The sequence below is a fragment of the Phalangium opilio genome, unplaced genomic scaffold (assembly GCF_054372755.1).
Source record: "Phalangium opilio isolate 3A_F unplaced genomic scaffold, DU_Popi_V2 ptg000009l_1, whole genome shotgun sequence".
Classification (NCBI taxonomy): domain Eukaryota; kingdom Metazoa; phylum Arthropoda; class Arachnida; order Opiliones; family Phalangiidae; genus Phalangium; species Phalangium opilio.
Genome location: NW_028324146.1, coordinates 10,845,049 through 10,897,912, shown reverse-complemented (window position 1 = coordinate 10,897,912; position 52,864 = coordinate 10,845,049). Strand labels below are relative to the sequence as shown.

The window sequence follows — 52,864 nt, the reverse complement described above, 5'->3', positions numbered from 1 at the left end:
AATTATCCTTGAAATTTTTTCATTAAAAAATTACTGCAGATTAAAATTCTACCGTTAAATGTTATGTTAGATCTAGGTTAAATATTTTTAAAAAAGAATACAACGAATTATTAAAGTTCACTTGAAATCAGTATTAAAAGTTTTTATGTGCATAGTGTGCCATTAAAACATAGAAACTATCTTTATGTAATTAACCTAGTGTTTAAATATGAGAGCCTAAAATCAAAAAGGTCGTAACTTGGCTTGATACCGCGTATTTGCTTTCGAAAAACGACTAACTTAAAATTAAAATAACGTTGCCAATTACGGTTTAGTTTTTCCTTGTTATTATATTTGAGAATTTTATTATTAATTTGAGAATTTTACAGCTATTTCCCTTAAATTGCGAATTAAAAATTAAAGTTCTTGCCTTTTATAGTATTTTCTCAAATTAATTTTGTACAAAATTGTTTTATATGTATATTTTGTAAATAAAAGGTAACCAAATATTGAAAACCTAGTACCGAAATTGATTCCTTTAAGCTAACTATGAAAAAATATGTTGATAGCACCGGACTCGTATTAGTAAATAAAACTTCGTACAGTGATAGCGTTCACTTTGGTTTTGTGGCCTCGCTCAATTTTAGGCTAATCCCGTACAAACTGGCAGCTCGAGTAGATAATTAGGGTCACAATATACTTTCTAACTTTGTTAATTTAAATAAGAAACTGAAACTTCCTGAAATTCGTTAAAATTATAAGTTTATTTATAAACTAAAAATTATTTTGGGAGCTATCGGACCGCGGTCCTTCTTCAGCCAAGTTTTAAATCAATACTCGGTAGTTACGTTAGAATTAAAAAATACCATGGGTCCCAAGTTTAATATCTACGATCACACTATACTATTCCATCCATATTCCTAGACAACCTTTCCTAACAGTAACTGAAGGCTTTTAAGAGTAGGTTTTGATTTGAAAAACAGGATTACCCTTACAAAAATTTAGGTCACAAATAGTTCCTCAAACGTTACCTAATTGTTGCCCATTTAATGCTATACTTTTTCGAAGGTCATGTTCGCTAAACTGCTGCGTAACACGTACCGAACCGTTACCTAACATTTTTTTCGCCATGTTGACTGAAAGTTACCGAACTTTTTAAATGAGAGTTACCTACACGTTGCCTATTAGGTAACATTTGTTTAAAACTTGTTTTCAAGATGTTACACACTAGTTATCTTTCGGGTAACTAGGCCTACCTCAAAGGCTTAGAACACGGTGCAATGCGTTAGTTTGCATGTTAGGTGAAAGGGTTCGGCAATTTTTTAATTAAATAAGATACGGAAATATGGCATTAACATATTCATATTTATTGACAAATATAATACAAACATTTGTGGCTGTGGTAACAATTTTAAATGAATACAATCATTTGAAAAGGGTTTAAAACTTAATCTGATGCGTCTTCTAAAAATGACTGCATCTCATCGCTGTCATTAGACAGCATCTCGTCACTATTATCAGACTGCATCTCGTCGTTGTTGATGGACTGGATCTCATCATCAATTGATTCCATCATATCTTCTTCAACCGGAGCAATATCACATTTATCTTTTACAGCTTTTCCTAACTTTCGCCTGGCAATATAGCATAGACTGTTAATTTTGCGATGTATGTATACATCTTTGCATTTAGAGTTGCTAAATATTTTTCCAATGAAACCTATAATTACGCTTAGAACTTCGGATGCGATAGCGCTGTTTCCAGTTCTACCAACAGCGGACATTTTGCAAAGTTCAACATCTGTGTACTGCGATTTTACAATCGCTTTAATAGCTTTTGAAGCTGTTTTAGACTGTGCCATAATTTTGGCTTTTAGAATCGGAGTGACGAAATACCCAGAGCCCGTTGCAACTTCAACCTATGGTTAAGTAAATTGATAAAGACATGAAATTTAATTTTTCACTTAAACTCTCCCAGCTCGTGGCGATTTATCTGAAATGAAAAAATTACCCTTACTTTTTTATCAATAATCTGAGCAACACTGCTTGAGTTTCTCGGGGCTATAATACTATCTGCACTGCTCTCGTGTTTTTTTCATTATGCCCAGCACCTTTTCAAATGTTTTGATAGTTTCACTTGAAGCTAAATAATAAGGCTAAACATTATATATTGTTTGAGCTATTTTTATAAGAGTAATTAACTTGCGTTGTTGCAGTGCATAGCAATTTGTACATTGTGCTAAATTGCTTTTAAGGGAAGCGATCAATTGGTCTTGTTCTTCTATTTTTTTTTCAAGTCGTTTAATTTTATCATCTAAGTTTGATATGCGGAAAATCAACAAACATCCTTCTTGTAGCTTTAAGAGATACAACACAACTTACCTGGTGACTCATCAACAACTGAAACAACATTAGATACGTGATAAGAGTCTTCTCTCCCTGTGTCCATCATATCAGTTGATGCTATATAAATAAAATTATTTAAATTTCCGTAAATTTAAATATTTGTTTTGCCTACCAATACCATTTTTGACGTTGCTTCCCCTATCATTGTCATCTCCATGCGACACTAATATAGCATTTCGATTGCTGGACGCAAACTCATTTTCCATAGATGGTGGATCGTTGTTAAAGCTGCTTAATTCATCTCTAATTGGTACATATGTCGATTGACCATATTCGGGATAAATGGCCTCGTTAGACTCAAGTTGATGAAATGAGCGATGATCAAACAATGAATTTTGAGCGGGGGAACGATTGGGATAAGGTGCATGGTTTCGAGAAAATTAGGTTAATTGGCTAGTTTGTCGCGCCGTGTCTCTTTCATGTTGTTGTTGTTCGAGGGGTTAGTCACTTGAATAATCACGTGTACAAAACCGCAGAAATCGATTACTTGATTTCTAGAATTCTTTTAAAATCATCAGTAATCAAAATCATTTCTGCGGGTAATCAAAGGTAATCAGAAATCTCCGATAATCACTGGAAATCACGTGAAATCTTGAGAAAATTAGAAATAATCACATAATTTACTAGTAATCACCTCGGTTATCACGCCTTTCGTGAAATAATAACGCATAATCAATGGAGGAATTCGAAAATCCAAAATGAAAATCATAATCAGTTGAAATAGAAATAATCACTGTATTCATCGAAATTCACGAGGAATCCAGTGGTAATCACGGCATTCACCAAAAAATCACCGGAATTCATTGGAATTCAAACGGAAATCACAAGTAATCCGCGGCAATAACGGGAAATCAGTGTAATGATTATGGAAATCACCAAAAATAATCGTAATCACAGAAATCAAGGAATTCGTCCAGTAATCATAGGAATTCATATAAAAATTCAGAAATCAGTAATCAGGTGTACAAAATTTTGGCGAATGACTAGCCCCTCGTTGTTGTTCAAAAGGAGTTCGGCATGGTTGTGAAAGAAGCTCATTTTGATCACCAAAGCTAGGATTACTATGGACTATATAATGAATTATTAATCTCGCTGTTCATTTAACCAACAACATTCAGACTTACTTCTGTAGTTATCATAGTCGTTTGTGCTACAAGCACGCTGGTGAGTGCTATGAGAATATTGGGTAGTGTTATCAGCATGTTGGTTAGATCTTTCAGCGCGCTTGCCATTCCTGTGCGTCCGTTTGTTGCTGTTGTCAAGATTCTGGTTAGTCCTTGCATCAACCATTTCAGTATTGCCAAGATTCTGGCTAGTGCTTGCAGCGAGCCGAGTTCGAGCCGAGCCGAGCCGCCAGTTTTTCGGCTCGATTAATTAACGAGCGAGCTTTTTTATGGTCGAGCCGAGCCGACAGGTATCGAGCCACTACGACTCGCGAGCCGGCTCGCGAGATTAGTGACTGATATCTTGGACTAATAATAGAAACTTCATTTCCGGGACAAGACAGTCCATAAAAAACGCGGCTCACAAAAGCCATTGGTGATCCCAGCGCACCTAGCCAATGAAAGCTTGGCGGACAAAAAAGATAGCACGTGTATTATTTTTTTATACATCGCGCGTGCGCGCATTATTCTAAACGATTTTTGAAAATCAAACTTGATCAAAGGCTTTGGAAAAGGAACAAATTTAACGCCTTTCACATAAGTGAGGTCAAAGTATCCAGAATCATTTTTGCATTTTGGGTAAACACAGTGTTTAACCGTTATTACATACCTAATTTCTTAAATGAAACCTTAAATTTCCGTTTATCCAGCCCGCTTCTTCGAAATTAGTCGTCTCGTTAAATGTCCTAACCGCCCGTTTACAAATCTCACTTTTCAATATGGTCAACCAACTTCTCAACACGGGCTATATACTAAAGAGGAATATCATCCATCCACGCTACGTTTAAACTCGATCTAGGGTTGTTCTCTAACAATATCTGCTTCGGTTGCTTGGCTATAGTATGTAGATTAGTGTACCGTTGTAGAGTCTGCTCGTACAGACGCCATTTTGAACTATCATCTAAATCCTTTCGAACAAGAATAGAATTCATATCTCCGTCTAAAGCCGTTACCGCCTGCTTTTGAGGGTGGGTGAAGGGATCATCTTTGAGCGTTCCCCTAGGGACGAGTAACATTTTCTGGGCGTACTGCATAATTATGAATTATTTCCAGCTATCGCGCTAATAATCGTAGAAACGAGTGGAAGAGGAACGAGGAAAATCCGCACCCGTCTTACCTTACCTAACCAAACCTAACCAAACCTAACCTAACCTAACCTAACCTAACCTAACTAGAATGGCGCGTTTACGTTTCCAAGATAGTGTTTTACTGGCAATCTTCCTTAGTTTCCCTGAATGTTGGCTAACCGAGCTTTTAGAGACTCGTTTAATTTTACTTTTCCTTGTAATGTATTAGGTACACACTGTGATATGGCGTCGATTAATGATTTCTTGGCACTTTTCAGTAAAACTCCACGTTTCGATTTAGCTAAGACAGAGTGCAAATCTCTTTGCGAGCGAACAGCGTAAGGCATTCTTGTAGAATGCCGCATCGTGGGCAAGTCTATCTAATTTATACCCTGTGGGACGTACACGACGCTCGACTCGTGAGTAAATACTCCGGTTCTAACTCGGTGGTTTTCCGGACATTGCTGATTCATATCAAGTAGTAGATAACCGAAGGGACTACTCGTAGCGTCTCGATACTCGTCGACTACGAACCGCCAGTTTTCAGGGAACATTTGTCTGACAATTATACTCAATTGTTGTTTATCACGAGGCGACATCATGAGTATGATATAGTGCACATTCAAAGAAATGTCTCGAGAGTCTTTAGATTGGTGAAAAAAGTTTTGAGTGATGAAAATTACGCTCAGGTTTCTATGATGGCTACCTTTAGTAAACAGGGAATCGATCTGTCCCTTGTTTTTGGACATTAGATCGTCGATTATCAGGAGACAGGGTTTACTATCGTTATATTTAGATAAATTTGGTAATCCCTCCTAGAAAATAACTTTGCTTTTGAATTTATCAAAAAAACGGCTGCCATTCTCCGTAATAGCAATGAATCTCACTAAATTTAGGTGAGAACATTACATCCCGATACTCAATTAGTTTGAGAGCCAGTTGAGTCTTACCGGACTGGGATGGACCAACCTAGATTGCGTTAAATGTATGGTAGAATGGATGCATGACCGAATCTTCCTACCGTCAGCGAATAAATGAGCGAAGTCAAACGGATATTCCCTTATACACACCCCTCCGGTACAAGAATTTCTAAACGTTCGATTTTATGACGGTTTTGGTTAATATAAACCATCGTTTTTAAGTAGATAGTTTAATTTCATCTCCATAGAAGCGTTCATCTAGTTCTGAAAAACTCTATCGAAATCGATCATTTGTCAAATGAATTCCCCCATAGGGTTAACCCTATTTTGTAAAGATGTTCTCATCTGGTTTTAAAAACTCGAATAAAAACGGTCTTTAGAAAAAATTCTAATCGAACGGTTTCGTAGTAGAAAAATTCACCGCAAACAATCGGTTTTGAGGAAGTATTTGCAAATCTTCATAAACAAGTTTTTAAAAAGTGTGACAATGATTTATTAGGGTGTGATATCTTCAGATTTTTTTATTAGTTATTTTTTCGATTTACAAGCAATATTACAAAGCATATATTCGCAGAATTGTTCATCCAGAAATGTATTCGCGGTAAAGTCTTTTGTAATCTCAGAAAAACTCATTTTATTCATAGCTAATTTAAAATTCATTTCCACACGTGTATTCCAGTCACACATTATGCATTCATGATTTATTTGAGATGGATTATCCCACTCACATCCGTCACAAGTTTTAGAAATTGCTTCCCTTAACTGGTCTAGCACACGCTTCTGAATTTTCTCGTGAACCCGTTTAGCCTCATCTAGTAACGTTGTAACTTCGTCGTATTTCTCCAATAATCATAGCCAGAGAGGTTTTAAAACGGTGAAACCGACTTTCGTAATTCACACCACTATCTAGGTGCATTTCTCGAACACTAACGATCCTAACACCTTAAAATACGGATAAGTCAACCCGTTTTGTTTGAGATCCATCGAAAAACTAAGATGAGGGGGTAACCGACTCGTTGTCCAAGAAGGACGTGATTTCTCTACGCTCTTGGAATAGCTCCTGGAATTCGTCCTCAGTCAAAGTAATTAGTGAACTTCCATCCAAAGAGCCTAGCTGAATTTCACAGTCCGGTGTTATACTGATTCCTTTGCCGATTGAAGTAGGAAAAACTTTGGCGGTAAACCTTAATATAAATATCATTAAAACATATCCCAATATCGCTAATTAGCTCGCCTATACTTACATCTTGAATCGTTCAATATCGTTGGTACAATGAATACGACTTGAAACTCACCCCTTTTATATCAGCGTTTTTGTTAACTTAAGTAATAAAGAGTAAGCTTAATCTTTCGAGGGGATAATATACCCTGTTTTGTAACCCATGGCGATTAAAAATCTTTACTTTGCATAATGATAATGAGGTATTGAAATTCTCGGAGAAACTGTGCGAACGAGATGGACTGAATAACCGTAGAAATTCTCTGGTCAATAGCAATGAGAAAGCTGGGTATAAAGGAAAAATAAGCTTGAGCACCACATGTTAATCTAGAAAATACCTCAAAATTGAATCGACCGTAGAGTGTAGCCGCGTTAAAGAGAAACCCTTCCCGTCCTATTTCTTAAGTCTAATCATGGGGAAACTAATCGAGCCATCGACGGCACGGTCCATCTAATGAAAGCCTATACCTCACACGTTAATCTATAGAACCTCAAAAATTGAATCGTCCGTCGAATTTAGCCGAGATAATGTGAAACCTCTCCCGTCCTATCTTAAGCATAACCACTTTCACGGGAAGAACTAAACGGCTTCTTCCGGCGAATGACGAACAATCAACGGCATAGATTATCCGGTAAAAACCATCGAGGTGAAAACCTCATAGGATTAACATGGGATTTTTACACCCTGTTATGTAGAACCCCAAATTTACCATTACTGTTAAATCTCTGACTGACAAATTTACCATCTTGATCTTTCAGAGTTTTACGTTTTGGAATTAATTATGGTTCGCCAATGCTGTGTACCTGGGTGTAAATCTACACCACTTAGAAATCTATACATAACATTTAGTCCATTCACGAAAAATGAAGATCTTTGCAAAGAATGGATACGAATTATTGAAACACGAGCTTTACATTGTCATAAAACTGTTGAAAGGAAACCTTGGAGTACTCCGACTAGAAGAGTACTTGGTAAAAAGCATCAAAATGTGTGTGGGCTTCATTTTAATACCTCAGGGCGACGAAAGTTTGAAGATAAGATACCACTGTATTTTGGGAAATTAGCTGAGGAAAATGATGGCCCAGATTTATCCAGTGCATTCGATATCACTGAAATTATAATTTCATCTGCCCCTGATCATGAAAATGAAATTACTTTCATAAATAACTATGATTCTAATCAAAACAGCAACAGCTATGCAGATGGTTGGTTATACTCTACTTTACTCAAAATTCCTGTAAATTAAACCGATTTTTTTATCTCCAGATCATAATTACTGCCTTTATAAGGACTATGCATCATTAAAAAAAAACAATATTAAATCTTCAGTTAGAGTGTCAACAAAACAGCGATGCTATAGAACACTTAAAAGATGAAAATGAACATTTAAAAACGACTAATAAGACCTTAAAAATTGAAAATGATAAAATGAAAATACTTTTATCTACAGTAAAAGACTGTCAAGAGTTAGAAAATTCTAATGCAGCTTTAACGGAACAAATCAAAGCCCTTATTAACATTAATAACAAGTGTACAAATGACATTACTGATTTGAAAAGAGAAATGGAAGAATCTACCCGATTTTCTTGAAAACTGTTTCGCATTCCTCTAGAATGCTAAACTTTTATACAGGTTTTGAGAGTATGGAAGTTTTTGATGATTTCTTTTCTTTGATTGAGCCAGATTTAAAAGATGTAAAATTGTATAATAACTCCAGAGGTTATAATAGAATATATAGCAGAGTGAAGGTTAAACCATTGGGTCGCCCAATGGTGTTGTCGTTTAAAAATCAATTATTCATGGTGTTGTGTAGGTTAAGGGTAGAACTTTTGGAGGATGATTTAGCCTTTAGATTTTTTAGATCCCAGAGTACAGTTTCTAATATCTGTACTACTTGGATTGATTTATTAGAAAAGAGTTTAACTCAGTTACATATTTGGCCTTCACGGGAAATAGTTAATACCTTTATGCCAGAGGAATTTAAAGCAAAATTTTCCAAAACTAGAGTCATAATAGATGTAACAGTTTTTCATACAAAAACTTAATGACTTTAAAACACAAAGCGATACATGGTCATCTTACAAGACCCATAATACTGCGAAGGGACTCATTGGTATAACACCAAATGGTTTTATTAGTTTTGTCCCTAACTTGGTCCCAGGAAGAATGTCAGATGTAGAATTAACACAAGAATCGGGCTTAATTAAACTCCTGGAACCAGGTGACTCTGTAATGGCAGATAGGGGCTTCCTTATATTTGATTTATTGAAAGAAAAAGGGGTTCTATTAAATTTGCCCCCCTTTTTAAATGGAAAAGCGCAACTTTCTTCATACGATGAAATGTACACTAGGGAGATTGCAAGCTTGCAAATCCATGTAGAACGAGTAATCAGAGGCGTGAAGGAGTATAATATATTAAATCAAGTTTTTCCAAACACCATTTACAACCAAATCAACAAAATGGAAAATATGTAGCAATTTAGTTAACTTTTGCAAAGAACCTTTGTTAGATAGGAAAAAGGCTGTGTAAAAGGAACATATTTTTTAAAACTATATTATTAAAATTGGTTTTCAATTTACATTTTATTATTGCATATCACAAATTTTAACTTCAAAATATCACAAATTTAACTTCAAAATATCACATTTGCTTTGCAAGGTATGAAAGACCGTGATTTACATAGAACGTTAACAAACCAGGAACCATTTTTTCCATAAAGAATTTTTCATCAAATTTAATACATTGACAGAACGGATTTTCATCGCCAACATCGACAAGAAAATGGCACCATTTAAGGTACGTTAAACCCAGTTTACCTTGAACTTGGTAGTAAAATGCATGCCTTTGGTCCAAATAAATAGCCCCATTTTCATCTTACTTCAAGAATCTACTAGTATATTCTTTGTTTTCAATAGCATCATTAAAGCTTATCCATTTCTCTTTGCATTTTGCAAGCGTTTTTATTTCCAAAAGGCCATAACCAATATTTTCCTGGTAAACCAATCTGTCAGGGGAAGCACCAAGCATGGGTAACGTAGGGTTGACACACAGGCCAACAGAGAATGATTTAACCCCTTGCTGTATATTTTGATATTTCCTAGTAGCAATCTCTTCATTCTTCAAACCCTCTTGGACGTTCTTGTTGCGGGATATATCAGCTTCATTGAAAATGGATTTTAAGAAGGTTTCATTTATGTCTTTCTGGCGCTTGCATATAGCTCCAAACTTAGATGCAGTTATTCTTGATTTTCTTTCATTCTTCCAAAGAAGGCAGTTTGATTTCTCCCTAGTTTCAACTTCAAGATTAATAGATGCGTCTAACGTTAATTTCAACATATCAGGTGTTTGGGAAATTATTTTAGCCATAAACGATTTGAGTTCATCTTTTAATTCTAGCGCGGCTACTGGAAGAGATATCCTGTGAGAAAAATTTACTTCCATTGCCAGGCTTTGACTAGCATATTTCACACTAACATTTTCAAGACTAGATAAGGGCTTTTTAACTGGATGAAAATTATTTTCTTCCTGAAGAAGACAAAAAAATTTACGGAACTTCCCAGCATTCATTCTATCTGTTAAAATTTGGATCCTATTTTGCATATTGTCTTCATCTTCGTTAGTACCAACATCATCCAAGGTAGAATAGTTTCGTTGATTTTGTTGTCTCAGTTTTAGACCTTCACTACACTTGCCATGGGCGTGCTTAACAAAATCCAAATCAACAAGTCATCTTATTAAGTTTTCTATTTTCATTGGGGACACTCCACGTTCTAGCTTTTTCCGTACAAGCCAAGTCATCAGGTACGAAAGTTCTACCATCGCTAACGCAATACAAAATGTACCAAAGCACAGATCCTACATGTTTACAAACGCCACAACTTCCAGCTTTACACGCGCACCAAGCTTCTTCGATTTTTCCATCAATTTTCCTTATTTTAATAGCAACTTCGTATTTTGCCGATATAGTAAATGAAGCTTCAACTATACTTTTGATAAACGTTTATCCTTGTGGCACAACTTGCGATGTTGAACTAGTTTCCACCGATACAGAACCGTTATTTAAAAATACTTGACAGACTTTACTTGCTTTAAACATGCGATACCCTAGAGCTAAATGTTTTTTTGGCTAGAAAGTTATAATGATGGTCGGTAATACTACTTTCATTGAAAGAAGAAGGCACTACTTTTAACTGCTTAGTCCAATTTCCCTTTGGCATATTGAACTTTTTATTCACGGCCTTCGCTTTATCTTTGAATGAGTCCTAATATAATAATTGATTTAATTATATTTTAATTTTATACAATTTTAAACTGTAAGAAAAACAAGGCTTACAATAGCCTATTTTTTTCGATTTCCATTCTTACTTTTTTATCTTTTGTTCCAGGTCCACTTCCATTGCTTAAAAATGTAGGGCTATTTATGATCAAAAGTTAATTAAAACCGATATTTAATTAATTTATATTGAAATTAATTTCTTACTTCAATGGGTAGAAAGTAAAAACAACCCGACCCAGAAATAGCAGACGGCCTAGGCCCCTACGAATCTGAAATTTGCTTTACCGTACAGCTTAATGTCACGTGGTTTTCATCCCATATTAACAAGTTGATAAAGACCAAAGATACTTTATAATAACGCCTATTGGGACAAAGCTAGTTTCTGGTAATTTCAGGTGAAATTGGCTTGTAGTGACCATTGAACAAATGTATATTTTCATATTTCATCTAGGCAAATGAAATGAACTACCCCACCGTCAGGAAAATGGCCAGAGATTATCTTTGTATTCAAGGCTCATCGGTAGCCGCCGAGAGAATTTTTTCTGGAGGAACAAATCTAGTTGCTCCAAAACGAGGTTCATTGAAACCTGACACTATTTCCGCAATGATGTGTCTGAAATCGTGGTGGACGTAATTATATATGCTTAATTCTAGAGGGCCGGTAGATAAGAACCCACACCCTCCCGTAATGTTAAAGAAATAACTCACAGATTTTAGGCTAAGCGTCCCATAGAAAAAGCATGGCATTTTTGGTGGTCCACTCCATCGAATAACTCAGAAACTACTGGGAAGTTAAGGTTCGGAACACTATTGAATTATCAAGCAACTATTGAATGTTGAACTTCTGAAGTTTGCTGAAGTTTGATTAAGAACAATTAATTCTAAGTATTTTATTTTAATTAATTTATAAATCATGGTAAAACCGTTACATATATTACACTGTTTTCATAGCATGTCGTTCGGCCTTCATCGGGTTTGTGGCGCATAGGATAACGCGTCAGCCTATGGAGCAGGAGATTGCAGGTTCGAGTCCTGGCAAGCTCGGTGTTTATTTTTACAGACCTTTTATTCAACATAAATGAAATGATCCTATAAATACAATATTTGGATAATTTTTTTGTTACGAAGTACGGGCTTGTGGCGTAATGGATAACGCGTTTGCACTCGAGGCAAAACATTGCAGGTTCGAGTCTTGGAAAGCGCGTTGTCTATTTTTGATGAAGAATCTTAGTATATTAATCAAAAATGTCTTGATTAGAATCAAGTCCTAAAAAGTATCGATAAGACTGAGCTTATCACTTGACTGAAGGATCAGATATTAATTTTTCTTTTTAATTGAAACTTAAAGGCATGCTTAAGAAAAAACAACGTTCCATTACCGTTTTCCGTTGAAATAACTTATTTTACAAGTAATCAATTTCAAAAATTTACTTATCACGGGTTTTCGGGCACAATTCCATTCCCCCAAAACATTTTATCACTACATTAATTACTTTTGAGAGAGTACGTGTATGACATTGAGTTTAAAAGGTTCCCCCATTTGTGCCCGGAATGCTTCGCAGTGGATAAGTTTTAAAACAATGGCGGAAAATTAAGTAGGGACAGTTAGATTTTTACTCGTGGTTATGCAAAATGATGTAATGTCTAGTGTACTTCAGTCAACAGTCATACTGTTCATTCTCATAGCTCAGGACATGATTAATGCTGCTCACTATTTTTCTCTCTAGTTTCAAACAATGGTTAGAGACTATTCAGTGCCGCAGGTCGCACATGAATATATTTCAACTACAGTTTACATAAATTCTCCGTGGTCGTACTATTAGCGTGTTAAGCACTAATTTGTTCAGAACATGTCTCGAAAGGGTGCTTGTTGTAAGTTTTTAAAGCAGTGTTGCCAATGTGTGGGTAATTTCCCACATCGTGGGAAATTTAGGTTTGGTTTTAGGCTCTGTGGGGAAAAAGTAATATTTTTCCGAGATCAATCAAATGTCGGAATTTTCCTGTTCAAGGGTTAACAGTGCAAAATTTTCGAAAATGCACTAATTTTAACTGCACAGTTAAAATTAGTGCATTTTCGAAAATTTTATCCGGTTTAATAATTTCAAGCAACATTTTGAAATAAATTCGGTGACTTTAAGTTTGGCACTGAAAAAAAAGAAAGCATATTTTGAGAATTTTAAAGCTCTATAGCATTTGTACATATTGTCAAAACCATGCGGAGTGATATTCCATATTAAACTTAGTATGATAAAATAGTCCAGATAAATATGACTGTAAAAGAGGGGGTGTGGGAAATGCGGCAAATTTTTAAAATGGAAGTGGGAAAATCCACTTTCTAACATTGGCAACGCTGATTTGAAGGTTTTGGTCATGGCTAAACAGACCGCTCATTCAGGTTTTTATTGTTTTAAAGCTTATTTTGACACTTTATCTCTAAAAAGTAATTAATGTAATGATAAAATGTTTTGGAGGAATGGAATTGTGCCCGAAAACCCGAGATAAGTAAATTTTTGAAATTGATTACTTGTAAAATAAGTTATTTCAACGGAAAACGGTAATGGAACGTTGTTTTTTCTTAAGCATGCCTTTAAGTTTCAATTAAAAAAAAAAATTAATATCTGAACCTTCAGTCAAGTGATAAGCTCAGTCTTATCGATACTTTTTAGGACTTGATTCTAATCAAGACATTTTTGATTAATATTTGTTCCTTCAGTCTTCATTTTAATTAAGGATGTTAAGAAACAGTTTTACATTTTCAAAATCTGCACTAAGCAGAAACATATATAATTATGAAGGGGACCATAACTTTAGCTCAATCAGACATTTATTTATTATGATACTTCAAAAAAAAACGTAGATCATTAAAAGTTTTGGGCAAGAACCCACAAGCACCCGGGGCAAGAACCCACAAGCACCCGGGGCAAGAACCCACAAGCACCCGGGGCAAGAATCCACAAACACCCGGGGCAAGAATCCACAAACACCCGGGGCAAGAATCCACAAACACCCGGGGCAAGAATCCACAAACACCCGGGGCAAGAACCCACAAACACCCGGGGCAAGAACCCACAAACACCCGGGGCAAGAACCCACAAACACCCGGGGCAAGTACCCACAAACACCCGGGGCAAGTGCCCACAAGCACCCGGGGCAAGTGCCCACAAGCACCCGGGGCAAGTGCCCACAAGCACCCGGGGCAAGTGCCCACAAGCACCCGGGGCAAGTGCCCACAAGCACCCGGGGCAAGTGCCCACAAGCACCCGGGGCAAGTACCCACAAGTACCTACAAGCACCCACTAGTACCTACATGCACCCACAAGTACCTACAAACACCCACAAGTACCTACAAACACCCACAAGTACCTACAAACACCCACAAGTACCTACAAACACCCACAAGTACCTACAAACACCCACAAGTACCTACAAGCAGCCACAAGTACCTACAAACACCCACAAAAACCTACAAACACCCACAAGTACCTACAAACACCCACAAGTACCTACAAACACCCACAAGTACCTACAAGCAGCCACAAGTACCTGCAAACACCCACAAGTACCTGCAAACACCCACTAGTACCTGCAAACACCCACAAGTACCTACAAACACCCACAAGTACCTACAAACACCCACAAGTACCTACAAACACCCACAAGTACCTACAAACACCCACAAGTACCTACAAACACCCTCAAGTACCTACAAACACCCTCAAGTACCTACAAGCACCCTCAAGTACCCACAAGTACCCTCAAGTACCCACAAGTACCCTCAAGTACCCACAAGTACCCTCAAGTACCCACAAGTACCTACAAACACCCAAAAGTACCTACAAACACCCACAAGTACCTACAAGCACCCACAAGTACCTACAAGCACCCACAAGTACCTACAAGCACCCACAAGTACCTACAAGCACCCACAAGTACCTACAAGCACCCACAAGTACCTACAAACACCCACAAGTACCTACAAACACCCACAAGTACCCACAAGCACCCACAAGCACCCTCAAGTACCTACAAGCACCCTCAAGTACCCACAAGTACCCTCAAGTACCCACAAGAACCTAAAAACATCCACAAGTACCTACAAACACCCAAAAGTACCTACAAACACCCACAAGTACCTACAAGCACCCACAAGTACCTACAAGCACCCACAAGTACCTACAAGCACCCACAAGTACCTACAAGCACCCACAAGTACCTACAAGCACCCACAAGTACCTACAAACACCCACAAGTACCTACAAACACCCACAAGTACCCACAAGCACCCACAAGCACCCTCAAGTACCTACAAGCACCCTCAAGTACCCACAAGTACCCTCAAGTACCCACAAGAACCTAAAAACATCCACAAGTACCTACAAACACCCAAAAGTACCTACAAACACCCACAAGTACCTACAAACACCCAAAAGTACCTACAAACACCCACAAGTACCTACAAACACCCACAAGTACCTACAAGTACCTACAAACACCCACAAGTACCTACAAACACCCACAAGTACCTACAAACACCCACAAGTACCTACAAACGCGCACAAGTACCTACAAACGCGCACAAGTACCTACAAACACGCACAAGTACCTACAAACACGCACAAGTACCTACAAACACGCACAAGTACCTACAAACACCCACAAGCACCTACAAGCACCCACAAGTACCTACAAACACCCACAAGTACCTACAAGCACCCACAAGTACCTACAAGCACCCACAAGTACCTACAAGCACCCACAAGTACCTACAAGCACCCAGAAGTACCTACAAGCACCCAGAATTACCTACAAGCACCCACAAGTACCTACAAGCACCCACAAGTACCTACAAGCACCCACAAGTTCCTACAAGCACCCACAAGTACCTACAAACACCCACAAGTACCTACAAGCACCCACAAGTACCTACAAACACCCACAAGTCGGTAATCTGGCTTAATTACCAGCCGTCTGTAATCCAGCTTAATTGACAGCCGTCGGTCATCTACCTTAATTACCAGTCGTCGGTAATCTACCTTAATTACCAGTCGTCGGTAATCTACCTTAATTACCAGTCGTCGGTAATCTACCTTAATTACCAGTCGTCGGTAATCTACCTTAATTACCAGTCGTCGGTAATCTACCTTAATTACCAGTCGTCGGTAATCTACCTTAATTACCAGTCGTCGGTAATCTACCTTAATTACCAGTCGTCGGTAATCTACCTTAATTACCAGTCGTCGCAGCGGCCGCATCAACGTCACGACGGCAATATTAAAAATGTCTTATCACACTATCGATAGGCCATTCCAACCAAAAGGCAATAAGAAGAAACAATCGGATTATTATGAGGCAACTTTACGTTAAAAAAGGCCAATATTGGTCACGCTGATATTTCCCAATAAAACAGTGTATAAATGCTAAAATATCGCAGATTGGGGCAATTTTTAAAATTTAAATTAAACATACTTAAAACTAATTTTTCTTAATAACAAGAAAAATGGTCCTAGATTATAGTGTAAAGTTTCATTTAAGATCGTTCCCAAAACTAACCAACGTATAGTTTTTCTAAATCACGAATAACCGATTTGTTTTTTTCCAAAAATTTCCCATGTTATTTCTATGGGAAAAATTCCTGTTTTTCATCAAAAGGTGTGATTAATTTTATGGAATTGAAAACCACCCTTAGCAACTTTATTTTTTATAAATTAGACTAATTAATGGATCTCTTTGAAATTTTAACCACATATTGAGGGCCCGAATTGTAGTTCTGTGGAATTTATTCAGAACAATTAATGCAATACAAAAAAAACTACATCCAAACAAAAAACCTTCCTTATACATTGAGAGCAGTATGAAGTCTTATCTAAGAGAGCTACCGCTCTCTCAGAATAGAAGGGAAAATTATTAAATAACAAAATTTCAATGAAATGTGCGCGTGTGGCGCGTGGTTTAGAAATAACTTTTTTTTAAATCTATACAAAAAGGTCAACTAAAGTTAATTGAGTCACCAACCGCCTTTTTATATAAAATAAGTTACCACCCGCCTATCTATGGTGAATTAATTTACAACCTGCCTACCAATTGTAAATTAATTTAATACCCCCCTGCCAAATAATTTAAAATTTTATTCTTCCCCATAAAATAATGAGAGGCACTTGGAGGGAGCCAATATGCTCACGAACATCTTACTGGAACATCGAACAACACAACTTCATTAGAAGTTTGACAAGCCTATTATTATTTTTATAATAGATTAATACAAATTAAGGCTGAAGGAACAGATATTATAAAAAAAAGACTTGATTTGCCCAAGCCTTAAAAACAAAACGATAAGAGTTTTTCCAGTTGTCTGAAGCGCGGATATTTTTTTCTATTGAATTTTAAAGACAATCCGTATTTTACTACTCTTTGGAATTTAATTCAATCACCTGATTTTACTGCTAATGGACTAGTTTCCTATAAATTAATTGAAATAAAAAATTACTTATCTCAGATTTTTCAACAACAATTCCATTTTCCTGAATCATTTTATCATGCATTTATTATTTTGAGGGATATCGTGTAAATTTAATGAAATTGACTCTTTCTTTTTTAATTTCCGAGAATTTTCCTTTCAAAAGGTTTTAAACACATCAAGTTTTCATAATGTTGTCAACTAAATAGCAACTCAACCAACACTTCTAAAATCTTCCCCACAAGTACTGAAATACACAGTTCAATAATTGTGACTTTGCTTAAAGAAGAAACGAACCCCTTTATCAAATACAAGAAAGGTGATAACAGCCCCCTATTGTATTCGAAAAGACCGCATATAATACATTATTATTGAGAGTATTATTTGAAAATTAAAGTACGTTCTCCATTGAAAAGAAAAAAATTCGTGATAAAATGTTTAAGGAAAATGAAATTGTTCATGAAAAATCTGAGATAAGTAATTTTTTATTTCAATTAATTTATAGGAAACTAATGCATTAGCAGTAAAATCAGGTGATTGAATTAAATTCTAAAGAGTAGTAAAATACGGATTGTCTTTAAAGTTCAATAGAAGAAAAAAAATAACCACGCTTCAGTCAACTGGAAAAACTCTTATCGTTTGGTTTTTTAGGCTTGGGCAAACCAAGTCTTTTTTATATAATAATTACCTAAATGAAAACCATTTATAAATGATATTGGTTACTATGGTTAATACCAATTCTTTGATGACGCTAAAATCAACTCTTGAGTACTAGTAAGATGATAAATATCTGAATGCCTAGTAAGAGGAAAGTTTTTTTACAGCTTTACATCTCATCGAGTATTTCATTTTAAAAACACAGAATTTAGGCAATTTTTTAAGCAAAACGAAGTATTTAAGGGTTATCGATTTAAAGTCGATAACCAATAGAGATATTGATAGACCTTTCAACGAGTACCCTATCTTAATTTAAAAAAATACTTACAGGTTTCAGTTGAAAAAAAACAACCTTGATTCTCCTTGAAATAGTCAACAATCATGAAAAATATGGCTTGAACTTCGGCAGATTTTGAGTCCTCTATGTTTGAAACCTCACCCAAAATATCTTCCAAGATTTTTTGGTTGACTTTTGAACAAATTGAAGAGCCTCGTTGATTCCTCTTCCAAAGTTAAAATCAATTTTTCTTTGATATCAAAACCCATAAGTTCTTTAGCATGAGCCAAGAAACCATTCTCAGTCAACATAATTGTAAATTCTTCTAGGATTCCAAGAACAGACATTTCTGGCGCATTAATTACAAGCCTCTGTAAATTGTATGTTTCAAGAAATAGTTTCATTGATTCCTGGTCCAACTGGTTTTCCCGAAAAAGCCTCTTCAATTGAGTGCCTTTCTCTTTCATTTTTACATGCTGCCATTCTCAGTCAACAAAAATGGAAATTCTTCTAGGATTCCAAGAACAGACATTTCTGGCGCATTAATTAAAAGCCTCTGTAAATCGTATGTTTCAAGAAATAGTTTCATTGTGTCCTGGTCCAACTGGTTTTCCCGAAAAAAGCCTCTTCAATTGAGTGCCTTTCTCTTTCATTTCTACATGCTGCCTTGGTGAAACAGATAGCATAAAATTAACACAGCCGTAACTGTCCTGACAAAGAACGATATCCGGCTTTTGTTTCTGGTTATAACTGATGTGTTTTCAACATTTTCCATGTCTTGACTATTAACAGCTGGGTCATCTTCATTTTCCTGGTTCAATGTTTTTTGTCTTCTTGGCAGGTTTACGGATTCGAATGGGTTTGTTTCTTAATACATTATCTACTTTGGCTACCAACTGATTTTAAATCGACGAGTAGCCATTACCAATTATATCCGTTCCAGCCTTATCTTGCAAGCTATTTGGATATTCCAAAACAAGTTTTCGGGCCACAACTTCCATATCCGCTTTTCTTGAAAGCATCTGATGCCACAAGGCGAACAAGTTCAATCCTTAGCGTCCCGTTGCCGGCTGGCGATTGCGACCCGGTCGGCGTGGCGACTAGGAGGCCTCTACTGGTAGGCGATTGACGTCCGGTCAACGTGGCGACTAGGGAGCCGCTACTGGTAGGCGATTGACGTCCGGTCAACGTGGCGACTAGGGAGCCGCTACTGGTATGCGATTGACGTCCGGTCAACGTGGCGACTAGGGAGCCGCTACTGATAGGCGATTGACGTCCGGTCAACGTGGCGACTAGGGAGCCGCTACTGATAGGCGATTGACGTCCGGTCAACGTGGCGACTAGGGGGCCGCTACTGGTAGGCGATTGACGTCCGGTCAACGTGGCGACTAGGGGGCCGCTACTGGTAGGCGATTGACGTCCGGTCAACGGGGTCTGCGTCCCGTTGGCGGCTAGCGTTTGCGACCCGGTCAGCGTGGTGACTGGGGTGCTGTTCGTCGAGGAGTTCGCGGTGAGGCTAGCGGTGGCTACTATAGTGGTAGCGGCTTGATCGTGGTCCTCAAGAGCGTGTCGTCCTCGTGATAGGGTTATAACGAGATCGTCGATATAATCCTGCGATGTTTGTTGTTCCTTTTCCATCTCAAGCGCGGTGGTAAAAAAGGGTTCCACTGCCTCATTCATTTTAATGAGATTAAGTTCTTTTGTCTTTAGGATAGCGAGGTATCCTTCGATAGCGGCGTAGTCGGGATTCGGTTTTCCTAACTCCATTTCTAAATTGTTCTTAGCGCAAGAAGCGGATAGCTTGGTGGCAGTACGTTTGGATTTTAAGCGCATAAAGTCATCCATTGTTTTAAAGTTTTACTCTCGAAATAAGTTAAAGTTCGGTTCAGGAAAGCGTAATTTAAGCGATTACAGCGTAGTTATTTTCAAGTTGAAAAGTTTTTACTCACGAAAGCGTATTTTCAGCGATTAAAGCGGAGTGGCGAACGCGTTAAATTAAAGTACCTCATGGTTTCCAATTTGGTTGGGGATAGAAATAAATATCATTGGATTTATTCCTTTAATTATTAACAAAAAAATATTTTAACATCAGAAAGAGCACTTACCTCTTTTTGTTTGAACAGTAAAAATTACAGCTATTTTACTTCTTCTATCTTTGCCTGTTTTAGCAATGTTTAAAACCTAAACATATAATCCTGAAAACATGTTATCCAACTAGGCATATAATCGTGTAAACACGTCTTGTTACTAAGCATTATAATATAATAACATTACATATACCACCTTAAACATGTTTTAATACTAGATATGACGAGCGATCAACACATTTTGAACCTAAACATAAGGTGTTGCAAACCTAAACCCCATTCTCACTTAAACATGATAAAATATCTGTTGCATTGTCGTGTTTAGGCAAGAGTTTAGTTTCTAAACACTTTTTTCTGTGTAGCTATTTTACGATCTACCTGATGTCATTTTCAACATTATTTGATGATTTTTGTTCCTTTTCTGGAATTACTTTAATTTTTGATCTATCTCCTGGTAGGCCATCCTTGAAATCCCAATCAGGCCAGTCGTCCCAGGCTGTGTTAAACACTTGCACTGTGTCAATTTTTGTTTGGAAAACAATTTCTATCTCTCTACAGATTTCTGTTTCCACAGCACTGGCTAAAACCTTAATACACTTCTTTTTTTGCTCACACGTAATGTGATAGCTTCTCTCCATTCTAGATTATGTTTTCTTAAAGAAAATAAAAATTGTTTGAAGCTCCATAAAGAATTTAAGACAAATGACAAGTTAAATATAATTAAAAATTAATTAGATTATGTTTTTAAGCTTTTATATTTTCTTAAAGAAAAATGAATGTTTATATACATAAGACAAATGGAGTTTTTAAAGTTTCTTTTAAACGTGTCTGATTTTAACTATCGACATTGCAAATTCTGTGACTGAATATACTAACATTGCTAGATTCATTTTTATACATTTCCAACGCGCAATTATCAATCTCCTGCCCTGGCTCTATAACCAGCCACTCGTTCAACTCTTGAACCTCATAACAATTATTATGTTTTAAATATATCTGGAAACTTAAAAGGCCACCACACACGTGCCATCTTCCGAACACTTCAATCAGATAATATATTTTTAAGAAAATGGGTAAATCGCTTTTATTCACCCTTACAAAAATCTTCTGTAGAACTCTTTAGAAAATTCCTTGGGAAATTTCTTTAGAAATCCTTATGGGGTTCTTTGAGAAATTGGGGATTATTGGCCTCTTCTTCTTTGGAAAATGCTTTGGAAATATCTTTGTAATTTTCTTGGGAAATAACTTTGTAATTTTCTTGGGAAATAACTTTGGGATTTTCTTGCGTAATAACTTTGCAATTTTCTTGCGTAATAACTTTGGAATTTTCTTGGGAAATATAGGGAAGATTAAGGGGTAAATTAATTTAGCCCTCTAGAAACGAGGATAGTTCTCACATGCAGAACCATATCCCAATACAGGGAGTGCAGTTAATTATAGCGCGGGCACTTCTCGCATGCAGTGCGAAACTGCTTTTAAAGTCAGACATTTGATCGACTTAAAACTAACCGATAACGGCTGAAAGTTTTAACCTTGTGCAAATGTATGGGGTACTAAGTGGGTTTTGGAGGCTTCAATGACCAAGCAGTAGATACAGATGTTGTTGTTAAGTTTAATAATGTATTTTCACTGAGAGTTTTTGAGAACCAGAAACGCGTTTAACCTAATTTTACCTACAATTGTTTTTAAAAAAATATTTATTTGGGACTCTAATTATGCTCGAAATAAAGATACAACATGTCACCAATGAATTAATTTTAGGTTAGTTTTACTTTTCAAAAGCGATAATTTCGACTGCCAGCTTATACTCCCTGTAAATCTAAACATAACGATTTTAATTACGCGTATTTTACTTTTAATTAAATTTATCCTTTGCATAAACACCTCACGGATTATTGAAGGCAAAAAACAAAAATAGGTAAATATGATAAACCATTTCAGCACTTGCTGAGACTTAGCTACGGGACAAGCCTTCGTGAAACGTTTTTAATTTTTTAGCCATCAAGTCAATGTCTAAGCAAGAAAACTTTAGCTAAACAATTTGGGTAAAAATATTTTGAGATAATTATATGTAAAGTATAATTGCAAATATATCTGGCCCTTTGAAATTCATCTCTAGAATTCTTAACGTATTTCATAGGAAAATAAACCCCAGACTTTCTTTGGAAATTTATCTCAAGAGTTCCTTAATAATTTCCTTTGAAAAATATTCCATAGACGTTCTTTGGAAATTGATCTCAAGAATTCTTTAGGAAATTCCAAGGAAGTCTTTGGAAATCGTTTCATCCACCCAACCCATTGCTTGAAAGATTATCTGCAGATATTGTAGCTAATGCCCCCTTTAGAATCTGGTTACGGACTGAAATTCCTGATAATTGCAGAACTTCGAGATCATCCAGAAGGGGTTTTAGAACCTTTTCTTATCCATATTGCTTAAGATCAGGATACCTTACAACAAGAGCCAAATTGATGCTACTTAATTTAATTCTAAAAACCTGACTTATATTTCCAACAACAAAATATATTAAGGAAATTTTATGTTTGCCCCTCTTAGCTCCCAGGGGATTGTTTAGTTCAACCTCATCTAAGTGAAAATGCAAACGTAGAGCAGAGCTATCTTTGCCAAAAATGGGGTGATTTTTACAAATTGAACCATCATCGTAGTCTCTCAAATATTTGCTAGGAAGTTTTGGTTTGGTTATTTCAGTCCAAATATTGTAACGCCTGGTCATTTTCCATGCTCGATGGCTTCTCTCTTGTTTTGGAGATTTTCCATGATTCTTTAAAACCCACACCTATGGAGCAAGGGGCTAACTAGAGCTTTTGAATAGAGAAGGAAAGAAACTGATTGTTATCGGCTTATCGTCAACACGGAGCAAAGGACTTTACCTTGTAAGCCCTTTCTACCCTTTTTTGTATATTTCTTTAGATTTGGTTTGGCTCTCCTTCGAGAGGGTCGCAATAAAGTGTACTATTTTTAAACTTGCCCCAACCGGCTTTATTATTATTAAAACTTAGTCAAAATTAAGTTAAAATTTTGTAGCTCGTTAATTAGCCTGTGGGCTCAATAACACTATCGACCGCTACAAATTTGGTGGAGGCGCCGGCCTGCATTTTATTCAATAATTCTGATCTCTTGATCCTCAACGTGGTACACGCCAAATTTCACCCTTTCTCCTGGCCGTGACTTTTCGTCACTTGGACTCCACCAACCTGCCGTTTTTCCTGTCTCGTTTTTCCGTTGAAAACTACGGGATTCAACGTCTTTTCCGGGGCCCGGTACTTTGGCTGTTCTGGATATTTATCGGACTGCGGGACGACATCTAAGGACCCGTTCTTGTCCTTTTTCAACGGGGGATTTCACCGTTCGACCTGCGGGACAACGGTTCTAAACTTTCACGTCACACGGACTGCGGGGACGTCGGCGATTATCGAACTTTTTACGTGCCGAACTTTGTGTACGCCTTAACAATAGACATTGTACTCTTCTGGACTACATCTTGTGTCTTCGATTCACACTCACGTCAACCTTAAAGCTCATCTCATCATTCAGGTCACGTTCAATTTTGGTTCCCAATTTTTTTATTATTATTATTATTGTATTTCGCCGTTCGAGACTTAGTTATTGTATACTTTGTTAACATTCTCGTTTATGGCTAAGTCAAACAACGCTCTTATTCGCCAATATAACAAGCGAAATCGTCCCATTCCCGATCCTTTATTGAACGCGGACGGTCATAATTCCGACGAAGATACTGACTCGTTTCTCGACAGTGATTTGGATATCAAAAATTCTGAACCCATGTCGTCCGAGGCTTCGCAAGTATCTTCTCCGGTCTCACAGTCGTTGGTGGCTGCGAATTCCGGAGCTAGCATCACAATTGTCACGACAATGAGCTCTGGCGTAACGCCGAGTACGCCAAATTCCGCCGATATTGCCCAGATACAACAAATGTTGTCTAGCTTTATCCTAGCCCAAACTCAAGCTCAAACGCAATTCTTAGCAGCCCTAACTTTACACACGCCACCCTCGACCACAGGAGGTTTATCTAGTACTCCTCAAAATGTTATATCAAATAATCAGTTCTATCGCTTCGATTACGTCTAACATCGGGCTAGGTCCAGCCGTAACGGCTTCGGTCAGACAAGTGGGGTTTTTAAACACACATTTCTAATTTCATGTATATTATAATTTTATAGTATAAATATTGATTATTATAATGAAATTTAAGTAATCAATCCTATTTCTAGCTTAACACTTAAGTTTTGAGCTAATTTCAGGTTTACAAGTGGGGACCTAAACCGTCTTCCTACCTTATATTTGGGGTATTAGTGTATAAATTATTAGATTTTGAATTAGTGTCAAAGCCTATAAGGTTCCATCAAGTGTTTCAAGATCTCTTTTATCACTGGAAAAATATACAAGTAGGACCTTCACTGTCATTTCAACAGATAAAAGGGGTCTTTTAAACAAACATATTCAAATTTCATGTATATTATGATTTTAAAGTTAAAAAATATTGATTATCAAAATGAAATTTAAGTAATCAGTCCTATTTCTAGCTTAACACTTAAGTTTTGAGCTAATTTCAGGGTAACAAGTGGGGACCTAAACCGTCTTCCTACCTGTTATCTGGGGACATTTGAGTATAATTAATTAGATTTTGAATGAGTGTCAAAGCCTATATGGTTCCATCAAGTATTTCAAGATCTCTTTTAACACTAGAAAAATTTACAATTGAGGACGTTCACTGTCATTTCAACAGGCAAGTGGAGTCTTTTAAACACACACTTTCTAATTTCATGTATATTATATTTTTATGGTTAAAATATTGATTATGAGAATGAAACTTAAGTAATCAGTCCTATTTCTAGCTTAACACTTTAGTTTTGAGCTAATTTCAGGTTTACAAGTGGGGACCTAAACCGTCTTCCTGCCTTATATCTTGGGACATTTGTGTATAAGTTATTAGATTTTGAATTAGTCTCAAAGCCTATATGGTTCCATCAAGTGTTTCAAGATCTCATTTAACACTAGAAAAATTTACAAGTAGGACCTTCACTGTCATTTCAACAGATAAGTGGGGATTTTTAAACATACTGTAACCGTTCTGTCGAACCCCGGTCAGAATTACCCAGATTAGAATAAGTCAGACCCGACCCTAGTTTAAGTCTTTAAAAAGACACTATCAAAATTAAGACAAGGTAGCCTTTCATAATTACCAAAAAGTCCATGTTTATTATGTCGCAAAATTGAAGTCCAAAATAAAAGATACAACTTAGTTTAATAAATACCGGCTTAACGCCCCGCACAATCACTACTCGTCGAACTTCCCCTTTTAAGCATCGACCATGACTTTTTATACCGTTGGTAAAAAATATACCTATGCCCTCTTAGCTAAGACGGGCTGAACATATTCCCGGGAAGGAAGTTTTTTAAAGAAAGCTCTCCAACGTCACGTGAGGTGTAAGGAAGCCCTTACATTCTCCCACCCAAAAAAGAAAAAGTCATGGTAGAGCTTCTGGCTATTATTTTCGTTTCTTTTTCATCTTGGGGAAAGGATAGGCCGAGACGAAGTGGGTCGTTGCCTGACATCTATGGCATCGCTGGACTTCGTTGTCCGGGCGAAGAGAACTCCTATCGTTTAGCAGGGGATGTCGGCCTTCGCCCTTTTGGGCTTCGCTTAGTCCCGAATCCAATGAAATAGTGGGTCGACGTTGCGGGCAAAAATTTGCCGGATGGTCCAGGTGCATGCAGGGGTATTCATATCGTCTCCTGGGCTCTAACCTGAAGTTGGCACAGCCCAACCGTGAGGGAATTGGTATTGGTCCTTCCGGTTCACGGCTGGGACCACCCTGGATGGATTAAGCTCTACCCAATCCTGCAGATCGGGTGTTAGGATCAAGACGTCCTCCTCCCTTTGGGGTTCCATTTGACTCGCGGTTACTTTCTGCTCGGGGTTCACCTGACTTTCTTGGTCCTTAACCTCCGGCTCGAGGTTCACCTGGCTTGCTTGGTGCGTCACCTCAATGGCATGGGGAAAATAGGTTGGATCACAAAACAAAAAGGGTACGACAAAAAAGTCATGGGTGAAGGTTATAGGTCCTATTCGGAAGGATAACTCTACCTTTCCCCGCGTAAAAATATAATGTCCGTCACCTAAGATGTCAGTTCGCGATTCATCGGGAATATCCGGATCATCGATCCCTCGGACCCTACAGATATGTCTCCATTGGCCAATATGAATAAAAGTGGCTTGGGCCCCCGAATCTAAGTAAGTAAGGAAGGACCCATGCTCATATTCCACCGGGACAGCTATCTGTCGGGGCTCCGGGGCTGGAGTGGATATTCGGCCAAGGGTTAAGGAGGATTTCTTTACTGCGCGGAAGGCTTTGCCCCTTCTCCAGCCCCCGCGTTTCCTTTTCCCGAATGGGAAGTCGGGGGGATTTTTTCCGGACAATCTCGGGTTTGATGTCACCGTACCTTACAGAGATAACACCAATAACCTCCGGGGGGGGAGAAGCGGAAGGAGGCTGCGTATTCTTCGAGCCCCTCTGTCCCTTCCGGTCTTTAGCTGTGACCGGAGCCACAATCTTTTGGGGCCCCGAAACTATGGTCCCTTTACTGAGGGTGTTCCCTTTTGACTCTTCCTTCCGGGCAACCTGTTCCCTATCCCTGGGGATCCGTTTCACCACCCCCTCTAATTCATGACAATATTCGCAGAACTGTCTCATAGTGGGCAGCTCCTTAAGAAGTAGGTGGGCATAGATTTGAGGATCGACATTGCGTTTCATTATTTCAATTAGATCCTCCTCCCCATATGGGCTAGTTAGGGATTGGTTAAGTTGTATAATTGTGCTAATGTAAGTATCAACCGATTCACCGGAGAGTTGTTTACGTTGATTAATCTCCCTTTTGGTATTATGCTCCGTGGTACTAGTGAAGAAAGTACTCCGGAATTGCCTTTTCACTTCCGTCCACGTGAGCAAGGGAGTTAGATCTTTAAGCTGACGAAACCAGATGAGGGCCCTTTCCTGGAATACCAGGGGAATAAGTTCTAGGATATCACCATCCCCCATAGAATAATACGACACGTACTCCGTGAAGGACTGGAGGAATTCCGGGGCATTCTCCCCCTTCCTCCCACTAAAAACCAAATGGAGGGGCGGCTTTGGTCTATTTCCTCTAGCCTGGGTCACCGTAGGAGGTTGTGCATACTGGGGGGTAGTGCCTAAGGGGGCCGGATTATTCCGAAGTTCCCCCCTTACTTCAGACTTTAATTAACTTATATTCTCATTGAGGTGACGAACTCCTTGAAGTAATTTCTGAAGGATTTGAGTTAACCCTAACGTCTCAGAAGAAGGTTCTTCTCCCTCTCCTAGCCAATCTACGTCCTCCCCACCCCAGGGGCATTTATCCTCTCTTCACCACCTTCCGCCATTAGGCCACACGTTTGTCCTAATTACCGACTAGGGTCCTGGCAAGCTCGCCAAATTCTGTAACCGTTCTGTCGAACCCCGTTCAGAATTACCCAGATTAGAATAAGTCAGACCCGACCCTAGTTTAAGTCTTTAAAAAGACACGTATCTAAATTAAGACAAGGTAGCCTTTCATAATTACCAAAAAGTCCATGTTTATTATGTCGCAAAATTGAAGTCCAAAATAAAAGATACAACTTAGTTTAATAAATACCGGCTTAACGCCCCGCACAATCACTACTCGTCGAACTTCCCCTTTTAAGCATCGACCATGACTTTTTATACCGTTGGTTAAAAATATACGTATGCCCTCTTAGCTAAGACGGGCTGAGCATATTCCCGGGAAGGAAGTTTTTTAAAGAAAGCTCTCCAACGTCACGTGAGGTGTAAGGAAGCCCTTACAATACATTTTCAAATTTCATGTATATTATGATTTTATAGTTAAAATATTGATTATCAGAATGAAATTTAAGTAATCAGTCCTATTTATAGCTTAACACTTAAGTTTTGAGCTAATTTCAGGTTTACAAGTGGGGACCTAAACCGTCTTCCTACCTTATATCTGGGGGCATTTGTGTATAAATCATTAGATTCTAAATTAGTGTCAAAGCCTATATGGTTCCATCAAGTGTTTCAAGATCTCTTTTAACATTCGAAAAATATACAAGTGAGGTCCTTCACTGTCATTTCAACAGATAAGTGGGGTCTTTTAAACACACATTTTCAAATTTCATGTACATTAAATTTTATAGTTAAAATATTGATTATGAGAATAAAGATTTCATGTATATTATATTTTTATAGTCAAAATATTGATTATAAGAGAGAAACTTAAGTAATCAGTCCTATTTCTAGCTTAACACTTAAGATTTGAGCTAATTTCAGGTTTATTATGATTTTATAGTTAAAATATTGATTATCAGTATGAAATTTAAGTAATCAGTCCTATTTCTAGCTTAACACTTAAGATTTGAGCTAATTTCAGGTTTACAAGTGGGGACCTAAACCGTCTTCCTACCTTATATCTGGGGACATTTGTGTATAAATTTTTAGATTTTGAATTAGTGTCAAAGCCTATATGGTTTCATAAAGTATTTCTAGATCATTTTTCATCATCGAAAAATTCACAAGTGGGAACCATCACTGTCATTTCAACAGACAAGTGGGGTCTTTTAAACACCCATTTTCTAATTTCATGTATATTATAATTTTATAGTAGAAATATTGATTATTATATTGAAATTTAGGTAATCGGACCTATTTAAGGCTTAAAACTTAAGTTTTGAGCTAATTTCAGGTTTACAAGAGGGGACCTTCACTGTCATTTCAACAGATAAGTGGGGTCTTTGAAACACACATTTTCTAATTTCATGTATATTATGATTTTATAGTTAAAATATTGATTATCAGTATGAAATTTAAGTAATCAGTCCTATTTCTAGCTTAACACTTAAGATTTGAGCTAATTTCAGGTTTATTATGATTTTATAGTTAAAATATTGATTATCAGTATGAAATTTAAGTAATCAGTCCTATTTCTAGCTTAACACTTAAGATTTGAGCTAATTTCAGGTTTACAAGTGGGGACCTAAACCGTCTTCCTACCTTATATCTGGGGACATTTTGTGATTACACACTTTCAAGATCCACGCAGTGACTTCATTGACAAGTGGGGTCTTTCACCTAGCGAGATCAATATCAGAATTTTCAAAGTAATTTGGAATTAAGGTCCCCATTTATGCGGTGAAAATATCGTGTGTTTTAAGGTCCCTACATATAAATGTCTTGGGTTCTTTTTCCACAGCGAGTGTTTAATTATATGCTTTACGGCGCTCAACAAATTTTTAAATCCTCTTCTTAATGAACTAAAGTTAATTGGGTCCTCAGATGTCAATCACTCCTTACCGGTCCCCAAGTGTCAATCGTGTGCCCGTAAGGGTGTGTAGGTGTGTCTGTTGTTACACCCATGTGACCGCGTTCGCAGTTTCCAAATCGGAGCAAATGTGTTCGCCATTTCCGAACTGCATTCGTTGTCACGGAAATGGCTCCTCTACTTGAGTTCTCACACCACCATCTTCTGCTCTTTGTCCATCCCACACGGACACCAGTCTGTACTTACTGGCTTCTAATCACCACTATCTTCTGGTCTTCCGTCTATTACACTTAGACAATAATCCGTCTCATTGGCTTCTAACTCCATTGCCTTCGTTGGTTTTAAGACATTCGCGGCGATCAGCTAGGGTTACGAGAAACGTCTAGCCTCCCTAGGGTGGGTTGTCAACCAAAGGTTTTCGCAATTGCGGTTGTTCTTGCTTTTAACTGTAGTTCAACACACTTATATACTACCTATTTGAGTAAGGCGAAGCAACCGGCGTATGCTTCATTTCAAACGCCAATATTAGTCAAGTATCAAGAATGTTTAATTGTTCTTTATCAAAACGATGTAACGCTCAATAAGGCGAACAACTAACGAAGAAAATATTTAATATTAATTATATTTATTTTAATATTTAAGATAATCTTGTCTCTCAACTCAAAATTTATACGGAAAGAGTTAAAAAGCAGTCTATGTTTTTGTCTGTGTGTGTCCGTCCATTGTTACACTAGTGAGTCGCGTTAGCAGTTAGCTTTGTGTTGATGTGTTAAGAAATCATACAGAACCTTAATATTCCCTTTTTCCATAATATAAAGTGAATATGTTGAAGTATTTTTCGTAATTACGATGGCTTTAGTAGTTTTGTAACTTGAAAACTCTGTTTCATTTTGATATTCCAAGGACATTTTTAATATTTGTATTTGAAATGGCTGTTTATATATTACTTAAGCTATACTACATCTGTATATAGAATAATCCTTGCTTTTATTTACATCAAGAAGAACGCTAAGGCTTACACTCTGTCGGTTTAATCAAGTATTATCCGTAATAGGCCTAGTGAACTAAAGAGTAAATAATTGAGGCCCAAGGTGCAGTAAACTATGGGTGTTGATTTTCGTGTCTGTATTGAAGAGACATTAACGGTTCAGAGTGAGCCGAAAGCTTAATACACGTTTAAATAATCAGGTGTAGATATTATAATAGAAGAAAAGATCATTGTGGCAATTAGACCAGTGAAAGGGCTAATGGTAAACGGGTATTAGCTACGGAGTTTTCATTCTTTTTATGGTGCGCAAGACTTTCAGTGCGTTTAATCACAAATCAGCTTTGGTGCTATTTAACCTCAACACGCATGTTGGCAAACTAAGAACATTTTTGAGGTGAGACAAGACGATAGTGTTTACACTGCAAACCAGTTGTGAATGTAGCTATGATTATATCGGGTAAACTGCTGAAGCGTAGAAAATTGGGCCTTTACAAACACATAAAGGTTATATCTCTCCAAAATTAAACACTTCATTTCCTGTTCTTTTCCCCATTGATTCCGTGTGTCAAAGATTTTTTCTTATTTGATGTAAAATGTCGTCTGCTTTACTGTATATTCGCAATGCTTGGAATACTGCTTCAATAATTCGTAAATCTTCAAAAAAAGAGAAATAATTCCATATCTAGGTAAATAAGTTTGTAGTAGTAGACCTCTTGACTCGGAGAGGTAAAATTTTGGTTTTTCCAACTTGTTATTATCTGTACTTTGTTTTGAATAGGTGATCACAGTTATTATCAAAAATGAAGGTTACCGAACTTCAACCTACGGGCGTCAAATTATATTACTAATAATTTTGATTATGGTATCAAAAGGAAGGAACATGAACATTAATAGTCAAACCCACATCGAATGGCGGCTTGTTTGAAAGAAAAAAATCAGATGTGGGATTCGCTGCAGTAGGCAATTATCAATTATATTAAATAAATGCTTACCTTAAAATGATTTCACTTGGTCTTTAAAAGATGCAAATTATATCAGCAGCGAAAAAAGAAGTTTACCAAACTTTGGTCTAGTGGCGTCGATTCGCCAAAACATAAAATCGTGTTGGTTCCATCCAACGGTTAGCGAACGTTTTAGGCCTAATCCTTCCAGCGTCCGAAGAAGGGTAACACGCGACACGCCTATTTTATTCCTACTTTATTTAGACTTCGGTGAGATATTACAGTCTCTGGCTTTGAAGTTGAATTTTTTGGGTACTATTCGCAACAAGTTGGAAAACCAAAATAACCTCTCCGAATCGAGACGAGAGGCTATTTACCAAATTAAGGTTTTTCTTGAATAATTAAATAAATATAATTGATATTTATTATATTAATCGTCAGAAATCTACCTTAATTCTAGTTAAGTTGGTTTAAGAAAGGTCATTACTAAAATATTTTTAAACATAGCTATGGATAACGTTTGAATTCTAGCGAACACCTTTTTCCCAATTTTTGTAAACTTAGCGTATATAAGGGGTTTGAATCACTGTAAATGATAAAACAAAAGCCTGAATTTCTTGAACCATTGGTAGAAGCCCTACCATTGTGACGCTAGACGTTTCTCGTAACCTTACCCCTAACCATAATAATGGTGTAGAAGCCAATATTGATTTCTGTGAACTGCGAACGCTTTACAGATATTGCGAATACGTTTGCTCTGATTTGTCAACTACGAACGCATTCACAGATAGACTGACAGACAAATACACAGATACGTCCAGTGTAATACCGCTCCGTGACGTCATCGTCACTCGGGGAGGTAAAAATAGGCTTTTATGCCATAAATATACTATTTTACTCGGTAGGTAGTTTTTTAAGAGTTTCTTCTTAAATAACTATATATATATATATATATATATATATATATATATATATATATATATATATATATATATATGGCCAACATAATAATGATACGTCTGGCAACTTTCGCTCTTTGTATTAGCCGCAACGTATTATAATAACTAAATTATAGTTTTGCCACAAATTATTAAAAAGTAAAAAACAATACAAATTTCATTATCAAATTTTCACACACTAGCCCTTTACCAACTAGTCAAGACATAATTTAATTGCTTAAAATTTTCTCATTTTAGGTGGTACAATAATATAATAGAGTAATTTTTCGTCACCCTTTCTATGACTCTATAAGGGCTTATGGGAAGTTACAATGGTTGATACTACTACCCTGTTGAATACGACAGCGCATTATTTTATCATTCGGTAGTTTTGATCTAGCTAGGCCCGTGTCTATTGCGAGGTGAGAAAATGTTTTTAACTAATTTAGTTCGCCGTGTTTTCTCGCTTGGTGGCGCTTTTAGTACCGTAAAATAAAAATAAGGTCAGCCTCGTGACCCCATCGGCTGCTACAATATTAGAGCAAGGTTTAGACGTAGAGCAGTCGCGGATGGTAAGTAAATGTTTTAGAAAATTTCCGAAGACCTTTATTAAACAATCATGCCAAAGAAGTAAATGATAGAAAACCAAAGATTCAAAAACTGAAAGGTTATGAAGGTGTAAAAACATTCCTCTTATGGTATAATAAAACTGTGAATTAGCAACTTCAAGAAGTTTGGTTTTACTAAATAAATAACAATGTTAAAATCTCATAATTAATTTTGTTGTTCATAAAATCTAACCAAAAGATTCAACAAAGTGAATAGCCCCTAAAACCATTACGTTAATTTAAGGGTGAAATTTCTCTTTCATCAAATTTTTATGATTGGCTCCTAAAATATCAACGATAATTTAGGGAGGACCCCTGTCGCAACGGTAATAAACTCCCCATCTTGTACACATATAGGGTAGAAATATTTCCTCTATGAAACTGGGTATTTCCCCACATAAAAATCGACGGGCCTAGATAGATAGCGGAAGCTCCGCTTGGTCGATATGTATTGGATTTTATTTTGTAGGAAAAAAGTCTTCGCATTGAGCGATGATATATTTATAATTAATGTCAAAAACACGTTCAGAATGTTACTTTTAATCTAAATATAATTTAACGAATTTACTTCAGAATTAATTTTTTGCTTTGTAAACTTTTGACCTTTTAAAGTCACTTGAAAGATAGAGCATGCAGCTCCAAACCCGATCACGATCTATGCAAACTTAAATCACACTTCACGGGTTTTATGTCCTGGCCAAAATTGGTCAGAAGCGAGCAAATTTGGCGTGTTAATTTACGATCTGTGCAAAGTGGGTCAAAAGCGAATAAAGTTGGTATGCCATTTTGGGATCTGTGCAACTTAGGTCAAAAACGTGCAAACTTGGTATGCCATTTTGTGATCTGTGCAAATTTGGTAACAATCGTGCAAACTTGGCAAGGCATTTATTAATCCGCCCTTTGGTCGAAAATGTCCAAACTTGGATGAGTTCAGGTCGGTTTTTTCTAACAGTGTGGTCTCTTTAGAGAAGTTCTTCAAATATTTTTCAACAATAGGTTACTTGAAATTGAAATCTCATTCTCTTTCCTTGAGAAAATTTGTGTAACCGTCTAACATAACGATTTATATCGATTCCCCTGTTTCAAGGCAAGAAATACGGTGTTGAGATTTTGCGAATGAAATGAATTTTTTTTGCGTCTGAATGACCTCTGTCAAAAAATTCCCTTCCTTCAGTGCGGAAATTTAGTTTCGTTCGATACATTTAATGAATTTGCATTTTAAATGAACCGACAGTAAGATAAAATCGTTTAAATAATAATTTCTGTGCTTTTTCTATGTAATTTCTATCAATTAAGCAAGTAGGAGCTTTCAAACAATCTTGATGACAATTAGCAATGGCAGGATTTAAGGTCGTTATCCTGACGTTGTAACACGGTTTATTGGTTTTACTAATTAAGAAGATTTGGTGAAAGTTTTTATATTAGCAACATTATATTATCTACCATCCTTAAAGAGTTTCTTCATCACTCAGCGCACTGAAGTAAACTTCGAGATGGAAAGGTAAGAAATTTTCAACTTAAATGTTAAATGTCTAATATTGGTGAAGGAACTCCACTAAAAAGTGTTACTGTTAGTATTAGATTTTTTCTCACAAATTTATAGTTATTTAATATTTATAACTGATTATAGCTGTCTTCGTTCAAATAATACAATTATTATTCAATATTGCTAGTTTTTAAATAAAATTTTAAATGCTCTCAATTTATACAGTATTTTTTTAGAAGTAGTTTTCTGTCATAATATAATTGCTTAGTTTTAACACCTAAAGTATAGTTATTTCAGGAACTCATTACTACTATTGACAGAAATTAGACGCAAAACTGATCCTTGCACACTGGCGATAAAAGCGTCAGAGAGTAGGGGTGACGGTATAAACCCAAAATTTTTACCCCCTTCTTTTCCCCTTTAAGGGGGGTGGTAAAATTTTTGGGTTTATAACTTCACCCTTTGCATTGGGGGAGAGATAGGGGGAATTGATGACGTCACGTGATGGTGTTGTCGGAGGGGATAAGGGTTGAATTGATGACGTCACGTGATGGTGTTGTCGGAGGGGATAAGGGTTGAATTGATGACGTCACGTGATGGTGTTGGCGGGAAATTTGAATTTTTGCGCCACCTGGTGGTTGTTTTCTTAAAATACACATGAATATTTATTAAAATACTGGAATTTATGTAATACTACCTAAAAAACACCAATTTTACCATGCACAAGTGGCTTATTAGAAATTAATACTGAACTTCATACGAATAATACTAAAGTACACATGACCATCAACTAAAATACAAACATTGTTATGATGCAAAGTGAAACATACCCTTTTTTATGAAGCAAAAGTTGATTTGTATTTAACTATGATGCTTCCACAATTCTATTTCATCTCGAAAGTCACTGCCGTACCTGATTTAAATTTCTGGTGAATCATCTGTCCATTTGTAACAAGGGCACAAGTCCTTAATCCGGTATATAAACTCACCGCACAGAGTACAAAAGTTTCGCTCGTCAAGAAGATGTCTTCGCTCTTTATTTGTCGACATACGGATAAGGTTTTTAGATTGAACTAAAACACAACGTCTAAAGTCCGCACAGTCACGTGATGTGCAGAAATAAATTTATTGGCCGCAGTCAGGCTCGTCTTTTATAGTCCCATCACCATGAGGCAGTGTAGATGACCCGTACGTGGCATGGGGGCATACCCTAGTTTTTTGAGGTCTTCATGAACATTATCGGCCATACCGAAAGAGATGTGGACAGATGAATGAAATATACCGGAAAATTACTTATTATGCTAAAAAACGTACCGATCTTAACATTTCCGAGTAAAGTATACACGAATATGGCTAGACTGTCTTACATGTTTTCTATTTAGCACACATTTTAAGGGACATTTTTACCAAAACAAGAATTACATATTACGTAAGGTGCATCGGAGGAAACACGTGATTTCTTACTAGCCTAGTCACCAAACTTTCTCTCCGGAGTTCGAAAGTGAAATGACTCTCTATAGTTTACAAAATCCCCTTTTGGCCACCCAGGTGTGTGTTATATGACATTAAAGGGGAGGGGGGGGGTCGAACTTGACTCATAACAAAAGAATTTATCGCTTTTCATCTGTTTCTTAGATACAATGGAATTTATTTTGTTCTTTCTTTAATTGGACTACCCACAAGGTTTTATGACATTAAAAGGGGGGCGAGGGTAAACCTTTATCCCCATCTGTTTTTTAGTTATACGTAAACATGTCCAGGCGTGTCTTAATGGTTTGGGAGGGGGGGGGTCGAATCATTTTATTGTTATGAATAGACTTTGTATTTAGTGTGATTTATTGCTTTGTTAATTGGTGAAGGGGGTCAAAGATTTAATTGGTTCCAGGTGGTTGTCCCGAGGGCATTATCCGGACAAGTCTCAACAAGTCATGTTTTTGTAGCGTTCGCAGAAAGACAAAAGATCGTAAGGGCATAATAAAATAATTGTAAAAATAACTAACTCTGACACGCTGAAGGGTCCGTTACCTTTATGTGCGGGAGATTGCTACGCTCTCCCCATCCCCATTGTATGTTGTGAGTTGTTATGGAGTCAACTCAACGTCAAGCCTACTAAAATAATGCAGGTAAAATTAAATATGTCCAGTGCTGTTTTACGGTAGTCTAGTAACCTTTTCTTAATAGCAAGATGATGTTTTGTCTGAATTGTTTGAACACGCGAATCCTGACGATGGCAACCTACCAGAAGATTCCAAGGAAACGATGGAAACGCATGATTATTTGAAAGCTTGCAACCTATTATTTGAGAATGGCATGCTATCAAAATCTAAAGTTCAATCGCCAAGTGATCCAGTTATGAGAAATATCGAAGATGGATTGTATTACTTTAAACAGTGGTTGTTAGATCTAAGAGGCAAGTATTTAAAATGTACACTTGTGTTTTATAACACTACCTGTAGTACTTCCATACTGTGGGGATTTAGGGTTTATTTTGTTTATTTTGTGAAACTTGTAATTGTGTCTTATCGAACTTGTTGCTTGTGACTCAGCGAAAAAGTAGAGAAAGTAGAGAATCTAGGGAAAGTTTTTCAAAACCCAAAAGAAAGAGATTATCGCGGTGTGGGGTCTAGCCCCTCCCAGGTAAAAGGGTGAAAAACGAGAGAGATTTTGGAGGGAAAAAACTTCAGTGCATAAAGCGAAACCAGAGCGACAAGTTCGATCTCCATTTTTTCCATTAAACTATTTTTTTCTTGATTTCTAAATCCGAGTTTTTATTTAACTTAAGTCCAAACCAGAGCCTTAGTTAAAATAACCAAAGAGTTTATGAGTTATTTTATGGTGCCGAAACCCGGGAGAGTTAAATAGATAGAGAAAATTCGGTACTTAAGCGTAGAACATTTAGATAAGATTAGTTTAATCGGTCAACAGAGGTGAACAAAAATGGAAAGTTTAGAGCGATTAAAGAAGGTTCGTGCGTCAAAGCGATCGTCAGTGACCAAATACATAACGAAGATTAATATTGAACTTGCAAAGAGCGCACCAGATGTAAGAAGTTTACAAAAAGACTTAGCCCATCTTCGAAACAGAGAAGAAGAATTAAAAGAATTGGACAAAAATGTGTATGAACTGACGACTATAGAGGAATTAGACAACGAACTACAGAGTGTCCTAAAGTATGAAGACGAGATTAATGACTGCAGAGACCAAGCTGAGAATACCATCGAAGAACATATAGAATCATCAGCTTCTACCTTAATAACGGGTGCAAATGCGATCAATGCTACACCGACGGGATATAATACCCCTACAGGCACCGGAATCCTACAGCAAAGCGCCGGAAATCAACCACAGAGCACCGGAAATCAACCGCAGAGCACCGGAAATCAACCGCAGAGCACCGGAAATCCACCGCAGAGCACCGGAAACCAACAACAAAGCGCCGGAGGTCAACAGCAAAGCGCCGGAAGTCAACAAGGTGTCGTGATTCAAAATCAAGGACCTTCGAGCGGGACTAATAACGGAATCGCGATCGGGTATAATAGCGGACTCGCGTCGCGGTTAAAGCTTCCCAAAATAAATCTCGAAACATTTTATGGTGATCCAGGAAAATGGTTGAGCTTTTGGGATCTATATAAAATAACAATTCATGACAATGGATCGCTTTCAAAGGTAGATAAATTTACATATTTAAAGTCGTACATAAAGGGACTGGCAGCAAGTTCCGTGTCAGGTCTAGCCACAACTGGAGAAAATTATGATAAGGCAATAGAGCTCCTATTAGAGAAATTTAGGAGTGAAGAGAAGCTTATTAGCACCCACATGAACAATATATCCAGTTTGGCTCCAGTTACGCGTTCTAGCGACATATCAGCCTTGCGTACATTCTATGACCAATGTATCGTTGAAGTAAGGAGTTTGGAATCTTTAGGGTTAGCGGCAGATGGAGGATTTTTGCACCACACAATCACAAAGATGATTCCCTACGACCTAGCGTTAGAATACAGCAGAAAGCTTGACGGTTCAAACCAATTAGTAGTAGCTAATCTATTAGAATTCATCAGGATAGAGTTAGAGAGCAGAGAAAGGGCCCAGGCATTTATAAGGTCGAACGGAAGAGTCTTAGAGAGTAGCGAACAAAACAATTATAGAAATGCCTCCAAGGAGTATAGAAGCAAGGGATACGAAAAATATTCGTTTCAGCAGAGACCCAAGAAAACAACGTCCTTGGCTCTGTCAAATAGCGTAGAAGTAATTTGCCCATTTTGCGACGAAGCTCATAGCGCCACTGAGTGCAACGGAAAATCACTAGCCGAAAAAATAGAGGTTTTAAAGAGAAAGCGAAGGTGTTTCCGATGCCTAAGAGCGGATCACATGTCGAAATACTGCAAAGCAAAAGTACAATGCAATCATTGCCAAAGGCGACATCACACGGCGATATGCGAGGCAAGAGAGAAAGACGAGAGCGCCAAAAGGGGAGAGAGAGGGCAAAATACCTTAACAGAGGAAGCGGGAAGCCATAGTCTAGTACAGGGAGGAATGAGCGAACCCCCTAGCGGTAGCATTTTGCTACAAACGGCCACGGTCGTACTGAAGGGAAGAGAAAAACAAGAGGTCGCAAGATGCTTAATAGACGGAGGGAGCCAGCGTACATTTGTGAGAAGAGACCTTTCTGAGAAATTGAAGTTACCCACAGTAGGAGAAATAAAGCTCAATTATTTTCCTTTTGGCGCAAATAAGCCTACTTCCATTCTAACAAAGAGAGTACAATTAGAAGTAAAAAGCATACATGATAATCAGTCCATTATTATTGAAGCTATTGAGACACCGGATATCAGCGCAGCGAAGATACAAGTTCCAAGTAGAGACATTAAATTATATCTAGAAGAGAGACATCTCAAGTTAGCGGAAGATGTATCGGATATTTATCCACTTCAAACAGAAATTGGACTGCTAATTGGTTCTGATTACTATTGGAAGGTGTTTAGTAGCAAAGTAGAAAGGTTAAGCGACTCATTAGTCGCCATGGAGACGTTATTTGGCTGGGTGGTGCAGGGTCCGACCACAAGCTCCTGTCTACTCATGACGTCAGACGTAGAGAGAGAAGTAGAAACAAGCGCCACGAATTTAATCTTGGAATCAAGAGAAGAAAATAATATTGGAGAAAGTTTAAAGGCATTCTGGGATTTAGAGTCGTTAGGAATAATAGAGCCAAGCAAAGAGGAATTAAACGAGAGACACCAGGAAGCTATACAAACCTTCGAGCGAACGATCAAGATGGAAGAAGGACGGTACCAAGTACGACTTCCGTGGGCAGAAGACAAACCAAGTTTAGCAAATAATTATCGCATGGCTCAGAAAAGATTAGAAACTCTATCGAGAAGATTCCGCAGAGACGTTAACCTATTCGACAGCTATAAGAAGGTCATAGACGAATATGAAGAGAAGCATATCATAGAGAGAGTTCCCGACGATGAAGCAGAGGCTAAACCATTGTATTACATTCCGCACCAACCAGTAATTAAGCAAGAAAGACTCACGACTAAAGTTAGAGTCGTATTCGACGCGTCGTCGCACGAAAACAGAGAGGTGTCCTTGAATGAATGTTTGCTACCTGGTCCTAACCTCAATCCAGACCTCTACGAAGTTTTACTTCGATTTCGAATGAAAAGAGTGGCAATAACGGCAGATATTGAACAAGCGTTTCTGCAGATTACTATAGCTCCAGAAGACCGAAACGCGACGAGGTTTCTCTGGAATCCCGACCCTTTAAACCAGCAATCCAGCGCTCAAACTATAACGTACAGAATGACGAGAGTTTTGTTCGGGGTTACATCAAGTCCTTACCACCTAGCGGCCACAATCAAGTTCCACGTAAAACATTACGAAAATAAATACCCAGAAACGTGTCAACTTCTCAATAGCGACTTGTACGTTGACGATTTAATTACTACCGTGGACGATCATTTGGAGGCATACCAGAGAGCTAAAGAAGCTAGAGAAATCTTCGCAGAAGCAAAAATGAGATTACGAAAGTGGAGAACCAATTCTGAAGAGTTGAGACAAAGGTTCGAAGAAGAGAATTGGGAAAATCACTCCAAAACAGAGAGTAACGCCTTAATCACTAGTGCTGGACAGCAGCAAAAGGTACAAGGCATGAGTTGGAACCACCTAGAAGATACTTTCACCTTCGACGTGAACTCCTTAATCAAAGATATGTCACAATTCAATGACACAAAGAGATGCGTATTGCAATCATCAGCGAGGATTTTTGACCCTCTCGGATTGATTACGCCCTTTTCAATCAGAGTAAAAATACTCTTTCAGCAATAATGGGCATCAGGAGTAGGCTGGGACTCGCCGTTACCCAAGGAAATAGCCAAGGACTGGAAGAATTGGAAATCAGAAATACCAGATCTAAGACTAATCTCATTTCCACGTCATTGTCTCCTGAATATGACAGACGCCGACCTGGAGGAAATGGAGCTGCATTGCTTTTGCGATGCTAGTGAAGCGGCCTACGGAGCGGTCGTATATGCAAGAGCTACGGCAAGAGACGGAACTGTAAAGACGTGTTTAATTACGTCGAAATCTAGAGTAGCTCCCTTGAAGTCAATCACCCTTCCCAGGTTAGAGTTAATGGGAGCCTTAATTGAGGCAAGATTGACAAATAGAGTAAACGAAGTATTCAAGGCGTCCAAAGACAAGATTCACTTATGGTCAGATTCCACAATCGTAATTCATTGGATACATGGCTTATCCCGAAAATGGGTACCATTCGTCGCGAATAGAGTACGAGAAATTCACGATACAACAGAGCCTAAGGCATGGCTGCACTGCGCGGGGAAGGACAACCCTGCAGACCTGCTAACCAGAGGAATGAAGCTGACAGAGTTAAAAGACAAGGTAATTTGGTGGAAAGGACCAACATGGCTTGAAAGAAACCGCGAAGAGTGGCCTATCCGAATTGCGAAGGAATTAACAGATACAGAAAAGGTAGAATTAGATCTAGATCAAGAAACTAGAAAGAGTTACCAAGAAAGCGCGTTGACAGCGGTAAATATTTCAAATGAAGAGTCAATACTATCATTGGAAAATTACAGCGTTCTGAAAACACCAGTTCGTATATTAACATGGATGAGAAGATTTATTAGCAACTCAAGGAAAAACGCCATTAAGAGAGTAGAACCCTTATCAGCGAAAGAAATACAAGAATCGAAAAACTATTTCTTAAGGAAAATGCAAGAAGAGGTTTTTTACAAGGAAATTAAAGACCTGCGAGAAAAGAGAGAGATTGGCTACCCATCCGAAATTAAAAACCTCAATCCAATTTTAGACGAAGCCGGTCTATTGAGAGTCGGCGGACGCCTGCAAAGATCATCTGACCTGGAGTATAACGAGAAACATCCAATTATCTTGCCAAAGAAACACCATTTAACAGATTTGATAATTGATGAAGCACACACCAGAGTTTACCATCAAGGTCTAGCTAACACATTGGCTCAAGTTAGAGAAAATTATTGGGTATTGCAAGGAAGACAACAAATTAAACAACGAGTCTCTCGTTGCTTAACATGCCGTATTTGGAAGGCACAGCCGTTAGATGAGCAGACCGCCCCTTTGCCTAGAGATAGGATTTCGCAATCAGCTAGTTTTGAGGTTACTGGGGTAGATTTCGCAGGCCCCTTGTATATTAAGAGAAACCCTAACGAAAACGCAACCACCAAGGCTTATATCTGTTTATTTACCTGTGGTCTAACAAGGGCTATACATTTAGAGCTAGTTATGGAAATGTCCACCGAGACATTTATGTTAGCGTTAAGAAGGTTTATTTCACGCAGAGGAATAATTAAGACTATGTATTCGGATAACGCTTTAAGTTTCAAGAAAGCAAACAGAGAACTAATCGCGATTGGAAAAACATAAGTAAAAAAGAAGTATACGAGTTTTTCGGACAAAACGGTATAGAGTGGAAGTTTATCGCGGAGAGGTCCCCCTGGTGGGGTGGCTTCTATGAGAGGCAAGTTAAAACAGTGAAAATTGCGCTGAAAAAGACACTCGGAAAAGCGTTGCTAAACTTCGACGAGTTACAAACAGTCCTCGCGGAAATTGAAGCGGTTATAAATTCGAGACCGCTAACCTATCAATATAGCGAAACAGGAGAGCCAGTCGGGTTGACCCCAGCCCATTTCCTGACTGGACGTCGGCTGACGTCACTGCCACCCGATTCGAAGTTGGATCCCACTTCTAGCCTTAAAAGAATCGACGCAGTGAAGAGATTCAAATATCAGGAGAATCTTCTAAACAAGTTTTGGAGGAAGTGGAAGCAAGATTACCTCCTGCAACTAACGTCAGCTCATAAGCTGGATCTTTGGATCTTCATAAGGAGGGTTCAATAAAACCTGGCAACATCCTCTTGGTTAGCGATACCAACCTCCCCCGACAACAATGGAAGATGGCCATTGTAGAAGAAGTGTTTGTGGGGCGGGATGCTAGAGTGCGCTCGTGTGCGCTTAGATTGCCTAATCGAAATATAATTCGAAGGGCAATTAATTTGCTTTACCCACTTGAACTAAACTGAAAATTAAACCCGAACTGAGATGAACTATTCATAGTTCATGGGGGGAATTTGTGGGGATTTAGGGTTTATTTTGTTTATTTTGTGAAACTTGTAATTGTGTCTTATCGAACTTGTTGCTTGTGACTCAGCGAAAAAGTAGAGAAAGTAGAGAATCTAGGGAAAGTTTTTCAAAACCCAAAAGAAAGAGATTATCGCGGTGTGGGGTCTAGCCCCTCCCAGGTAAAAGGGTGAAAAACGAGAGAGATTTTGGAGGGAAAAAACTTCAGTGCATAAAGCGAAACCAGAGCGACAAGTTCGATCTCCATTTTTTCCATTAAACTATTTTTTTCTTGATTTCTAAATCCGAGTTTTTATTTAACTTAAGTCCAAACCAGAGCCTTAGTTAAAATAACCAAAGAGTTTATGAGTTATTTTACATACTATCACCAGTGTTTGCTACTTGGAATGGCCATTGCCCCATATACGCCATGGTAAGATGTGTGTTGAGAAAAATGGGTGGTCTTAAAGCACATTGAAACTGATGGGGACAACCAAGCAGAAATAAGCTCGTTTAGCCATTCTAAGTAGCGAAGCTATAAATTCGTGATTAAATGTATAATGATAATAATCAATTTTATAGCTAGAGACCCAAAATTTAATTGTATGTATACTGGAAAAGAATTCCTTTCATGGCAGGTAAAAATCAATAATTATACTGTTTTCAGTTAACCCTCACTCTCAAATATGTTTAACAGACCTGGGACCTTCTACGAGTAATGCTGTTTGGATTTAAAGGTCTTGTCAAATATTTCACAACAAAGTATCCTGGATACTATCTCATGCCAATTAGATTGAATGGCAGTGCTGTTGAGAGCCTGTTTTCTCAATACAAATTCAACGCTAATGGGAAAATAACTAGTTTAAACTTTGCAAATTCAAGGAAGGCTTTACTAACCAAGGAAGATGTGCATGGGCATCATCATTCTGGAAAAGGTTACCGAGATACACCCTTGTATGTAAAGCAAAACTTTTCTAAATTATTGTAGTTCGTTAGATTTTACAAATGAGTCATAGTGTAGACCTTCTGATCATTTTGTCAAAACAACTTTAATTGTAAGGACATTCGTTGTTAATAATATTATAACAGATCATTTGTACTGATTTATTACTTTTCTTATCACATTTAAAATATTAAAAGAGGTAAAAATAAAACAGGAACTATCAAATATATTGTGTTATATAATCATCATTTAAATGCTTTGGTAGTTTTAATTTCCTTTTCCCGATGGAACGGGTCCTTGGCATTGGACTAGAGCTGGTTGAATGACCTTCGCCATTGTTAATTTCTTTTAATTTCGTTTTAGTTTTGGGGATTTTCTTGTCGCTAAAGTTTTTTTCTGTTTCTAACTTTTCTGGACTCTGGAGTGTTTCAAATCCTAGTCGTTTTGCAGCTACCTTTTTCATTTCTTTGCCATTTCTTCCTACATTCTTGGGAGTATTCTGGTCGACAAAGTTTTTTCTGTTTCTAACTTTTCTGGACTCGGGAGTCTTTCAAATCCTAGTCGTTTTGCAACAGCTTTTTTAATTTCGTTGCCATTTCTTCCTAATGTTTTTCCAATCTTGGGAGTATTCTGGTCGACAAAGGTTTTTTCTGTTTCTAACCTTTCTGGACTCGGGAGTCTTTCAAACCCTAGTCGTTTTGCAACAGCTTTTTTCATTTCTTTATTTACACTTTTGTCCGGTTTTGGTTTTTCTCGATTGCACAAACTTTCAATATTTGGTTTTATTGCAGCTGATATATCTCTACATTTTTTTCCTCTTTTCTTCCTCGCTTCTTACGATTGTTCATTACATTGTCGGTTTGCTCTATTACCTCTGTGTTATGCAAAAGTGCTTTTTTGTCTTTTAATTTCTTGAGTCTTTGGTTCATCGCTACCAGACCTAACGTTTGATTTAGACTGAACAAATAGGGCGTCTCTTAAAGATGCGCAGCCTTTTTGCGGTTGATGATGTTTTTCCGATTTTTTAGCATCCCACGCAGTTATTACCTCATTTGTGGTCCCTAGTAGCACAGCCGACGTAGGGCGTACATGGTCGGCTTTATGTGTTACCGACGAGTTGGTAAAAAGTCACTAATAAGTCGGGAGAGTAATGGTTTGAAAGTCGAAATGTCCGCCTGGAGGGACGACGGCCCCCCGGTTTTCCTACTGTTTTGAGGCTACTATAAAACGACTGTTGGCCGACTATATGTCGGAGTCATTATGCCTACCTAAAGCCGCGCTCAATCCGACAATTTCGCGGCTTTTTATTATAGGAACGGTAAATCGTCGGTAAAGCGCTGGTAGAGTAATGGTTTGAGAGTCGAAATGTCCGCCCGGCGGGACGATGGCCCGCCGGTTTTCCGACTGTTATGAGACGACTATAAAACGACTGTTGGCCGACTATATGTCGGCGTCATTATGCCTACCAAAAGCCGCGCTCAATCCGACGATTTCGCGGCTTTTTAGTATAGGAACGGTAAAACGTCGGTAAAGGGCAGGTAGAGTAAGGGTTTGAGAATCGAAATGTCCGCCCGGTGGGACGACGGCCCACTGGTTTACATGACACGAATGAAATACGACTCTCATCCAACACGTTTGAGAGTCGACTTAACCGCCTGTCAGCAAGAGGTCCGACGCTTTTGCGACGATCAAGCCTTAACTCGAGGCTTCATTCGCTTATAGTAAAGGATACTGATACCTAGTATTGAAATTTCTTTAATACATTTTCAATGACAATCGCTTTAGAATTTGTACTTTTTCAAGTAACATACAGGTTGAGCATCAATTATAACATTTTCAAATATTAAACAATGTATTCGATATTACACGACTAGGCGAATGGAAATATTAGCTGCCTAGCTAATTGCTTTTAACAAAAAGTAAAATTTTTCAGGGCGAGTAAAATATTTACATCAATTAAAGCATTTATTCTTATTCATTGTTAATATCTTCGATGTGGCCAGTTGCTATCTATTAAATTACAAAAATCTTAATGAAAAATATACACTTACAAATTTTTTTAAGGAAAAAGAAAAACATACAATTCTAAAGGGTATTATTTCACACATTTTTCTCTTAAAATGTTTGAAACCGCATAAAAATTCTGTAACTATAACAAATTGAGATCTATTTTGGAATTCAGTATTATTTTCACAACCAAAAATCTTTAAAATATAAGGTTTTTGAACTCCAAGCACCCCAAAACACTTGCTTCTTTTATATTCAAACGAAGAAACTGAAGGTATACATAAACGTTTAAGTTTTGGTTTCACTTTATAGGGGTGTGGTTCCCAGCAGATGAGAAGCTAGGTAAAAAAGCAAAGGCTTATTCATAAAACTGGCTCTAAGAGGTAGATAAATTGATAATTCAATAACAAAATTCAAACCTTACGTGACAAACGAAGACGTTTCTAGTTTATATAGTGTGACAAAGAACCTTAGCGATGAAATTAAAAGTTAGCAAGCCTAGAACTAATCATTTTCAACCACAAAAATCTCGCTTAAACATTCTAACGACCCAGCCGCGTCAGAGATACTGGAAAGGCTGTCTTGCTTTCGCACTAGCAGCGCCCTCTTCGATGATGACGTGTATGGCGTTACCTTAGTTACGCCAATAGAACAGAGGCGTGTCACCTGACCCGAGAAATTACAGGAGTGAAAATTCAAACGAGAAAATCAGATGTGTTTTCTTGCTTTGCAGTTTTTTGTAACGTTATGTTTCTAGTGTTGCCTAAAATATACTATTATCAACTTCTGCTTGTGGGTCGAAATATAGTATAAGATTAATATATAACAAAAAAAATTTGGTGGCATATGCGGAATAGTAAAAGTCAAAAAAAACGTCCCACGGAAAAAGAAGGCCTATACAACAACTTCGTTTTTCATTTTACTCTTTTAAAACGTGACCATACCAACTAGCGGGAAGGAGTTGGTAATCAATTGGCAAAAATGGGTTACATGTTTAGGACGGTAGGCAAGCCTACTTCAAACCACCACAGTTCCAACTGTCGGATAAATGTCGGTTACTAAACGGCCTAAGAATAACTTTGCTTTTAATTTTACTCTTCTTAAACGTCACAATAACGACTAGCGCGAGGGAGTTGGTAATCAATTGGCAAAAAATGTGTTGGAACTTTCTAGACGGTAGGCAAGCCTACTTTAAACCATCTCTGTTCCAACTGTCAGATAGATGTCGGCATTGCCAACTAAAAGAAGTAGTCGGCTTCATGAGTCGGAAAAGTGTCGGAATAAGCATGGTACAGCCGACTGGACCGTAAACCGACTATTCGACCTTTAACCGACTGTTATGCGGAAGACTTGTGCTACTGGGGGTTGCGTGTAACATTTTCCGTTGCCATTCTTTGAAGAACGACAGTTTGTCATCCCGCTTTTGATTAGGAAACAAATTATCAGAACCCTCCATGAAAAGTCTCTCAAGTTCTGCAGCTGCCTATATTAAGCAAGGGAATGTTATTAAAACAACCCTCTTTGTTCTTAATCCGTAAAAACCCTTCAAGACTACTTACTTGAGCGATATTTCTGCCATATATTTTAATTCCATCTTGTGTTAAGACTTGTCTCATAGTTGCATTTAGACGCTTCAAATACGGTTGAAATTCACTCTTTGGCAAAAAAAGCCCGCCGCGATCCCTTCGTCTTATTCCAGAATATTTTACTTGTTTCTTCTCCCTTTGGCTCATTCTATAATTCATGGTACACCAGTAAAGGTTTCTAGATTTTATAACCATCTTGACACGAAAATCAAATTAAATTTCCAATTAAACCTTTAAATTAATAACGAAGTGCCTTAAATTACCCCTATAAAGATAATATTAGCCCTTTAAACTTAAACCTATCCCTTTAAAACAAACTGAAAAGAAATCCACGGTTTCTAAAAATAACTACAATGAAAGAGGATATAGCCCATCAAAATTAACAGCGAACTTTCTAGAACTATCCTATACCACAGTATCCACAGTGCAAAATGAAACACCTAGCAACGAAAACTTTTCCAAGAAACCAGAGAAATTCTAGCTTATTTAGACCCCCAAGCAGCAAGACCTTGAGTCACTATCCTGGTACCTGGCCCGAGAAACTTCTAGAACATTTTTTTAACCCTTTAACTGACCAATCCGTATTTGGTCCCAAAACAAAACGTTTTGCCCATTCGCTGTTAACATGAATACGCCCGGCTACGTCATAAATATGGTCCACTATTCGCCAAACCAAAGTCAATCAACAAACGTCATTATCCCAGAAATCCTAGCGAGAAACTAGAAGTTATATATACGAAGTCCCTCCTGTCCCATCGTCAGTCGATACCTGAAATGTCTAAACGAGACCCTGTCGGCTCACCCCCAAGAAATCTCTAAACGGACGGAGATTATTTTTTAAATCGAAACCTTTATTTTTATTCGATGTTTTTATTTTTATTCATTTGATACCTTTATTTTTCATCAAGTTGAATCGGAGAATATTTTAACCCCTAGAAGAAGAGAGCGCGCGAACCCTTAAATCGAGAAAGAAGAAAAAAAACATAATTAACCCTTAAATCGCGTACTCAGAGAAAAAATGATCCTGAAGAAAAACCCTGAAATCGAGAAGAAAAAAAAAGATCCTGAACCCCTATAAAGAATATGGAAGAGGAGCTACTTGGCGTAAGAAATTAAAAAAACTTGAAACTATTGATTAACTGGCTTGAAACTATTGTTAAAGAACCTGGATTATGGTTGACGGATTGATTCATTTTAAAAAATCTTAACTTTCTATTTTTGAACATCATTTTTAGTGCATAATTGCACGCTTTTAACCTAACAAACCCCTAAATTTAATTTTTAAAATCTTAAAGGCTGTAGGAGGTAATCCTATTGAGGAGCCATTTCAAAGAGGTTATAAATTGCAAACCTCCCTTAGATGTAAGTTTAATTGTCTTGTTTAATTTCTTTATTTTGACCCCTATAAAAGTGTGTGAACATTTATGAACAAGATTGAATCTTATCGATATGATGGATTCTGACATGTCTTAAAGAGAGTCAAAGTTGGTTCAATTGTTAAAAAATCCCTATTATTAAAAACCCCTATATTTTGAGAAAATATTGAAAATAATCGAGCAATCATCATGAGTCAAATTGACACATCGGATCTTATTATATACGTTTTGATTATTTTGATAATCATATTGTCGTATGACAAAGTAATTCTACCCTTTATAAAATTATTTTGTGTCTTGGTTAGTTGGATCCAAAGAAAAAATTTAGTTACCCCTAATCTTAAAGATGAAATGATATTAAAACTATTACAGCAAAATGCTGAATCACAACAAATGTTTAAAGAAACGCTAGAGACACTTGATAAGAGTTATAGAGATTCATTAGAAACCCATAGAGGTTCCCCTCCCCAATCGTTGAGATCTAACTCAAGTTCGAGTTCGGAATCTGATACACATCAAATTAATACGAAACGTACCCATATAAATGATATACCAAAATCACCCGAAGAAAATGTTATTGATAGCGAAGAAATCCTTAGAAGAATCGAAAAGACTAGAAAAGAGGAAGAGAGGTTAGACCCCATATTTACATCTACCCCTTATAACCAAAAAGAAACAGGAAAGAAAGTATCCCTCCCCTCCAATATTTACGAAGAAAAACGTTCGGAAGACCCCTATACGGAAGACCCCTATTCGACACGAGTAAAAGAATTTTTCAACCCTCCTACTAACGTTACCTTGAGACCAGAGAGAGAGGAACTTTTTCCAAGAAACGAACCTATACTAAGTCAGAATACCTTCCAAGACAAGTTGAAAAGTCCTATATTTCCGGTATACGAGAAAGAACAAGAGATATCAAATATTCCTGATATTACCCTAATTCCTAGAGGAGATAAATTACAATATTCAACCCAGAGAAATAGAACTTTACCAATTCCTCAATTTACGGCACGATTTAATGGAGAATCAAACCCTATAGAATTCCTATATAGCGCGTACGAGTATGGGATGATAACAGGCGTAACACTTCAAGAATTATTGACCCATATACCCCTAGCATTCGAAGGACAAGCAAAGAAATGGTATTGGAAAAATATTAATCATTTTCATACCTGGGATGATTTTGAGAATAAGTTTAAAGAAAAATATTTGGGAGATGGTTATTCCAAAATAATCAAGAGAAAAATTCAAACAAGAAGGCAAAGACCCAATGAGAGCCCTGAAGATTATGTTCAGGATATGATAAATATTTATGATGAATTACCCTCTATCCCCTCCGAGCAAGATCGATTAGACCATATAATTTTTGGATTAATGCCCGAATATGAAGCCCTATTGAACTTGAAAACTTGTACCATAGTTGATGAACTTCTAGAGGTAGTGAAGCAACTTCAACCAGTGATGGGAGTTTTACACCCTAGAAATCAAGGAACAAACGAACCCCGAAACCCCTTAATAAACAAATTTTGCAACTATTGCAAGGAATACGGACATTTTGTTTATAACTGTCCAAATAAAAGAAGTAGACCACAAGAAGTAACCTTACCCCTTGAATCGTATCTTCCATCAGCTAGGCCTAAATGCTTTGTATGTAATTCTACGGATCATATGGCTAGAGATTGTCCCCAAAAACAAAACTATCAATCAAGAGAAAGAAATGAAGAACAAAATACCACTTCTAAAAGAACGGTTGAGATAACTGTTCCACAACATGAAAACTCAATTAACGTGATACGTAATGTCGTCCCAAGAACTGGAAGTATACCCCTTCAATTACAGAATGGCAACTATGCTGCAATCCTAGACACTGGGGCATGTACATCATTTATGGTCAAAAATGTCGCTGAACAAGTCTACCCAGAAAAAGATTTTAACCGTCTGAAAACAAGAGAATTCTTTTCAGCTTCCCCAAACAGTCCTCTTAAAGCTGAAGGCCCAATTAAACTTCCTTTACAATTAAATGATGAAATGGGTCCCCCTATGGAAATTGAATTTTACATAATTGAGAAAGCAAACTTTTCGATTATATTGGGATCTAATTGGATGACAGATGTAGGAGCAAAACAGAACTACGAGGATTATAGTATCACTTGCACAATAAATGGACAATACTGGGTGTTTCCATTTATTCAAAACTCAAGAGCAACCCCTACCACTATGACCCTGACCAATGACATAAGCATGCCAGAAGATATAGATTTGGATACAGAGAAAAAACAAGAATTGCAAAACTTCTTTATCGAAGAGAAGAGAATGAATGAAAATTCCCTTACGGAAGATGAACAAGACAAAGAAGAATTGAAACATAACACCCCTACTTTTTATCCCACTGAGCGGTTTTTGAATGGAAACAAGTTGATTAAGTCTTCAAGTACTAAAACCCCTTTGCATCGAAAAAAAAAAAAAAAAACTTAACGTGATGGTAAGATAAATATGCCAAGTTCGGGGACGAACTTTTCAGAAGAGGTGGGGATATATAACCATCTTGACACGAAAATCGAATTAAATTTCCAATTAAACCTTTAAATTAATAACGAAGTGCCTTAAATTACCCCTATAAAGATAATATTAGCCCTTTAAACTTAAACCTATCCCTTTAAAACAAACTGAAAAGAAATCCACGGTTTCTAAAAATAACTACAATGAAAGAGGAAATAGCCCATCAAAATTGACAGCGAACTTTCTAGAACTATCCTATACCACAGTATCCACAGTGCAAAATGAAACACCTAGCAACGAAAACGTTTTCCAAGAAACCAGAGAAATACTAGCTTATTTAGACCCCCAAGCAACAAGACCTTGAGTCACTATCCTGGTACCTGTTGTTTTCGACGCTTCTTGTGTCCAAAATGTATCCAGCGCTGAGGAGGACCACGCTGATGTCGTGAAATTGTTAAGTTTAAGAAGGACATCGAAGTCAAGATTGCAATTAGAGCCCCACTGAAGAGAACGTGTTCTAACTGTTGCAGGGTACGTAGAACCTTATGCGGTGGGGCTGGACTTGTCAGCTTTTACGGGCCATGTCTCGTAAAATTCCTCGTTGACCCTTTACCTCCCAAAGGAAGTTACATTCGAGCCGCTGTGGGACTTGGTCTTCTCGTCCAGGTCTGGTTGTTGGCGCCGGAACTTCTCCTTCATTGCAATAGTCAGTTGTATGGATGCAAATGACACTGCAGTGAAGGTCGATTCATGAACCTCCTAAAGACAAGGGAACCATGATCAATGTTTAGTGGTGGGTCGCAAAAATGCGACTTCACACAAATTTCCGCAACTTTTTGCGCAGCCAAATGTAGCCAGTAAAGATTACAAAACAAGTTACGGAAATCGAGGCACATGAATCGAATTTGGTCTCTTCCCAGGCTATTCCTGAGACGAGACGGATGGAAAAATCGAATTTGGTCTCTTCTCACACAGCAAAAGCTGTGTGAGTCCACGATCGGCGGGTAAAGTCATCTTAGTAG

The 52,864-nt window shown here is 37.6% G+C and overlaps 2 protein-coding genes across 2 annotated transcripts; both read left to right on the top strand.

Moving 5' to 3' along the window:
- Positions 1-37,756: 37,756 nt before the first annotated feature.
- LOC149714177 (uncharacterized) lies at positions 37,757-41,146 on the top strand. Its single transcript, XM_089844704.1, has one exon. The coding sequence runs from the start codon at positions 37,757-37,759 to the stop codon at positions 41,144-41,146; it is 3,390 nt and encodes a 1,129-aa protein (XP_089700830.1).
- A 123-nt stretch (positions 41,147-41,269) lies between these two features.
- LOC149714176 (uncharacterized) lies at positions 41,270-42,739 on the top strand. Its single transcript, XM_089844696.1, has one exon. The coding sequence runs from the start codon at positions 41,270-41,272 to the stop codon at positions 42,737-42,739; it is 1,470 nt and encodes a 489-aa protein (XP_089700822.1).
- The last annotated feature ends 10,125 nt before the right edge of the window (positions 42,740-52,864 follow it).

Bases quoted from the DNA above. Each gene is read 5' to 3' on its own strand.
- LOC149714177 (XM_089844704.1), top strand. From the start codon at position 37,757: ATGGAAAGTTTAGAGCGATTAAAGAAGGTTCGTGCGTCAAAGCGATCG.
- LOC149714176 (XM_089844696.1), top strand. From the start codon at position 41,270: ATGACAGACGCCGACCTGGAGGAAATGGAGCTGCATTGCTTTTGCGAT.